Source organism: Tiliqua scincoides, chromosome 5 (assembly GCF_035046505.1).
Source record: "Tiliqua scincoides isolate rTilSci1 chromosome 5, rTilSci1.hap2, whole genome shotgun sequence".
NCBI classification, from domain to species: domain Eukaryota; kingdom Metazoa; phylum Chordata; class Lepidosauria; order Squamata; family Scincidae; genus Tiliqua; species Tiliqua scincoides.
Window position 1 is genome coordinate 119,169,803 of NC_089825.1, and position 71,147 is coordinate 119,240,949.

At 46.8% G+C, this 71,147-nt stretch overlaps 2 protein-coding genes across 2 annotated transcripts; both read right to left on the reverse strand.

Moving 5' to 3' along the window:
* Positions 1–1,860: 1,860 nt before the first annotated feature.
* LOC136651129 (excitatory amino acid transporter 2-like) lies at positions 1,861–17,001 on the reverse strand. The gene is made up of 10 exons (XM_066627283.1): positions 16,872–17,001; positions 10,267–10,419; positions 9,566–9,816; positions 9,285–9,462; positions 7,775–7,901; positions 6,475–6,708; positions 5,630–5,824; positions 5,360–5,494; positions 2,783–3,005; positions 1,861–1,959 (listed from the first exon to the last, which is right to left on the reverse strand). The coding sequence occupies exons 1-10, from the start codon at positions 16,999–17,001 to the stop codon at positions 1,861–1,863; spliced, it is 1,725 nt and encodes a 574-aa protein (XP_066483380.1).
* Positions 17,002–23,188: 6,187 nt separating this feature from the next.
* FLT3LG (fms related receptor tyrosine kinase 3 ligand) lies at positions 23,189–54,233 on the reverse strand. Its single transcript, XM_066629056.1, has 9 exons — positions 54,076–54,233; positions 41,675–41,771; positions 39,980–40,087; positions 37,129–37,182; positions 35,756–35,899; positions 33,297–33,444; positions 31,137–31,399; positions 28,126–28,176; positions 23,189–23,491 (listed from the first exon to the last, which is right to left on the reverse strand). Exons 2-8 carry the CDS (start codon positions 41,708–41,710, stop codon positions 28,144–28,146), a joined length of 786 nt encoding a protein of 261 aa, XP_066485153.1. The 5' UTR covers positions 41,711–41,771; positions 54,076–54,233; the 3' UTR covers positions 23,189–23,491; positions 28,126–28,143.
* Between the last annotated feature and the right edge of the window lie 16,914 nt (positions 54,234–71,147).

Consider the following 71,147-nt stretch of genomic DNA (forward strand, 5'->3'; position numbering starts at 1 on the left):
CACTGAATTCAGTAGTACTTACATGGGAGTAAGTGTGGATAGGATTGCAGCCTTTGGCTATACACACACACAGCCTTTGGCTAGGGAATAAGTTCCATTAATCTCATGGGGTTTAGTGCTGATAAGACATGCACAGGATTGTGCTGTTAAATTCTAAAAATCATTTGACTGTGTGTGGATACAGATGGATATGCATGACAAGGATAACAAATCTTTAGTATTTATATTTTTTTTTTCAAAGTGCTCAAAGCGTTTCACGTACATTCTCTCCATTCAAGCTTACAATAACCCTGTAAGTTTGGCCAGAATTATTATGTCCATATCACAGATGGCAGAGGGCCAAGACAGAGATTTGCTTTGCTTTGTGGAAGAGCTGAGAGGCTCATTGCACATACTGCAACTCTGCAGATGACGTGATGAATGGATATGTGCAAGTGAATGGAGATGGATGAATTGATGGTTCAAATACAGATTCTGTTAGGACTCTTGGAACCTGGAGCATAGATAGATAAAAAGAGACAATAGTGTTTGGTTCGTTAGATAGATGGACGTATTAAAAAGAACAATGCAAATTGTCCACTGGAATACATTGGTTCCTTCTGAATTGCCATTTGGAAATGAATTGCATTCCTATGGCCATTTAGAAGGGACTAGTAAGTCATTCCAGCTGCTGTTTGGTGGTATTCTTCTGGTATGCCCCAGCATAGAGAGACTTCTAGACAGCCAGACTGATAACCACAGCAGGAGAGTGAATGCAGACAACCCATTACCCAAAGTGTGGATTACCACAGTGCACATGTGACCACCTGGTAAGCAGTACCATTCCTGTGAAATGATAAGAACTGACCGTGCATCTTGTGTCTGCAGATTTGGCCTGGTCTGCACATGCAGCAGAATGAGATTTTAAAAATCTGAAGTGGTAGAGTGGATTGTATCATTGCAGACTGTAGATAGGGGGGTGCCCATCCTTGGAGGCTCCCCCATGTTAAAAAAAAAAAGAACCAACTCCAGGCAAGTGAAAAAACTTAGCACATCCAGGAAAGATGTCCTGTCCCAGAAAGTTCCCTGCTATGGTAGCTTTCTACTTGCAAGTCCGTTTTCCACATGCAGAGAAACATTAAAACAATGTAATCACACAGCTACGGTCAGAAACAGGACAGTCCGTTCTTCTGCCTCAGAACTCCACCACCTCTTTCCTACCTCAGCCTGCTGTACATGTCTATGAACTTGTCTACTACGCTCGACTAGGCACCGCTATGTAGACTAGTTAACCACATGGTTACAAGCACATAGTGCTTAAGGTCCCCACTTGGCAATTGCCCATCTGTCTTCACCTGAAGAGAGCAGGACAAGTCTGTGCTAGGCAGATGTTTAGACCTTGGGTTCAGCACCTGGCAACTGAACAGTTGTGCTTTGTAGCAGCAGAGATAGAGATATTTAAAAAGAATTCCTACCTCCTCACTCCCACCTAGAAAGATGGTGAGATAGCTCCTGGGATTTAGATTACCAGTGTGATTCCTGGAGGAAATCCCATGGACCTGAGGGGCAGGTGATGAATCTCAAGAATACATCCCTCCTGCCCCAAACTACCCACAAAAGGTGTAAGCAAGAAGAATAAGTATGTATGTATGTATACGCACATATAGGGTAGCATGTAGGTGTAGATGCAGCTACCTCTGGGGTGGGAGGCTGTGGTAGTTTATCCAGGGTCCTCTCACCCAGTCCTGAGGTGCTACTGGAGCAGAGTTTAGATGCGAAAGTCACAGACAAAATAATGAGATTGAGATGAATGCTTCTCCTCCCCCCCATGCTTCCCACCCCTCTGCAACTACTGTGAGGAGGGAGAAGCAGCCAGGGTATTTATTCTTCCTCTTTCTTCTTTTCTCCTTCTTCATCCTCTGTGGGTTCATCTTCATCCTTCTCACTGTATTGTGATGCTGCATCCATTTTCTCTGGGAGCTAAAAGCAGAAACACTGTATATTACTATGTAGGGTAGGGGTGTGTGATGTGTGTCTCCTGAGCCAAAGGGAGGGGCCTAATCTCAGTGGTACATGCATACTGTCCATGCAAACTGTGCCCCCTCCTTGAGTCTCTGGCATCTCCACTTGGATTGCACTTAGTAGAGACCTGGAAAACCGTTTCCTCAGAGTAAAAAGTACTAGCTAGAGGGACCAATAGCTTGACACCGTAAGGCTGCTTCAGAAGCTCAAATGTGTTTGTGTCTTGTCTTCTGTGCTAAAACCTCACTAAATCCTATGATTAAAAAATGAGGATGCCAGAGCCTTTCCCTGATAAAGATTTCTGTACCTTTAACAGCTGCAACAAAAAGCAAAATTCAAGAAATGCAAGGTAAGTGAAGGGGGGGAAAGCTGCACCTGTTGAATTCTCCACTTCCCTGCACCTGTTAAAGGACACAGAAGCTTCTGCCTGGAAAAGGGCTGGCAACCCTACCCAGAACTCAAATGCAGTGATTGAAATTCTGTACATGGAATAAAATATGTCAATTAGAAAATCTTTGCCTAAGTAGATCCATTATTTTCATATAATCTTGCTAAACATATGAGGGGGGAATGTATTGGTAGATAAAGAATGAAGGGACTACTGTGGGACATTAGTGAGTGTAGGAACAGAAGAGAACAGGAGCTGGGGGGCAGTGCTTAATTTCTAATAAGACCTTGCAAGTCTGGCCAGAATTATTATATATTACACCTAAGCTCTGGCTCCAATCAAATCCTTCCCAGCTCCAGTTTGCAATCTGAATGTTCAAAGTGTTCTCCTCACCTCTTCCTCATCCTGAGTAGGCAGGACAGTGTATCCTGACCCAATGGAGCCCTCCAGTGGACCCTGGTGGTTACCCAGAGCTTGCAGTTTGAGGGCAGTGGGGTCTAGCTCACGCCCTTCAGCCCTGGCGTCAATGAGTGCAAGCTCTTCCTGTGAGAGGTGATGGATTATGCCAGCACCAAAAGAGTCACCCACCACATTAATAGAGGTTCGCATGCGGTCCCTATAGGCAGGAAGAAGAACAGTATTAGAGTGATGTTGGAAAGGCCTTTCATTGCTCCCCTTTCTGGTTTAATGTGGGGATCATTAATTCAGTCTCATACCATGTTTATTTTCCACTCTTCTTCCAAAAAGTTCAGTCATCTCTTTCTTGTTGCAAGAGCCACCTGCAAACTGCCCTTTTGCAAGACTTTTTGGAAAAGAAAACCAATTTTGACATAGCTCGTTTGCACATGTATGCCCAATGTTTCAATGTGTGAATAAACCATCAGGCACTACCGAAAGAATTTTTTTGTGTCACCTCAAATGTCCTCAAACACAATTTTTTTTTTCAGTTGAGTCATCTGCACCACTGAGAAATCAAGAATTTTACTAACTTACATATGCATGTGAACTGGCCCTTAGAAATGTTGCTATGACCATGACCGATTTTTAAACCTGGCTTGATGTCTTATGGTATGCAAATTACTGTCTCATATTTTGTTGTCATCCTAAACTAATTATGATGGTTACTAACTTGACAGCAGTTCCATTGCAGTCTTTTTCTTTCCCTATCTACCAATTACATTTACAAAGCCACTATGATGTTTGAGCTCTCCTTTGTGTGTGTGTGTGTGTGTGTGTGTGTGTGTCCATATATTTCTCTTAAGGAAAGACTAAGTTAAAGCAATACCTGAGATATTTTTGAAATCAGTGCAATTGCACAAAGACCATGTGGCCAAGCAAATAGGTTACTTTGTGGGTTCACTAATTTCTGTGTCTGAGTCCAGCCAGGCCAATTGCTCTAGCTAGCCCATTTACTGCGACTGGCATACAGCAGCTGACCACCAGGTTCTCAGGGCAGGAAAGACATGGTCAGTGTCTTATGGCACATTAAAATACAGTGGAGGCCCATGCCCACTTCATGATGGTAAGCTGTTCTGAAGACATCACTGTATTGTGAAAATATTGTAAGGTGAACTCAGCATTGCATAGTGTTTTGGTAGTTCATTCTAAGACCTCAGAAGCTGACGTTTCTGCCACATAACATTTTCTCTCTAAAACAGTAGTTCCCAAACTTCCTAGCACCGGGACCCACTTTTTAAAATGACACTCTCTCGGGACCCACCAAGCTTTATGAGACTAAAAAAAGTTTCACTTTACAGAGGCTCAAGCCTCTGTTTTTATTCTTTTTTTCTTATGGTAGGGGAAAAATGCTTTTTCTGGAGAATTTGTTAGCTCCATGTTCATCAGATCAGAACCATTCTGATGGCCTTGCAGTTCCCTTTGCCTAGCCTTTGATAAGAGCCAAGGCACATTTGCCAGCTCACGAGTAAACACCCACATCAGGTCCAGTTTCTCTTTCCATAGGGCTCAATATATTTTCCTTGTCAGCTATCAGCTTGTCAGTTTCACAACCCTCCAAAAATCAGGTCGTGACCCACTGGTGGGTCCCAACCCACAGTTTGGGAATCACTGCTCTAAAAGATTATTTAAAAGGTGCCTACTGTGCTCTTTAGGGGCCACAGTTATCAGTTGATGCACAATGTTGTGAATACAAAACACAAATTACAAGGCTGCATCCTTCCCTCAATACACACAGCCGCAATGTTAAAAATGTGAATATCAGCTCATATTGAACCTATTGTAAAGCAGGGTTCCACTGTATTCATTCCAGAGATATATGGTATATTTCAAAACAGGATGGTCAAAAGCATAGCCTGGAAAAACAAACGAGAGGTTGTGTTCCTTTCTGCATGCGGTTCAAGACATGCAATTCGGATGTGGGAAAATTCTGTGCCAGTTAAGGGTGTGTGCAGAGGCGCAATGTCGTGGTTACTTTTGGGTTCTCCCTGAAGGAGGGAGTGCACACTGCAGCAGCTTTGTGCCCCTCCCACTCTTTCTCCTGTGGAAGCTCCCCTTTGAAGGAGAAGGAAGAGGGGGAGGCCGCCAGCAACTCCTCCAAAACTAGAACAGAGCCTGAGTGCCAATCATGTGCCCACCTTTTGTGTAGCACCCAGGGCAGATGCCCGAGACTCCACCCTAGTTAGGCCTCTAGGTATGTGTATGTTTTAGTAATGAGTTTCATGTGTAATCATTCTGAAGAGATATTGATAACCTACGTATCTGTAAAACGAATGCTACTCATTTTGCTTAGCCTCGAGGACATGCAGTGAGTATAAGATTGGGCTCCAAGCCTTTAGTGAGCATATTAGATCTGTTTTATCATTTCAGTTTTTAAGTACTTTGAATGACTTTGCAAATTGTGAAAGTAAACTAAAAAAAAAAAAAAAAAAAGAGCATCAAATTCAAATTTTGGCCATGTCCTCCTTCCCAGAGCAGACCCCTCACTTCCTCCCCTTGTTATTTATTACTCACAGTAGCCAATCCACAGCAATGAGGAGGCTGATGTCCTGGGTGGGGAGTCCAACAGCCGTCAGGATGAGAAGCATGGTGACTAATCCTGCACTGGGTATACTGGCAGCCCCTACGCTAGCCAATGTGGCTGTCAGGCTATGGGAAGAGAGGGAGAAAGTGAATGTTGGGATACAGGAACTTCCCACCTCTATGCTTGTAGGCCAAGCATACAAGGTATTGATCCAAGCCCAGCTGCGTGTCCCCCCCCCCCCCCAAAGTACTGGATCTCACCTGACTGTCGCAATCTGTCCTCCATCCAAGTTTATGTTGTTCATCTGTGCAATGAAAATGGCGGCCACAGCCTCATAGAGAGCAGTGCCATCCATGTTGATGGTGGCACCGATGGGCAACACGAAACGCGTCACCCGTTTGTCAATTTTCAGGTTCTCTTCAAGGCAGCGGAAGGTGACAGGCAGCGTCCCTGCACTAGCAGTAGGTGGGGGGAAATGCAGGAGAAAGAGATTAAAGTGGTGGCTGTGCATCCATGTGTAACTTCTCCAAATTATCCAAGGAACAACCTCCCATTCCCTCATGTGCACATTCTTGGACATAACGTGGAACTGCATCATTTGGACATCATTGAACTGATAGTGACAGACCTGAGCTCAAAATACTGTATGTGCATAGTGTTATGAGCTTCTTATGTCTGCCTTTTTCCTTACATCCTCTCTCAAGTCCAGACAGACAAAACTGGTTTAATAGTCGTTATTGCTTCCTGAGGAACCCTGGAAATGTACTTGTGAGTGAGGGCTATGCATCAGTTTCAGCACCCACCCTCCCTCCCTTAACTGCAATTCCCAGGTTCCTTTGAAGGAAACCAGGACAATTAAAGTGCACAAGAATATAATTCTGAGTTTGTGGTATAGACATAACCCCTCTTTCTCTCTCCCCCCCTCCCCTGTTCAGTTCTCAAAGTTGATTCAGACAGACCTGCATAATTAGGTGGGAAAGGTACTCAAGGCAACACTTTAAAGGGCTGACTGGAGAGGTGTTGGTTGAAAGGTTCCCCCTACCTATGCAAACAATACCTTCAGGCCAACTTTGTCAGTGGAAAGAAAAGAAAAAGTTGGCCACACCTGGAGGCAGTACCAAGGGCTGTGATCCAGGCCTGGAAGATGCCCGCAGTGAAGATAAAAGGGTTCTGGCGAGTGATGACAAAGAAGATGAGAGGCAGCACTATAGCACCATGGATAACCAATCCCACGACAACAGTCACCATATACATGCCCAGCTGCCGGGCCACCACTTCCAGGTCTTTGATAGCTGCAATTTTGCCACAGATCAGCGACGCAATGCCGAATGGTGAGTACCTACAGGAAGGAAGCGTCCAACAAGCAGCTTGTAAATGTTGTTACAATTGATTCACGCAGAGATAACCTACTCCCTAGTCAGCTGTTAACTGTACAGCTAACAGCTAAAGATATTTCTTCAATAGATACTAACAGCCAGGTGATGATTGCTCAATGGCTTACCTGATAGCTGGTGGCTACTGTTTTCTGCCCACTTACCTACAACACTGGGGTGGAGACTGTTTCCATGAATGACTAGGGAGAAATAGCTGCTGAGGAAGGTTGAAGTCTGAGAGTTCGCTGTCAGCTGGAACAAACTGCCTTTTTGAGGGGTAGGGCTTCTAAGGCGCCCTGTTTGCTTTGGAGGGACAATGATGGAGCCTGTGATCAGAGTCAATAAGGGCCATTGTTGCCCATGCAAAGTCCCAGCCTGAACAGGAAGCCTTTATAGCCCTTCCTGTTCAGAAAAGCCAAGGACCAGCTTGGTTGAGTCACTCCAGTGTCTAGGAACCCTTCACTGCTCAGGGAGATACTCCAGCCTGTAGGTTTAGTGGCTTATCATACAGGGCAGCTATATGGAAACCTCTGACTTGCTGCCGTTCACTCACTTTTTCCCCATGGCCAGAACAAGAATGTAACTGACTCTCCTCCCCACCGCTGCTTGCTCCTGCTCCCACTCCTTTTGAGCTAGAATACAGCAAAAGGACCAATTGGTGCTGCTGCTCACAAATACCATCTTTGCTTGTTTACCACGGCTTCTCCCTTTGGGAAGTGGTGAGGATGTGCTCCATTTGGGGCCCAATGCAACCCAGGCTTAGTTGGTGAGAAAGCAGGTGTCTGCTGCCCCTGCTCCTAACTCCCATCACAGTTTGCTTGCTCACTCTCCCACTCTTTCCCTTGTGGAGAGGGTGGGCGAGAAGGCAGTGACTCTGGGGTGGAACAGAAGGAGCAAACCTCAGCCTCAGGATTGGCAAGGAACCTTGGCAGGTGCCCCATGACACCAACCCTACCTTCTGACAAGCTTCAGTTCTGGCACTTATCATTTTAAGACATTAATCACTGGGTGGAATATCTGTGTCCCTCTCACCACATGATCATAGAGACAAGCTTCATGATGATCTCATTGAGGATGTTGAAGAAATCTGCCATGGGCTTGGCCTGCTCCCCCATTTTCCCCATGGCAATGCCAAAGGCAATGAAGAACCCGATCAAACCTGGAGGGCAAGGAAAAAGAGGAAACTCAGAGATGGATGGCATCTTTTTCCTGGCAAACTTCCCCAGAGTACTCCTGCCCTTCACTCTAAGATGTAAACAGCAAGCCAGCCTTCATCATGTAGATCACACACAAACACAAGGGCACAAAAGTGAAAAAATGAAAGGCAAAATTTAATTTTGCTCAAATATTTTTGTGGCATTATTATTAAAAAATTTAACTTTGCACAATTTAAGTGAATTTTCAAAATTCAAATCTGGAGTAATTTAGGGCAAACTTCTAACTAATTGATGGACTAAAATGTATTTAATCAGTTGACAGCGCTAATTTTAAGGTGATAATGTTAGATCTTAATTTGCTAAATTCAGCATTGTATTCCCTGCATTGCTACCCAGTGGCAGATTTACCCATCCCTGCCCCTGGGGCAAAGGTTCACAAAGCCATGCCCCCGTGAGATGTCACCCCCTTGTGCAAAGCCGCCCCCTACCTTTGGAGCATGGTGGAGCCTCACGTGGCTGTAGGACCAACTGCGGAAGGCTTCTGAGGCTTCCCTGCGGTCTTAAATGGCACTTCCAGAAAACCATAAGTGTCGTTTCTGATCGCTTCGGGAGTCTCAGTGAGGCTTCCTGCATGGTCCTATGGTTGCGCTGACTCAGCGCCCGGGGCATTTGCCCAGTGCTAGGTCGCTACTGTCCAGGGCTGCTACCCATCATATCTAAAATCATTTGGAATGGGGAACGTTGTACAAAAAAGAGAAGAGGAATCAAAATGGTGTCATGCAGCGGTCATTACTGTGGACTGCAATCATTTCTCCCACCGAAGCTTATGATGAGGGGGGACATGATTGAGACATACAAAACTATGCAGGGGATGGACAGAGTGGATAGGGAGATGCTCTTTACACTCTCACATAACACCAGAACCAGGGGACATCCACTAAAATTGAGTGTTGGGAGAGTTAGAACAGACAAGAGAAAATATTTCTTTGCTCAGCGTGTGGTTGGTCTGTGGAGCTCCTTGCCACAGAATTTGGTGACAGCATCTGGCCTGGACACCTTTAAAAGGGGATTGGACAGGTTTCTGGAGGAAATATCCATTATGGGGTACAAGCCATGATGTGTAAGCGCAACCTCCTGATTTTAGAAATGGGCTATGTCAGAAGGCCAGATGCAAGGGAGGGCATCAGGATGAGGTCTCTTGTTATCTGGTGTGCTCCCTGGGGCATTTGGTGGGCCGCTGTGAGATACAGGAAGCTGGACTACATCGGCCTATGGCCTGATCCAGTGGGGCTGTTCTTATGATGCTGGCTGAGGGTATTCTTCTTGCCATGGCCACCTTTTCTGCCTGCCTTCTGTAATATGTCACAGGGTACATCAAGACTCACCCAAAACATTCATTCCGTCCTTGAACTCTAGCTCTTTCTGGGTCACGGTGCTGGGGCCCACATTGACTTCTGTGATGGTCGCGTTGAGCACAGACCCGTTGGCATGGACGATCTGACTGATATTTTCCTTACGGACCACCACTGGTGGTACAGGCACTTTTGTTGAGACTGTTTGGACCTGGGTGTGAAAGAGGTCAGAGAGTGGGTATAGAGGCCAGTTTGGAAGACAGTACCCTCTGCTAAGCCTTCCCAGGCCTTCTCCCTGGCACGAGTTGCGTTACCTGCTGGAAACAGGCCTGAACCAGGTTTTCAGGGAACAGGTTCCTGATCAAGTCCAGAAAAGCATCCAAGCTGGAGACCTCTTCATTTCTGGCCCCCGTGGTGGGTGATTTCTTGAGTTTGGGGTTGCCAGGGTGGATGGACAGGACCAGAATGACACCCAATATGGCTGCCAACACGGTTGTTGATATATAATAGACCATGGCACGAGTGCCCATGCGCCCACTGGATTTGGCATCAAGGCCAGCCAGACCTGCCCACAGAGCACATACAGGAGTTACAGGAGCATAGAGTTGAAAAGGACAGAGAGGCTCCATCCATTTATGCATTCATTTATTTTTACACTTACGAGTATTATTGAGCCAAGAGGCAGCCAAAAATATGAAGAATCAAATGCATGTTAAAATGTTGGGAAACATAATGCAATCAAATCAAGCAAAAACTAGTTAATCAACTAAGGGCGCAATCCTAACCCCTTATGTCAGTGCTTTCCAGCACTGGCACAGCGGTGCCAATAGGAGGTGTGCTGCATCTTGCAGTTGGGTGTCACTCACAGAGGCCTCCTCAAAGTAAGGGAATGTTTGTTCCCTTCCCTCAGAGCTGCACTCCCCTCACGTCAGTGCCTATGGCCTGATCCAGTGGGGCTGTTCTTCATGTTGCACCTTCATGAAGTCTATTGGTTCTTTTTCCAGGTGGGTCTCACCTGAAATGAGGCTGGAGATCACAAGAGGCAGGATCAACATTTTTAACATGCGCATAAGGATGTCTCCAGGAAAAGAAATCAGCATGAGCATGTCGCTATCCAGTGGCGGGAGCAGTCTCAGGAGACTTCCAAAGACAGAGCCCAAAATCACCCCTGGAATGAAGAGAAAAATACCAGGTCAGGTCAGAGGCAAACTGACTCTGGAGTAGGGCATGAAGTGGCCTTTATGCAGAGCTCCCTTACCCTCTTCCTGGGCCTCCCTTGGGGTCTCTGCCACCTCTTCCACTTTCCCAAATTGTTTCCTGGCTTGGCTTACACATGTAATAAGGTGATAAAAAGTTGTGGTTGGAGAAGGGACGGTACCACTTCCTTGAGGTAGGAGCCATCACAGTTAAAGGGATTTACAGGGTAAGCCTATGCATGCCTGGTTGGCAACCTTCAGTCTCGAAAGGCTATGGTAATAAGCCTACAGCATCCGCTATTCCCAGGTGGTCTCCCATCCAAGTACTAACCAGGCATGACCCTGCTTAGCTTCCCAGATCAGATGAGAATGCATGCCTACCCAGATGTAAAGCCTAGAGGACTTACTTCCAGGAAAGTGTGTATAGGATTGCAGCTTGAGTTGCGCGCTGACCAGATAAATACCAGCTTCCCTACTTCTAAGATTTAACAGCAGCTTGGTTTGCAAGATTCAGCAGGCAGGGAGATCAAAACTGTCACCTGCTTGTGTCTGCACGTCAGACTTCTACAAAGGGCACAGAAGCCAGTATGCTGGAAAATCTCTTTGAAACATATGTGTATAATATTTGTAATACCTGCACAAATCTTGTAGAATCTAACCTTGGAGGGCAGGGTCATGATGTTACTGCTTTCTAAACTGTTCAGTGGACACAGCATCTTTGCAAGGGATCGGTTCAGAAAGGCAGTGTCCTACTTGGAGGACGGCCAGGTTACAGGGGTTCATGCCCCCGTATCCTCAGTGGGAAAAGATCCAGGATAAAAACGATTGGATGCAACTAGGACAAATTGCATAGTCAGAATGTCCAGTCAGCTGAGAAAGAGGAGAAGGAAGGGCAGAAAGCGATCTTCTTCTGAGCCCTCTTTACATTCACTGCCTTTTATTAAACTTATGAAAGGTCTGTACTTATTTTGCACTGAAATCCCTAATTCTCTGCGATTAAAACAAATTATGGATTCAAATCGGGAAAAGCTGTGGAAACTTGTAGGTTTTATAATATATGAATATGGGAGGAACAGTAGCAAACACCAGATGTCTTCTAATAATTCAGCTATTCATTGTTTACAACTTACTGAAGAAAAGTCCCACTACATACACTTAAATTGGTCTCTGCAAAGGGTTCCTAATTTCTCATCCATCTTGGCCTTGGACTGTTCAGGCTGTGGAGAAGATCATGCAGGCCCAACCACTTACACAGGCTTCCACTGTAAAACTGGAACATTTTTTTTAGTTCTTTCACATGTCCTTTTCACCTTGCCTCTTAAAGAGCAAGTACATAAGTGTCTGAACTCTGCTTCTGAATAATTTGAGAGTTGGCAGCAACAAGTTGTGTGATGGCAAGATGGCAAATAGCAGTAGGGAAACAAGTTAAAGAGGGATGTAGCCAAGTAGATTTGGATGTTCTTTCGTCAAACACTATTCTAGAATCTAAATTCTAAAATCTGCAATTTTCCAATTTTTTAATCAAGAACAGTGAGAGCTAGATGTGTGCTAAAAGAATGGCAACAGCCAGGGAAACTGAGATTCTTAAGAATTTGAATTCTGAGTCATGATATGATATAGAATTACACATATAGACTTATGGAAAATGAATGGTGGGAGCTGAATACATTGAGCAGAAAATATAGCTTTGTCAGGAACATACTATTTGTGACTGCCATAAGAGTGTATAATGTTTAAGAACTCTCCCCTGCCAAGAACTCTTTGTGCATAGAAAACCAGTATGAGAAAGATTCTCTTACTTGGTTCTCAGATGTCCTAGTTTTCAATATATAGAGATTCCCCTCCCCCCAGCTTGCAACCTCCCACCTACAGTCCGAAATGGTACACTCCAGAAGGAGCTATACCACTTGTTTCTGCTGTTTAAATTAGTCCAACCTGTCTGACCAACCTGATGGCTTGTGTTCGACATAAAATTAGGGGAAATAGATGGATTTTTTAAAAAACCATTTGAAATCTCTCAAAGAAATAATTTATGAGGCTTTGTACACAGAGGGCTGGGAACTGGGCTTCGTGCAATCTATAGTGGAATTGAGTTAATAAAATGGGCTCGAATCTGGAGATGTGTCCTAGACAAATGCAACCGATTCTGTAGTCTATGTTTGAACCTTTGGTGTTGGGGGCTACCTCAAAGTGGCTTTTAATTAGCTCCACCCAGACCAAGCTGTCCTCCCTATAGGCTTCCTTCCTGAGACATGTAATATTTGTAGCTGCAAACCTTCTAAATGATACAGACAGGAATATGAAATTAATTTTTTTTTTACTTAAAGATGGTGCGATTCTTACAGGGCCATGACTACAGGGTGCCTGTGGGAGAGGCCTGGCTTCTCAGGAACCTCCCAGACCCCCTCCCTGCATCTTCAGCTGTCAACAAATAATGGTAAGTAAAATGTACCTTTTACTTGTGGAGACATAAGGGGAAGTGCACAGGACAGTTCTACCCTCACTGAGTAAAACTGCAATTCAATGCACACTTACCTGGGAGTATGTCCCATTGAGCTCAATGGGATTTGAGTAGATATGCATAGGATTGTGCTGTAATATGCTAACAGTATAGTGATTGTCTGCATAATGGCCAGCAGGGTTAATGTTCTGTTTCCTCTACTCTGGTTTCCTGCCCCTGTACTAAAAGAACCTCTGGCATTGGACCTGCATCCTGAACACGGGTGCTTTCCATAGTTTTCTTTTCCAGTCAAGACATTCTTCAAACATCCTCCTGCTATACAGCCACTTAGAGAACATTCTGGTTCCTGTCTTTTCACTCAGGATGAGTGACCCTATAGGTCTGCTCACATCCCACCCCCTGGCATATCATCGCCTGCTCATCACGTGAAATGACAATGTCCTCTAGACCCCTCCAGGCCTCCTGTTCAAGCTGATTAGGAGCGGGCAGTGGGGAGGGGGAGAAACTGCAGGGATTAACCATGTTTAATTTTCTTTCTCCCAGGCAATGACGTAAGAAGACTAATGAAATCCTGGCCTTTCCCCTTCTCAGTCTGTGGTTCTGCCAGCCCCTGGGAGACTGGGTAACTATGTTGGAACTTCCATATGTGTATGGGTGCGTGCGTACACACACATGTGTATACAGGAGGCTATAGGTTAAAACCCATATACTACAACGTGAGAAGGAACAGTCTGCAGCAATAGATGTAGATAACACGTCATGTGTGATGCAGGGGAATATGTTCAGCTCCTAAATAAGTGTCCCCATTTTGTTCCTCTTTTTGCCCTTTGAAGGTACCTGGCTAAACATTTGTTAGTGTGTTATGCTAGAATTACCATCTGTGTGGGGGGGGGGGCACTTTCCCCGGGAAGTTGAACCTTTGAGGGCCAGATGACATATTAGGGCAAGTGTATCATTAAAGCTGATGTACAGTACTTACAGAGTTTTGGACAGGGGGAGAGATCCAAAGGGGTGGGAGTTAGCTATTTGACCCCAGTCAAAGTGTCTCCACCTCTGCACTTGCCATTGGCCCCAGGATAAAAGCACCCTTGGATTATAGTGATTTATATTAAAAGAGGATATATGCGGCATATAGGCAAGCTTGACTGGGGCATGCTTCAAAATCCTTTTTGGCAATTCTTGCCATGCTGGTTTCCCCCTAAATCCCATCCCTTTCTTCCTCCACATGGAAGAAATCGATGTTCCTTCTTTAGCTACTCTGCTTTCTCAAGCCACCCTCTGCCTAAAGAGGTCACCAGAGACCAAGAACCCAAGACATTTTGCAGGGCAATGAGTGACAGCTTAAGAGTGTATAAGGCCAGAAGGAATGGCTGATTGCCCAGAGCTGGAAGATTAGGAGAGAGAAATGGGGGGTTATGTAGGCAGGCTGACCTTTACACAAAATTTGGTCTCACTGATAGTCTCCTTTTTCTTTTTTTTCAACTTGTGCGTTCCCTCTTTCTCTTCTCTCTGTCTGTTTCAGGGTGTATTTATGCTGCAGATTTAATGGTTTTACTGATGTTCTTTCTCCCTTGGGAACTCTGGGAATTGTAGATCTAGGGGAAGACTTGAGATCTCAAATGGAGCATTCTGACGAAATTAGAATTCTCAAGATTATTTGTTGTGAGGTGCAGGAGCCATGATAGACAAACAAGTACAGAATAGATAGAAATGTGTAGACATGCATTTATTTTTAAAATGCATACCCCACTTTTCTCCTAGAATTCAAGATCAGTGATGGCAGAGATGGTCCAGTAGCTATAGGACCAGAGCCACAACCCTCATAAACCCTGCTGGATCAGGCCAAAGGCCCATCTAGTCCAGTTTCCTTTAGCTCACAGTGTCCCACTAGATGTCTGAGGGAGCACATAAGACAGCAAGACACCTGCATTCTGTTAACAGAATGCATTCTGCCCAATTCCCTTTTAACCCATTGCTGCCCAGCCCACAGGTGTACACATTTGATCCCTGTTGCTTATAAGCAACATTGGGCAGAAATGGCTTTAAAGCATCAAGCCAGGTGCTATCACCACATCTGGTGGCAAGGTGTACCTCAACATATCTGCATTGTTCAACTGCATTGATATCAAAGGGGCTTACTTCCAATGTGAACACGGTTAGAATTTTTCTTGAACAAATTTGAAAGGAAAACATATTTCAAGCGACTTTCATTTATTCTCTAATTTGCCATTTCTTCCAAAGTTTGCAATTATAGATGGATGTACAGGTAAAAAGCATAGGCTGCAATCCTATTCACAGTTACATGGGAATAAGCCTAACTGAGTATAATAGGACCTACTTCTGAGTAGGCATGCGTAACTTGGGTTCTCAGACTGCTGATTGAGCATTGATAACTCTACGTTCAAATTAATCAATAAGATATAAGTTTTTTTTTAAGTATTATAATATATTTAAGGTGTCAAAACCTGGATTATAAAATGCTTGCCAAATTTCAGATTTTGTTGTAACTCTGTCAGGCTTGGATTTGGAAAATATGATTCATTGTGGTCTTGGGTAAGACACTGTTACTTTTTTTACAGCAGTGGTTCTGAAACTGTGTGGTTATGCCCTAGGATGCCACAAGGCACTTACCATCTGCTGTCCTGGCAGGGAGACTGCACTGCGCTACTCCAAACACCGGTTTGAGGCTCAGTGTGGTCGGAAGAGCTCCACACACATGCAAAAACCTTCCCACTCGCCCTGGCCCACTTACTACTGCTTGTGGAGGAGTTTTGATTCTCCGAACCCAGAAGTAACTGGCAATGACATCATCACCAGTCACTCCTGGGAGCTGTGCACTATGTATGCACAGGTATCGCAGGTCCCAACAATTTGGGAACCTCTGTATTCCAGTACAGTTTGCCACTGGTAAAAAAGGAATAATAGTGACTTCGTTCATTTAGTTGTTGTGACGTTAAGTGCCATAAATTAATAATTAATTGGGGACAGTGGTTAACAAGTGCAGGGCCTAAGAGAGGGGGTAATTTGTACCCAGGTCCAGGGTCAAAAAGGGGGCCCAGGAGCCAAAGAAATTTCCTGGGATCTTACATTTTCCTATCTACTCAGGCTTGTTGCATGCATGGGATGCTGGGGACACCACCACGAGCGTGTGGCTGCAGCTACTGCAGCTACTGGCAAGCCATATACGCTGGGCCAAAGAATGCATGCATGACACTCCTTGACACCGTGTCAAATCTGGGAGGAAACTGACCTGCTACGGTAGCTATTTGGCTTGTGGATCTGCTTACCATGAAGGAGTGTATAGGAGCTTAGGGACACAGGTGCTGCAGAAGCAAGTTCATAGGACACTTTCCATTCTAGTGTGAGCCTAAATTTAATGATGCTAATTTTCTAGATTTAAAAGAGTTTCGAGAGACTTAGGAGTGTGTTTGGTTTTCCATATTACTGTATCTAGTTGCTGATGCAACATGGGTGGGTAGAAGGTTGGCAACCTTCAGTCTCGAAAGACTATGGTGTAAACCTACAGCACCTGGTATTCCCAGGCGGTCTCCCATCCAAGTACTAACCAGGGCTGACCCTGCTTAGCTTCTGAGATCAGACGAGATAGGGCATGTGCAGGGTAACAGTTGACCTGGGCTCCAAAGCCTTTTCCAGTTCTCTCCATCCTCCTCCTACCCTGTTTTGCCCCTCCCTGCCCCCATTCTGCTTACGCTTCACCACCCTCCCCTGCTCTGTTTCACCCCTCCCTCTTTGCAAAGGGTCCCAAAAGAAACTTAAATAAAATACCCCTAAATAAAATTCCTCTCAGAGGCACTGAACAAGTGGTCATGTCCCAACCCCTTGTTCATCTTGCCATGACTGTCACCAAAAACCTCACTGAAAGCAGACATAAAGAGCAGCATGGCCAGGAGGCAGACGGGGACGATGGCCGCCATTTTGTGGGTGTATTGCAGTGTGTCTTACCAATGATGGTGAGGGTGAGCAGTGCATTTCGCATCAGCCAGCCACAGTGTTTATCCAGGCAAGGTTTCGGTAACTCTTCCAGGCTGATGTGAGGACCATCCGCCAAGGGGACCGCCACATGGTTAGTCATTTCCGGGGCCGGTCCCAAAGCCCCTTGTTTTGTCTCAAGAGAAAGGAAAAGCAAAAATAAAGTTAATTTTGGAAGAAAGAGAAACTCCAAGCCTGGAGTTCAGGTTTGACTGGAAGGCATTTTTCTTGACTCCATCCTCGTCGTCATCTTGCTACAAGATGACGACGAGGATGAAAGTAATAGGACACTTGCAATAATAATTATAATAAGAACGGGACTGGTCTTGTAGATCAATGTTTCTCAATGTTTGTCTTCCACTGCACCATTTCACATGGTCCACCTATTCAAAGTACCACCAGAACTAACTGGTGTCAAGTTCATTATCAGTTACTTCTGGGTTGCGAGGACAGATGCAATGCAACAAATTCCATTAAGAGGCTCAGGGTGGACAGGAGGGTTTTTTCAAGTGTAGAAAATCATACTTTGGAGCCTCCTACCGCTGCTTGTGGTGTCAGATTCCTGGTCTCACTGCTGGGTAGTAGATATCCAGGGGTCCTGTGAGTACCACCAGACACTACCTCAGGTACCACTGGTGGTACCCCTACCACTGGTTGAGAAACACTGACTGGTTGAAAAACCACCGGTTGAGAAACACTGACAATAACAAAACCTTTGAATGAATTAAAAAGGTCCCCCAATTAATCAGTACAATATTACATTGTCTATAGAAAGTGGAATGCCTCTTCTAGGATGCTATGATATGGGAATGCATCATCCAAACAAAGAATGCTTCCTGCTTTCCTTGCTTCTTCTTTTACTGGTGCTACCCACACGCAAATTTTATCACAAGACGAATCAATTAATTTTTTTCTAGTTGGGTGTCAATAAAATCATCATCATTATTTATACCATTTCAGGAGTTCAAAGCACTTCATATAATTTATCTGAGACAACAAATGGGATCTGTGACTGGCAACCGGTAGGCCTACTGAAAGCGGCACCTGCTGGCCTTCTGGTTACTTTACTAGCTTGCTCTGTTTCTTCTTCTTGCCCAAAACAGACATCTCATGCATTAGGGAGGAGGAAAGGAGGAGTAAATAACAAAACAGATACTCCAGAGAGGAGTCTGTACGTGGGTGGTCCTTACAAGCAAGCTACTTTGCAAATATAAGACAGGAATTTCGCCCATCTCTCTTCCACTGCTTCCTCAAAAGGTTCTTCCCCATCCCATACTTTAGGTACTAAACATTTATTCTCTTTCCAGAGTGAATAGATTATGAGATATTGCATGGGTTCTCTTTGAAAATGTCCCGACTTTGAATGTGGATAAGGCTGTATAACGGGTGGCCAGACTGTGGCTTGCGAACCACATGTGACTCTTCAACAAATAATGTGCAGCTCACAGAAATATGTTGGCTGAGCTCCTTTTTGCATCACAGTTCATATAAAAGGTAAACAAACATTTTCCATCTTTATAATTATTAACTGAATATAAAAGGAAAGTCCACTGGATTAAAACATGTTGAATGTTCATGATGACTAAATATATTTAAAGAATTCAAATGCTTGTCAAATATTGCGGCTCTCAAACATCTCTCTTGCAGCTCTCAAACATCTCTATTGTGTGTGGCTCTTACGTTATGCAAGTTTGGCCACCCCAAGCCAGCCCAGATCTTTCCATTCAAGTGAGGGTTAAACTAAATTTGGGACTGCCTGGCTGGGAACCAAGACAAATCTAGGCCCTGGCTGATGAGACTGGAATGAGCCTTCCCAAGGAACATGTTAATCAGCTAAAGGATAATCAAATGAGTGTATTGGATTTTGGCAGTGCTACATCTGACCAGCTCATGAAACTCTGTCCTGTTAAGCTAGTGGGTGTTATCTGCTCTACAACTTTAAATCGGTTTAAGATTTTATTGGTTGTTAGTTATTAATATGCACACACATTTAATCAGCATTCCCCCAACCCTGGCATCCTCCCTCATTCATAGATGTTCTTCTCCCCATCAAATTTCTCTCTATGTGCACAATGATTTCCAAAAAAAATTTCCCTCCTGATTTGGTGGTAAAATCATCAGAATAAATCTGGTGTATAAACATGGAAAATAGAAACAAGCATGACATAGGCAACCCTCAGCACAGGCCAGTAATTAAACATAGCTACAGCAGCAACTTCAGGATTGAGTTGGGGCAAGACAACCTCATTGGGTCCCTTCCCTTAAGATGCAAGGCAGGCAAAATGACACTTCTCTCATGTTTCCTCTGAGCCTCACCTTCTTGAGTTCTCCATACAAAGCACCAAAAGAGATGCTTTGAGGGAGGGGCACCAGGTGGGTCTTTCTGGCCTTGGAACCCTGGTCAGTGCATAACCTCCAATGTTTCTCGGATGAAAATGGGGGGGGGGGGAGAAGAGGAAAAAGTCATGGCTTGGAATTGGGAACTAACTTCCAAAATACATCTTTGAAGAAATAGGAAAAGGGAAGCCCAGCTGTGCTTGGAATGGTGCAGCTAGGCGGCAGCCTTGTTTTCTGAGAAAGTTGCATTTTTCAGTTCCTCTCCCTTCTTCCTCTACCAAAACTTCTCTATGCTGACGCAAATTTCCCTCCGTTTCCTTTCCAGGAACCTGTAGTTCTCTGCATGTGCACAGAATTCTCAGCATGCTCTCCAAAGTACAATTCCCAGGAGTCTGCTTTGTTGCAAATTAGACACCAGTTCAGCTAATTTGAAACAAATACAGCAGTGCAATCCAGTGCAGTTCACTGGAAGGTGAATGCCACTGAGCTCAATGGGACTTGCAGTCCAATCCCAAGCACTGCCCCTAGAGACAGCCCCTGTGCACAGGTGTGGATGGCCTGCCCCACAGTTCTCCCTATAGCAAGAAAGAGACTTCTCTGGTTGTTGCAGTCTCCTGATCTCACGTCTGCTCTGCACCCGCTTTGCCCAGCCTGTGCCTCCTTTCAAGGGATGGGCTTCTCCACAGTCACACCTTACCCCTGATGCACTGCTTCCCCAGCCATCTCCATTCAAGCAAGGTCAGGCCAGGCAGAGCAAGTCCCTGTGGCTATGGGGCCAACGTGCCTGACACCAAAAGATATATCCAACTCGTTCAATGGATGAATACTGCAGTATGAGTACAAGTCACTAGAGGAAAAATCCAGAAAGGCTGAGGATTAAATTGATCACACAATGACAGGAGAGAGTGTGAAGAGCTACTGTTCTAAAGAAGTTTCTACTTCTTCCTTGTGGCTAAAGTCCTCCTGCGTGTGTGTTGTCTGTTGACCAGCAGCTAGCTCCAAGCAGCGCACCCCCTGATCCATATTAACACAGGATTTGGAACCTCCAAACGGTTCAGTGATTTCAGCCATGAGAATAAATATGGAAAAAGAATAAAAAAGGGCATATTCCTTTTCTTAGATTCCCTGTTAAATCACAGTCTCTTTTCAACACAGGAGCCATGTATATTTACACAGATAATTTTTTTGTTTTAAAAATGCACTCAGGTTGTGCTGAAAATAGGATTCTAGATTTCCATTAAGCAAGTCAACCTAGGAGCAAAGCCAGCATCTCCTACAGGAGAAAGCCCCACGTCCTTTTCCAAATTCCCCATCCTCCCTGCGGAAAAGCATAGAGACTCTGAAGACTGAAAGCAGATGAAAGAGTATGTTCTACTGGGTTACAACTATGCAGGTTTTCATTTCTCACAGGCCCCCTTACTAGACAATTGGATTAAAAGTCCTGTGGAGCTGAAGAGCTTGCATAATCCTATGGCAGCCTACGTTGGCCAGTGAAAGAAATGTTTTATTTGCTTTCTGTCTTCAAACTATTGCAGTTATTAAATTACCACCACCATGCACTGAAGAATTATAAACACAGCAACCTCTACCCATGAAAGAGCTCTGGGTTGCCTGTCCCTCCATCCAGAAGCTCCATCTCCAATATCCTTTTAGCAGCCAGTCCAAACTGAACCCAACACTCCCTAAAGAGAAAAGGCCTCATTTTCTTCTGCTGTGTCATTTATTAGAGCCCCTCCAGTTCTAAGTTGGTATGGGGCTGCCAGATTTTTCATACTGGCTTCACTACTCTACCTTTAACATGAGCACAATATTTAGAATTTAAGCAGGTGAAAATTTTCTATGCCAGGGCAAACATCATCTGCTAAATTTCTGCATGCCAACTAGTAAGGCAGTTTAGAAGGTGGCAGCACTGTATTAGAAGCACACACACACACACACAAGGGCAAGACAATTCTACGATCTGATCCCCTTCCCCAATCAGAGCCCCCCCCCCAAGACCACCTGTTCCCCATTCTTTCCTGGAACAAGGTTTATCTAATAAGGGAGGCAGCACCCCCTAGAGGGGAGATTCATAACCCTTAACCTGTGCTTCATCTCTCCCCCAACTAGAAAGATCAGCTTCTCAATGCACGTGTTGAGTCCAGCACAGACCCAAACACCTACCCATCTACAACCTTCCTCTCCCCCACCATTTTTCACCCTCCCCGCGTTGCTCCTTACCCCAAAGGAGGGAGGGGGGGACAGTGTGTCTCCGTGGGAGGCGAAGGGGGATCTGAAGCCTTCAGGCAGCAAAGGGGAGACTCCCGCAGCTTAGTGCCCCCGTCATTCAAGGACGTCAAAGAAGAAGTATGGAGGGGGGAGGTAAAGAAAGATTACAAGCCAGAAAAAAAAGGAGCAGAGGAATGAAACATACAAAATAAATGAACATGAGGATAATACCCCTAACTGGAGCTGAGCAGACGGCTCTGTTTAATCAGCAGCCTTAAAATAGGGGGCATGGGGTGAGATAACTAAATTTCAAGAATATAGGAGGAGGGGGGTGTCACTGGGAGATGGCCGGCTGGGTGGAGGGCTTTGGCGCTGAAATATAGGATATATTTGGTCCGTCTGCAGGTTCACATGTGAGTATTCAGGAAATTGTTTTGAGAGCACCATCTGTCCTGGGGGATTTACAAGCTTTCGCATCACCATTTTCTTTTTTTACTTACTCCCAAACTCTCCCTAAAACTTGTTGTTGTTGTTTCAAATTTAAACCGCAGGTGTATCCTTAAAGCCTGATGCTAATTTGCAATAGCTAGATAATTCTGCCTTGGACCCATAGACACTCATAAAGATGTTATAGCTGACCAGCATAATCATAGGCATGCTGTACAGGTGGAATCAAAAGGTGCCATTTTCAGAAGGCGAGAATACAGTGGCATTACTGTATATGTGGGTATTACGCTTGTGCATTAACTGCACAGTTTATTTCAGTGCGTTTTTGACGCCATATTAATGATGGTTATTGGCATTTTTATCCAGGCCCTCTACCAAAGAGTTCAGGTGGTATATGTGGCTCTCCCATACCCTGTTTTGTCCTCACAACAACCCAGTGAGGTAGACTAGACCAAGGCACAGTTTCATAACTGAGTGGGGATTTGATGCTAGGCCTCTTGGATTCTTTTTTCACATTCCAGCCACCTCATCACATGGAAGCCATTTGAGCAAGGGGCATGATATTGATGCTCTTTATTGCTTTGCAATGCTAAGGTTGCTTCACACCATCGGGCCCAAAGACAGGAGTCCCCCCAGAGTAGGTGCACACCAAGGAGCGCTGCTGTCCATCCGGAGCTCCCGGTGGTGTGTTCCTGGATGGCTCCACAGTCTGGGCTGTATCACACACAACAACTAGTGACCCCAGTTAGGGATTCCTCTCACCCTAGTGGAGTTTGATTGTCTGTATTGCCCTGCCAAGTGGCAAGGTGGCTTTTACCAGTCAGGTGCAGGCATGACATCTGAGATTGGCATCACTGGCAGCTACTGTGGGCCCAGGGCCCTCCAAAGGGGCGCCCCTGCTGATTCCTGTATGCAGCCCTGTGCCTACAGCCTCCATGTGGTGGTGATGGAACAGCTCCCTCAGGAGCTGTTGAAGTAATAAGGGGTCTCGGAAGGGTGGTTTGCTCACACCCCACCCTGAGCCAGCTGTGGTGAGGCGAGATGGAGGACGTCATAGACTGAGATTTAGTGTAGTCTGTTACACAGAATTCACTGTTTTTGCTGAGAAACATCACTGGGGTGGCTTGCTACCTATTACGGCAAACAGAAAAAGGATGCTGGTGGCAATTTAAAGAGAAATAAATCCGTAAGCCTATGGTGCAGCAGGACTCTTTGTTGCTCACGTGAGGCGAGGCTGGGCCAGTTCTAGTTACTCCCCTTTGCATAATGCCATTTCAACGACACATTCACATGGCTATCAAGCATTGTTTTATTTATACAAAATAAAAATATATATTAAAAAAAGAAACTTTCTCTATATAAAAAGGTGGCACAGCACCACCCGGTGGGCACAATCCAGAACTGCACCCCACGCCTCCCCTCACAGACATTCTTCAGCTTCCTGCTCTTCACCGCTACCCCATACCCTGGAGGCAGCCTTTGTGGACTGCAAGTTTGGTCCACCAGGGGAAAATAAAGCAGGAGCAGGAGGAGCTGTGTAGATTCTGAAGAGTGCTGAAGAAGGCCATCGTCTCAAATCTGCTGCACCCAGAGAACCGAAGCTGGAAAAAAGAAGGCAGGAAATGAGAGTTAGGAAAGGAACATGAATTCAGGTGTGGGGGATATGTTGCAAAATTGAACTTTGGGTCCAGTGAGCTTTCCCCATGAGGCAACACCCTCGAACCTGTAGTGAGACCCAGTTCTCACTGTAGCAGTAAGATTGTGTCTGGATCTGACCGCAGGTGGGGAATGACAAGATTGAATGTTCCTCCATCACCTGCCCCCCTAATCCCTGCACATGGGAAACTAGCATGAGAAGAGTTTCGAGAAGAGCCTTCTCCCTACCTAGTTTTCTAGGTGTAAGGATTTGTGTGTGTGTGTGTGTGTGTGTGTGTGTGTGGGTGGGTGGAAACATTAAATTACAGTACGTGAGCCTGCCCTTGCAGTCTGTACAGCCCAGACACTGATTTACTACCTCAAGACCTTCTGAGTGCTGACAGTGCAGAACCAAGAAATTTTTTTAAAGTAGAAACAAAGCCACTGAGACCATAATTGCTTCCTGTTGGCGATAGTGTTTTTCCTAATCAGTAGGAAACCTGCAGCTGAAAGTTACTTTTGCTTTTTGTCATTTTGTTCCACCGGTCTCATATGGGAATGTGCAAACATGCCTTAGAACAGGGGTGTCCAAAGTTTTTGGCAGGAGGGCCACATCGTCTCTCAAACACTGTTTGGGGGGGGCGGGGAAAAAAGAATGAATTTACATTTAAAATTTGAATAAATTTACATAAGTTTACATAAATGAATATATTAAAGATGAACTTATATGAATGAATGAAGGTCTTGCAATAGCTCAAGGTCTATAAAAGGCCTTGCACAAAGCAAGGCTGGCCTTTCCTTTGCTGCCTTTGCTGCATCACAGACGTGAAACAACAAGCAGTGGAGGAAGACCTCATTCCACAGCTCACGTGAGAGGTCAAACTGTCTGCCTCAAGCTGAGAGCAGTTGCGTTGGGCCAGTGTGGGCTCCAACAAATCTCCGGAGGGCCAGAGACTCATTGGAGACTGGGGGCTCCCTGAGGGCCGCATTGAGAGGCCTCGAGGGCCGCAAGTGGCCCCAGGGCCGGGGTTTGGGCACCCCAGCCTTAGAATGAGGCATTTTATTCTAGTTGGATTAGATTCTTCCAATCCTTGATCCACTCAGCTCAGTGCTCAGTCCACATTGCCTGACTGGCTCTGGACTGCAGGGTTCCAGGTAGGGACTTGCCCAGCCCCTACCTGGAGATGCCAGGAATTGAACCTGGGATCTTGTGCATGCAAAATGGGTACTCTGCTTTGAACTACAGGCAGTCCCCAAGGAGCTTAGGGACCCAATCCTATCCAACTTTTCAGCACTGATGCAGCTGCAATGCAACCCTGAGGTAAGGGAGCAAATGTTCCCCTACCTTAAGGAGGCCTCTGTGACTGCCCCCCCCCCACATTGCAGGATGCAGTGCACGCCCCATTGGCATGGCTGCATCAGTGCTGAATAGGATTGGGCCCTAGGGCAGTAGACATTGTTCCTTCCCCTTTTTATGCACACAACATCCCTGTAAGGTAGGTAACCCCGAGAGATGGTGACTGGCCCAAGGTCACGCAGTAAGCTTCAGGGAGATTTTAACCCAGCTCCCTCTAGTCGTAGCCCAGCATCCTAACCTGTATATTATCTTGGCCTAGATTTTTCCACGGAACCAGATTCTAAACAATCATTAGATTTGTAATCACTGTTTTACTGGCCCTGTTCCCGTGTCTTTCACAGCAGAGTGACATGCAGCAATTTAAACTGATGAAACATTTCTGGGTTTGAAAATGATGTGAGAAGCTTCATCAGCTTAATTCCTGCATGTAATTCCTGCTGCTAAAGGTACAGGAGCAGAGGCAATTAAAAAGTTGGCAACTCTGCTTCCCTCTTCCTTCCTCTGTACCTGATCCAGTAGACAGCAGCTGCTGGAGTGGGGAGAGAGGAGAAAAAGTGGTTCCCTTTTCCTGTCTCGAGCAGCAGGCTGCCTCTCTGCCAAACCACTAGGGCTGGAAGGCTTTGGGTTCTGGTGCAACCTGGAATGCTCCCTTTCCTTTCAGGATTTCCTAATAACAGAGAGGATCCAAGCCAACCACCCATTTTGCCAGACGGCATTTTTAGGAAGCGTGCTTCGAACCTGAAATGCCTCACAAAGGGGATGAGCTTGACTGAGACTGTGGCCCATGGGTAAGAGGGAGGGGTTCAAGTCGCTGTTGCCCCTCTACAAAGCTACAGTATTTGTGGCAAACAGCCATGGGGGGGGGGGGATTTTGAACAGGAAAACAATTCAAAGAAAAAAAAAAAGTGGTCTCTTGCTTCCTGCAGTCCGTCAGTGGTTTTTTGTGAAGAAAGGCACGACTCCAGTTTTAAGCACAATTACAAACGCATTTAGGTGACCGTGCAATTTGAGACCAATTTCACAGACTACACTGTCAGCTTGAGGCCTGCCGTACCACCGTCGGGGAGCATTTGTGCTTGTATAAACTATCACGTTCCCCCTTCAAGCACAGGGAAGCCGCAAACTTGGAACCTGGCTGGTGGAATTGTGCTGCCATTGATATATTTTGGAAGAGCGTTTCTTCATTAAATATTTGAGAACAAGATGTTGAGAAAGCACTAGCCACAAGAGCACGACTGTTAGGTGGTTTGTCTGAAGTTCCTGGTGGTCGGTCAACTGGATCATTTGCAATTCATGACTGCCTGTTTCTATTTTGGTGCCTGCCAAGCACAAAACCGCAGGAATGCCCACTAACATAAGGTTTGCTTTCGTGATGAAACTAGAAAAACTAATATTAAGGATGAAGCACAGAGAAAAGAAAGACAAATTTAATCTCCCGTGGGGACCCTTTATAAGATGATGGACAAGCTATCACTGACTAAGGGCCCAATCCTATCCAACTTTCCGGCGCCGGTGCAGCTGCAGTGCAGCCCCAAGGCAAGGGAACAAATGTTCCCTTACCTTGTGGAGGCCTCCGTATCTACCCTCTTGCCACAGGATGCAATGCACACCCCATTGGCATAGCTACACCAGGGCTGGAAAGTTGGATAGGATTTGGCCTTAAGCAAGCTAGCATCATATTCGTTGCAAATTAGTCTGACAAGATGTTCGTATGCATTAAGAATATAAGAACATAAGAACAGCCCCACTAGATCAGGCCATAGGCCCATCTAGTCCAGCTTCCTGTATCTCACAGCGGCCCCACCAAATGCCCCAGGGAGCACACCAGATAACAAGAGACCTGCATTCTGGTGCCCTCCCTTGCATTGGCATTCTGACATAGCCCATTTCTAAAATCAGGAGGTTGCACATACACATCATGGCTTGTAACCCATAATGGATTTTTCCTCCAGAAACCTGTCCAATCCCCTTTTTAAGGCATCCAGGCCAGATGCCGTCACCACATCCTGCGGCAAGGAGTTCCACAGACCAACCACATGCTGAAAGAAATATTTTCTTTTGTCTGTCCTAACCCTCCCAACACTCAATTTTAGTGGATGCCCCCTGGTTCTGGTGTTATGTGAGAGTGTAATGAGCATATCTCGATCCACTTTATCCTTCCCGTGCATAATTTTCTTGATTCTATGTTATTTCATTCTTCCCTAATTAAATGTATTAATCAAATAACATTCTTGGAAGCACACACACACACGCACGCACGCACGCACACACGAACACACACAGGATCCCACTTCTGATATCATGCCGGCATTTTTGGCCATGCTGTTAACAGCAGTTTGAACTGCCCAAATCTATCTTATTTTTAAAACATTTCTACTCTTTCTTTTCCCAGTGGAAAAAAGAGCACACAATAGTTAACAACCCTAAACCAAATCCAGTGAGAAAACAGCAGCAAAAACCTGATGGGCAGCCAAACACAGGGGATGGAAACTTAGCTCTTTAAACCAGCACAGAGAACCAACAGTGCTAGTTTCAACCCAGGCATGTCTGCTCACACTGAGTTCTAGGGATCGCACCGCTTCCTTCCCCCCACCCCGTTGCCTCCCCCGCCAGAACTTACTGCGGCTTTCAAACTCCCTGGGAGTTTGAAAACTGCAGGTGTGTTGGCTTGCAGCCAGCGCTAGCAACAGACTTGTTGAAAAAAAAATCCCATAGAAGGAGCAGTCCTGTTTGCATAGAGAAGGGAATTTCACGGCTTGGGTGCCACGGTGAGAAGGCCCTGCCGCATGTTGCCACCAGTTGAGCCTCCAAGGGCAATGGTACATACAACAGAGCTTCCTTGGGTGGCCTCAGGGCAGATTTGTTTGGGGAGATGCAGCTGTTTGAGTATCCAAGCCTCAAGCTGTCAGCGGCTCTTAGATCATAAAAACCATCACTCTGAACTGTGCCCAGAAACAAACATGAGCAAGTAATTGACAGGCCAATGGCGTAGCTGTAGGAGGGATGGCGCGGTAAGTACTGCAAGCTCTGGAGTGAACTGTGTAAGCGGTGCACCTGCATGTTGCCATCACTGCCCAGAATGGCTCTGATGGTGAGTGGGAGGGGCCGCTGTAGTTACGCCACCCCCTGTAGCTACGCCACTGTGTTAGGTTCACATTATTGCTTGCTAATGATTGTAAATCAAGCAGGTGATAAAGATTTTCCTGGCAAGTCTTATCTCAGAGAAGTTTGAGAACCTCTTACCTTATTGTTCTGCATTTCCTAAAGTAGCTCTGGGGGCTCAAATTGCAGATTCTGGGGGATAAAAATATGGAGCCAGGATTATTTTCTCCAATGCATTGAGGGAAATGACTGGGGGAGATTAAGGGACAATGACTCTTGGCCAAAGTGGGAATGGAAAGGCGATCTTCTGCTGACAGCATTTCTCAAAAACCTCTGCAATGTTGGAAGTGACCCAAGGGATCCTTATGGTAACAGGGCACATGATAAGGCACATGATTTTTCATAGATTTTGCAAGTGCCAGCGTGTGAATCTTGTGCCATCATCAGCATTCGGTGCCGACAAGCAAAATGATTCAGCTGCAAACTGGCCTAACGTATTTTGTTCCCACCTTACATGTTTCATTCCCTGGTTGAATGGTGGAAGAATTTTAATTGCTTTGGCAAGGAACTCTTGATGCAGTGAGGAGCTAAGTACCCTTTGGTTAAAAACAAACAAACCAAAAAAAAAAAAGTATATTTATATTAGGGTTGCAACATCTAATTGATTTGTTGCTTACATTCCATTTATTTATATGGTTTATATGAGGTTTTTTCTCTCTTGGCACATATTCCAAGCAGTTTGTGAATGATTTTCAAACCCTTGAACAACAAAAGCAACCGATGGAACTCCACAGATAATTTAAACAACGGTTTGAATAGTCACTATAGGGTCAAATGCACTTAGAGCTATTAGCTTGAGAAATGCCTGCTGAACTGTCTTCAGTGCCTGTTGAAAAATGGACAACGAAGCATCGCTCCCTTTGGAGACACAAGGATAAAGAGAGAAGGGCCTCAAAACAAGAGCAAAATATTTGGATTGATTCCCATAGTTTTACGGGCTAAGAAGGAGCCCCCCTGATTAATCAGTCAACAAGCACCAAGACACATTATTTCCTGTGCATGAAAAATGGGGGATGTGTCTTCTGAGATGATGTGACACACATGGCTGTATCATTTAATTGAAAGAAGAAGAAAAAATAGGCTTAACTGTTACCCTGCACATGCCTGATCTCGGAAGCTAAGCAGGGTCAGGCCTGGTTAGTACCTGGATGGGAGACTGCTTGGGAATAGCGGGTGCTGTAGGCTTATACCATAGTCTTTTGAGACTGAAGGTTGCCAACCAACCAATTGAAAAAAGAAAAACTAAACTTTTTTCTCATAAGCAAAAGTATGCAGGTTGAATCAAGTGCAGAGCAATCCTAACTTGCGCTGGAACGGGCAGGCTAGCATGCTTGCGCTATATCCAGCGCAAGTTTCAGTCAGCCAGCAGCTCGCCCTGAGGCAAGGGGAAACTTTTCCCCTTTCCCTGACGAGAGCCACTGCAGTCCCAATGGGGCTACTCAGATCTGTGCCACCTCAATAGGCGGCACAAATCCGAGCAGCCTGGGACTTCCCTGGGCTGCCTGGGACTTCCCTGGGCTGCCTGGGACTTCCCTGGGCTGCCTGGGACTTCCCTGGGCTACCTGGGAATGGGGCTAGGATCTGGCATAATTGCTGAGTCATGGCCCTGCCTCCTGCTCCCTGCCCCCCTGCCCCTGGGAATGCTCACTGCCTGCCCACCCCCCACCCTGGAACACATCCCACTCCCATCCTCCCCACCCTCTCCACACCCCCTCCAGATCCCTGCACCAGCCGAGCTTGGCTGGTGCAAACTCACCCTCCCAGGGGCCCAGAGGCCAGTGCAAGTCTCTTGTGCTGGCCGAAGTGCAGTTGCATTGGCGTGAAAGTGCTTTGCGACAATGTTGGGCCGCTGCAGGGTACTTGCGCTGGCCCAACTGCATCTTGGGATTGTGCCCTTAATGAATCGATGAATGTATGCATGGGAGAGAGCAAAAATAACCAGATGACTTGTAGCCCACTAGCATAACTAGAGGGGTCACAGCGCTGTTTTGCAGGCACCTGAACGTGCTGTACAAGTGGCCCCTCCCTCTCCCCTTCGGAGCTATTCCGGGCAGCTAGGACAAAATGGTGGCATCTCCTCTCTTTTGCTCTATCTGCCCAGAATGGTTCTGAAGGCGAGGGGCCACTTGCACGGCAGGTTCAGGTGCCTGCAAAACTTAGCGCTGTGACCCCCCTCTAGCTATGCCACTGGGCTACAAGTCATCTGGCTTTTTGCTTTCTCCCATGCATAAATTCATTGAGTTTTGCCCTACAAACAAACAAACAGCTGGAACTGGCAGCTGGACTCTAGGGCAAGCGGTCACAACTTCTAGGTAGGTTTGAGCGTTGGCTCCTCTCATTTAAAGACTAAAATGATGTTAGACAGGACAAGACAAAAGATCAGGCTATAACAAGCAGCAAAACATAATTTCCCAATAGCACACCCAGGTCTTTTTCTCTCACTCTTCCTCGCTCCCAGCTGGCCAAGTTGGTGAAAAATTGTTTGCAATTTTTTTTTTGACACTTCTGTCCCCACCCAACTTCCCATATGCAATCACAATGAGAGAAGGCATAGAAAATCTTCCTGCCACCCACTAATTGATCTAAAAGGATGCTATAGAATGCTCACAAAAACCCCAACTGCAGAGAGGAAACCTCATTCATGCAATATTGACTTCGTACCCATACAGCTGCTATGAGGCGTGTGGAAGGTTATCTTGGATGGGAAAAAATGCACAGTGTTACGGAGCACTAGGGCTTAAGAAGTAAAGGAGGCAGGGAACTTGAGAATTAGGGCTGAGGGTAGGCTGTGCCAGGCTCATGAACTCTATGATCCTGAGAGATGGGCAACATTTTATTATTTTTTCCTGGGGTATATAATGGCCTGTAAAGACAGTTGTCAGTATTTTCACTGGACGTTGCCAATGGTCCATGTTGCTTAGACTTGCTAAGGCTTGGCAGAGACTCTCCAAGGTTTCAATCATTCCTTCTATCTGGAATCTCATTCCAAGAGCTGCAAGGGATCACACTTAGGATCTTCTGCATGCAAATATCCTCTCTGCCACTGAGCTATGGCCACAGAACATAACCATTTGAAAGGTCTTTTCACTTACCTGAGATCGTTGCCTACGCCGAAGTCTTGTTCCAACTACAAAGGCAGTGAGCAGAAGGCCAGGTGGCAGCAGAATCAGCCACCAGTAATGTTTTCTAGAGGCAGCTGCTTGAGAAGACTGGCTGTCTTCTGTCTTCTGTTCAGTCTGTCTGGGGTCTGGGGCAGTAAAAAACTGGCTCTGTTCTGTCGTCTGTTCAGCCTGTTTGGGGTCTGGGGTAGTAAAAAACTGGCTCTGTTCTGTCTTCCATTCAGCCTGTTTGGTGTCTGGAGTAGAAAAATAGTCTGTAGCACTGGGAGAGACTGATCGCAATGCCCAGGATGTTGACAGAACAATGTCTTCTGGTAGTAAGGTGCATAAATTTCAGAGATAATCAGATAATGCATAATACAGGTTAATAAACTATATTTTTGACATGGCAGCCGATATACCATAGCTGCATTGGTTTTCAGCTAGAGGGCCTGACCTAAGGTGAGTGGCACCACATTTGCTGAGAGAGACAGACAGACAGATGTGGAAATACTGGAAGAGCACATGTGCACTACATGCTTATATCAGCTGTATATTAGTTAATTGGATATTAGTTTAATTGTCATGGCTTCCCAGCCATGTAGTTGGAACTATAGTTGAATGAAGGTGCTGAAAATTCTGTTGGAGAGCTCTGCATTCTCACCACCTGAGCTATGATTCCCAGTCAGAAGGAATGATTTGGACAAGCCTTTTCTCGATATTATTATTATTTACATTTCTAGCCTACCCTTCCTCCAAGGAGACAGCGCAGTGAACAAGACTCCCCTCCACAGTTTTATCCACACAACAACCCTGTGAGGAAGGTTAGACTGCGAGACAGGGATTGGCCCAAGATCAACTTCATAGTAGAGTTGACATTTGCGCCCGGGCTTCCCCATTCCTAGTCTAACCACCACACTGGTTCACAATAGGCCTTGACAAAGACAGGAGAGATAAAGGGAAAATGAGGACATATGTATTAAAAAAAATTAACCAGGTTCCATAAAATGCAAGTACCAGACCTTATGACTATCAGCTAAAATCCAAGCCATACACTGTTGAGTTCCAATGTGACTTCAGTTGCACTACTCACTAAGTACGCCTAGGCTGCAAAGCTATACAAACTTTCCTGGGAGTATGCCCCATTTAACACAGTGGAACTTCTGAGCAGACATGCACAGGATTGTGCTCTTATATCTGCGGTTCTCAAACGCTCAGTGAGTTTGAGGACCGTAGTAAGTCCTTGCAGGGGAGGGGGGAGGCAGTGGGGGGGCACTGACACAATCACTAAGAGGGCTGCAGGGACTGGCATGCACTTACCAGTCCCTACAGCAGCCTTGCACAACCCTCCGCAGGGCTCCCTGAAGCTTAAGAAGTGAAAGCACAGCAATCGCGCTCCGCTTCTGGTTTTGTGGAAGTGCAGCGTGATCGCCCCACTTTCCACAGGAATCGCCCCACAGGAATGCCAGTTCCTGCAGCCCCCTTAGTGACATGATCCTGGGGATCGCGTCGCTACCTACCCCCTGCCCCTGCCCCTTAAGGGGAAAGTGACCAGGGCTGTCAGGTTGGGGCGTTGTGACGCCCCAGTTTGAATAGCTCTGTCTTATATGATTTCTTATTCTCTCTGCCTCAGCTCCGTCACCTGCAATACGGAGAGATAATCTTGTTGACTGAGACAGTATATATGAAAGTGCTTTGAACCTCCTAGTGCAGCCATTTTCAACCAGTGAGCCATGAATGGTCTGTAAGTGTGCCGTGGGAGGGTCATTTATTAGTAGGGCCATTGGAGGGTGTGAGCCCCCCACAAATAACATGCCTTGTGCCTTGTCAATTGTAAAAAAAACTGATGAGTGCACCATATGAATGCTAAATATCATCGTGACCGAAAACGAACCTGTAGGAAGTGCTTGACCACTTGATAAACTGGTGATCTGTCTGCTTTTTCCAAGCTGAAAGGAGATTTTTACTCCTTCCATTGCATCTTCAAATTTCTGAACAGGTTTGGATGGGGGAGGGAGAAATAATCTTATCTTCACAGCCTCAGCTTATCACATGGTTACACATACATGTTACATTCACATCCCAGTAAGTTTCTCCTTGGCAAAAGGCCATCGGTATCTATCCCTTCCCCACACCATCAGCTGGGAAAGTTACCTAATTGGCACTGAACAACTGTGCAGTTACTGAAGTCTATTTGTTCCTCGGATATTTCCATATGTTGCTTCCATGCTGTGATGAGGGGAAGAATTGAATCCAGGAACTGTGTGACATTCCTCCGCTCAAATTGGATACAATCACTCTCCTGTGGGGTGCGAGAGAAAAACGAGGCAACCTTACTCAAATCCAGTAGGCCACTGATTTCCAAACTTCTTAACACTGGGAACCACTTTTTAAAAATGACACTGTATCAGGACCCACACTGGTCTACGAGACGAGACATCATTGATTTATTTACAAGTAATAAACCCCAAAAAGATGTTCATACATTTATATTACTATATTTACATGTGCTTGCAAACTGCAGGAGCTCAGTTTGCAAGGAGCTGAGCTCTTTGCAGGGCAATTAGCAGCTATATGACTTTTGAATAGGCTGCTATGGGACCCACCAAAAATCAGATCGTGACCCACCATTGGGTCCCGATCCACTGTTTGGGAACCACTGCTGTAGGCTCATCCAGGCTTGTAACCCAGCCCAGGCAGAATCGGGCAGTCTAGACACTGACATATCACAGAGAGATGATCTGTTTTGGAAGCCTGTTTGGAAATAAGCGTTTGCAAATTGATTTCAAGCATGCTAAACAAGAGTCTCTACTAATGTAGAGCCTCCATGATTTTTCTGCAAGCATAGAGGGTCTCTACCAGTGCGGAAACTCTTGATTTCTGCAGGAAAACCCATAGAGGGCTGGAACAAAGCCCAGATCCTCTATACTGCAGTGTTTCTCAAACCGTGGGTCAGGACCCACTAGATGGGTCGTGAGCCCATTTCAGGTGGGTCCCCATTCATTTCAATATTTTATTTTTAATCTACTAGACTTGATGCTCCCATGGTCTGTGACTGTATGTGGGGAAATGTTACACATCTGAATTTTTAACAGATTACTATTTATATGCTTTTAACAATGATAGTGAATGGGACTTTCTCCTGGGTAAGTGTGTGTAGGATTGCAGCCTAGGATTATTAAAAATGTTCCTGCTTGATGATGTCACTTCCAGTCATGACATCACTTCCGGTGGGTCCAGGCAGATTCTAAAAAGTGGGTCCTGGTGCAAAAGGTTTGAGAACCACTGCTCTATAGCCCTCCCCACCTATTGCAGCAGACCTGGATTGTGCCTGCATATTTTCCTGATGCAAGATGCAAGGGAGGGACAATAGTATATGGGTATCCTGTTGTCTTGACTGCACCCTGAGGCATCTGGTGGGCCAACTTCACATTGATTCATGTCTTAAAGGTAAACTGATTCACCAGAACATAAGCATTGGGTCAAGGTTAGCAACTACAATATCCAACAGTGTTCCTCACTGAGGGAAGGAGCTGCAATGTCTCTGGTATACCTTTCATTCAAATACCGTATTTTTCGCTCCATAAGACGCACTTCCCCCCCCCCAAAAGTGGGGGGAGAAGTGTGTGCGTCTTATGGAGCGAATACTGCAAAGCTGCAGGCGTTCTCAGGGCAGCAGAGCCTCCTTGGCAGATGCTTCTGCCCCTGACCAGGGTCCTGCCTGCGCTCAATGGTAATGCAAATGCAATGGTAATGCAAATGCAAATTGTAATGCAAATGCCGGCACTCAACGGTAATGCAAATGTTCAGCGCTTAGTGACAATGCACTTGCAGAAAAATACTACAGTACCTCATTCTACCAGTGCAAGGATGATAAAGCAGAAAAGGCTAGCATATAAAATTCCTTTTAAACTAGAGGTAGTAAAATATGCTACGGAGCATGGAAACAGAGCAGCGGAGAGACATATTTTATTACACTATTTGGTGCAGAATATTTTTTTTCCTGTTTTCCTCCTCTAAAAACTAGGTGCGTCTTATGGTCAGGTGCGTCTTATAGAGCAAAAAATATGGTAATCATTTGCAAATTCTGAGCATGCCCGGAAAATTGAAGGAAAACTTTAGGATGCAATCCTATATCTGGGAGTAAGACCCATTGAACTCAGTGGGGCTTCCTTCTGAGTAGACATGCGTGGGATTGTGCTGTTAGAGGTCTAAAGTGGAAAGAGTAGACTGAGTGGGAGAATGCAGAGGCAACATGAATCATTCTTGTGGAATTGTTCAGTCTTCTCTCCCTCACCAAAATCCTAGCCTGAGTATCTTCCAGGAGCATTATGTGATCAGCTTGGGCTGGTGCTTGGGGAGAATCTGGGCTGTGTGTGCTTGCTCATTGTTTTTCTAATTACATTTTAATTTGGTTCGAATGGGTCTTAGATATGCCCCCACCTTTCATTCATTGTTATCATCCCTGAGCTTTCCTAAGGGGAGTGGGTTCAAAATGGCTTCAAATAAATAAATAAATAAATAAATAAGATGGTTGCATGACTTCTGCTGCATTCCAAAAGCCATCCTTTGAAGAAGAAAGAAAGAAAAACCCAACCCAACCTGCAACTTACTTTAATTGTGCAATTTTCAACAAACTTGGTGATCTCCTCTAATTTCTTGATCACTCCAGTTAGATTGTCCCCTGAGACGCTGATCATGCGAACCAGCTCTCTGTTGACAAAGTACAGATCCCATAATTTCTGGCAAAATTCATCCTGGGGGAAAAGGGGCAGGGGGAGTGGAAGAGGGAAACATGTGGGTCAGAAGAAGACAGGATTGCATTTACGTAAACCCATTTCCCAACAGGTGGCAGGCAGAGTGAGGTGGATAGATTATGCTTTTGCTGTCGGGAGCCCAGTTACTTTAAGTTAGCATTGAAATGGTGCAGGGAGCAAAGAGATGAGTTTGTGAGAGAGCTGGTGAGTGGTGGTGAAGTGATACACGCATAAGAGGGGATGAAGGAGGAAAAAAAAGAAGTAGTGCATATGGAAGGCAGAACAGGAGGACTGAAAAGTTTGTATAAAAGAGTCATATCAAAAAACAAGAACCCAGCAGATGATAGTGAAAAAGAAATAAATACTGGCACACATAAGGCTGTTTTGTTTTTTTAAGATAATAAAAGGGAATACAATTCATAATACTAAAAACACATCAGGGTGAACACTAGCCTGAGAAGGACAACTGTGGAGCAGCACTTCTCAAACTGTGGGTTGCAGCCCACTTGGTGGGTTGTGACCTGAGGCCTGGTGGGTTGTGAGTTGGTCCCATTCTCTGGACGCAACTGGAGGTCACTTCTGGGGTGAGATCCACCTCTGGATGCCACCACCGCATTGCGCCGGGCCTGGGACGGCCTTGAGAGGCCTCTCCGGGCCTCGCAATGCCTCTCAAAGTGACCTCCAGGTCACTTCCAGCTTCGCAAATGCAACTTCTGGTTGCGTTCAGACGCTTCCCTGAGGCCCATGATGGGTTGCAGTGGCAGCGCCCAATGTAGAGGTGGGTCACTGGCCAGAGAACTGCTTTGAGATCTGCTGTTGTAGTGTGTTACAAAGTGTATCTGTTCCTCAATACATCTGCTGTGCAATCCAATACATGTTTACTTGGAAGCAAGTCTCACTATGTTCAGTGGGACTTACTCCCTTGCAACTGTGTTTAGGAGTGCAACCTTGCTTGTGGACCAGAACGATTTCCCAAACAAACAAGCTTTTTAATGAGTACAACTGACATGAGTGCAGTTGCCTAAGGTCTTCAATGCCATTCTGCTAATGACCTCGGCTTGCCTTGCCCTGCCCAACCAAAGGTGGTGCACATTTTCACCACTGTGCAAAAAGTCACCGCAAAATTAAAATCACCATTAATTGACAAAATCCCTTTCAAATAACGTAGTCGAACTTTTTGCGTCTAAAAGTTGCGTCACTAGTTAACAGGCAGTTTTTAAAGACTTTACCGGTTTCAGGTTGGTTGGCACAGAGACTTGGTAATCCGAAAGCATCCACCCTTTCTGGAAAGAGAGGAAGACAGATAAAGGCCAGTGTTGAATGTGGGAAGAGGAAGGACTAGAGATCAAGAAATGCACCTGTGGAGAGCGTTCACGTTTTGAATTACAGCATTTCAAAGCCTTCAAGGTCCATCCTGCTCAATCCTATACTGTATCCTTCCTCAGGCCCAGCCCATCTGAGGCAGGAAACTTCATCTTGGCAGTGTACTTCCCTTGCCCCACCAACTCTTTCTCTCACCCTCTGCTATTCCCCGCCAGCGCACTGCATTAGTCACTCTGTCCATGCCTGTGGTGCTCTTCTCCTGTATCCCGCCCACGAGCCTTCTGTTTGACGCTCCTGCTCTCGAAAAAGAGTTGCCGCAAGGAAAATTGCCATGTGTTGAAAGTGACCCTAAGCCTTTCGACAGATGTTGCTTAACGTTTATTCCCTTGCTGTGAGAGCCAGGCACCATTCTTCAAAAATAACTATTCGTGGGAAGCCTAATTCTTCACCCTACTCTGGCATCGTGGGGTGTAGCAACGGCCGCTGCCTTAGGCGGCTTAAAAACTTTAAAAAAGGATTAGAGAAGTTGTGAGCTAGTCAGCCAGAATAGCTAAATGGAACCTCCAGATGTACCTCAGGACACTTCCGAGAAGCAACAGAGCAGGCCACTGCCAGAAACAGGATGCTGACCTTGGTTTGTATAATCAAAAGGGCGTGTTGCACTGCACAAATGCTGTTACAGCTGCTGGTTGAACATTTGTTTGTTAGGTGGACTGCTGGTTGTTACATCACTGGGAGAGGAAATGATCTCTTGATATCTGGGACAAAAAAATGGTTGGCAACCTTCAGTCTCGAAAGACTATGGTATAAGCCAGGGGTGCTCAATAGGTGGATCGCGATCTACTGGTAGATCGCGAGGCAAAATGAGTAGATCGCGGAGTGCCGACCCCCCCCTTCAGGTGCCTCTGGGAGGAAACGCCGGGAGTAAGGCCCATTGTACTCAATGGGGCTTACTCCCAGGTAAGTGTGGCTAGGATTGCAGCCTCACAGCCTAATCCTAGGCATGTCTATTCAGGAGTAAGTCCTGTTATACTCAGTGGGGCTCAAGGTACACCAACATACATTGTACACATAAATGTTATATGTTATGATGGCGCGAACATTGTAAAAAAAAACTCTGGTAGATCTCCGGGCCTTGCTGGGTTTCAAAGTAGCTCTCGAGCCAAAAAAGTGTGAGCACCCCTGGTATAAGCCTACAGCACCCAGTATTCCCAGGTGGTGTCCCATCCAAGTACTAACCAGGCCTGACCCTGCTTAGCTTCCAAGATCAGTATCTGGGACACTGATATTTTGGAATACTCATCAGAGCTAGGAGCAGATGACCCCTCCTCAACTGAAGAGAAGGGGCAGAGAGACAGTGAGAAACCAGTTGGAAGCTTTGAATGGACAGAGACAATAGTGGAGTTAGAAAATAAGAGTTGAGAGTAAATGGCTGGATTTAGCCGAATTAGGGGTACAGTTTAGGAAAGGCTGCATATGTTGCCTTCTGGGGACCTGCGGCCTCCTGAAAATGTCTATTTTCAATGTGCTCTGTGTGTATACAACTGGACCTCAGTATATGTGGGGGATCTGTTCGCAGACCTCCCGTGGATACCAAAACTCACAGACAGGGTGACCAGATGCTGCACCTGCCAACATTTAATCCTCTGGTTGCTGACCAATAGGGCCTCCGGACACAACTAAAACCTTGGTCTGGTTGTGTCCGGAGCTGTTTTGAGGCCCATAAAGTCCTGATGCAGCCTCCACAGGCCTCAGAAAGGCTCCTGGAGGTGTTTAATGGGTACTTTCGGTTTTTGCAAAAACCAGAAGTGCCCTTTAAACACAATTGGGCGGGGTGTTCTGAAGCCTGTAGAGGCCGTGTGTGGCCTCCACAGGCTTCAGAAAGGCTCCCAAACATGATCAGAGAACACTTCTGGTTGCGTCTGGGAGCTCAGGTTCGGCCTTCCTCTGTGGGTTCAGAAACCACGGTAAGTTAAATCTGCAGGCCCCAAATCCATGGATTAGGAAGTTGGACCTGTATTTGTCAATAAAACAAAAATTGCTAAAAACAATGTAAGTCTCCAGTGGTCTTGCATCCTAAGGCTGCAATCCTGTGCGCACTTTCCTAGGAATAGCCATCGGTGAACACAGAAGGACCCCTGCTGATTTTGAACATCAGAACATTTTCTGATTCAAAACTTTGCTGGAAAACCCACATCACCTGAAACAAATCAGAACTACACATTAGGGGGGATGCAGGGCAGAGCTATGAGCCAAGAGATATTGGCTCATATCGCTTCTCTGTATCTCTCCAGTAATGACCAGTGATAGGAAATTGGTGATATAATGTCATTCCAGGTGCATTTCCCTGTCCTGATGTCACTCCACTGGTTGCCACTTGCTGGGGAGTGGGGTGATGCAATTATATCACATCATGAGTCCTCTTTCACTGGACTTACCTGGTCCAGCAGCTGTGCTGTGGGCCAGAAGCTGCCATTCATCCCAGTAATGTCTAGTTCGAGCCAGAGGAGATTAAAGGCCCAATGCAATCCAATTTTCCAGCACCGGTGCAGCCACAATGCAGCCCCAAGGTAAAGGAACAAGTGCTCCCATACCTTAAGGAGGCCTCTGTGACTGCCTCCCTACCACAGGATGCAGTGCATGCCCCTTTGGCACAGCTACACTGGCATTGGAAGATTGGATAGGACTGGGCTCTCTGGCTAAAAAGAAGTCAAACTGTTGTAGTCTAACCTGCTCACAGGAGTGCCACATACTCACCAGTATTTTGACCCTGCCTGATTGGTCAGTTGTAGGAAAAGGACGGTATTCCCAGAAGCAATCCTTGCCCAGTCCAGATGGAGTGATAAACAGCAGCAGCAGGAAGACCTGGGAATACAAGGTCAGGTGCTTTAATTAACTGCAAGTTTCGCTCCAAACCTTCCCAACTAGGCGAAGGCAACTTTGGCAACTTTAGTGGAAAACTGGACATGCCTTTCCGAAGTGTTTAGGAGGCCTTCTGCAAATGCAACAGGGCCATGTGCGACCTCCCTGTGCCTCAGAACAGTTCCTGAATGCAACCAGAAGGCACTTCCAGGTGCAGCCAGTAGGTCCTTGAGATCCTCCAGACGTGGGCTTGGCACCTGCGTCAAGTCAAACCCGTGAGTTCTGAACCGGTGGATAAGGAGGGCCTACCATACGTTACACCATGTTGGGGTAAAAAAAAAAAAAAATCCAGAAATAGCTTCAGTCAAAATTGGCAAACTACTTGGGGTTTGCTGCTGCACGGAAACAGCTGCTGCGGCATCCTACACGCAACAGGGCAGCTACCAGCCGCTCCTTGGGGGGAAGGGGACTTACATCCCCTTCCCCTGGGTAAGACAAGTAGCCCCACAATGGGGCTACTCGATTCTGTGGCAGCCCTTGAGCTACTGGAGTATCAAGAGCCTCCTTATTGGGCCACACAGTCTGACACAGAGCTCAGGTTCCGATGGAGCTGAGCTCCACTGGTCCCGCCCCGCTCCCTTCCTCAGAACACCTCCTCCTTGCCCTCTCCCCCACCTTCTCTCCGCCTCCCCTCGCCCCGGAACGCCTCCTCCCCACATCCCCTCATGCTCCCACCTACCGCTTTGCTGTCCAGCAGTTCAGGCGATTATGGAGCGGCAGAGCAGCGGTAGTCCACTGGTGCTAGCCCATGCCAACCAGCACTGAGCTAGCACCAATGTTGGACCGGCACTGGACTGGTGCTGAGGGCTACAGACGTGCCTCACGTGTCACGTTTGTGACACTCAATGCTTGTGGTGGACCAGTGCTAAGAGTTCAGGGTAGAGATCTAAGAGCCAATCCTGAGTCCGCCAGCAGTGAATGTCGCAAACATGCCGTAAAGCAGGTTCGTAGCCCTCAGTGCCAGTCCAGTGCTGGTCCTAGCTCAGTCCTGGCTGGCACTGGGCTAACACTGGTGGATCTTGGCGGTCACGTGGACCGTCGAGTGGTAGAGAGGTGAGTGGAGGCATGGGGGAAGGTGGGGAGGAGGAGTTTCAGGGGGAAGTGGGGAGAGGGCGGGGAGGAGGTGTGCTGGAGGAGGGAATGGGGTGGGAGGGAGGCAGGACTGGCAAAGCTGAGCCATATGTAGAGCCTCTGTGTTGGGCCATGGGCCTGATATGGATGTTCCCAATTCCAAGGCAGCCCAAGGACTGCTGCAGAATCCGGTAGCCCCATTGTGGGCTACTTGCCTTACCTGGGGGGAGGGGACAAAAGTCCCCTTCTCCCAAGGTGCCACCAGTGCTTCCTGGTTAGCATTTAGCATGCCGCGGCAGCCATTTTTAGCACCGCGGCAACCCCGCGCTCCCAGCAGCTTAGACTGTAAGTCTCCCTTCACTGCTGCTGGCTATGGTGATATTGGGAGACCAGGAGATCCTGTTTTGGGGTTTTCGGAAAGAAGCAAAGACCAAGTTCAGGCAATTCACACTGACTTACCACAGAAGCATCTGGGATTCCATGGTGCCAAATCATCTCCACGGGGCTTGGCAGGTGGCCAGCATGCTGAGGATTACCCCTCTAAAAAGAGGGGAAGCTGAGGGGGGAAGAGAAAGCAAAGTGAGGGGGTGAAGAAGCCAAGGAGAGGAAGACAGAGCACTCTCCATGAGTGGCATCGCTAGGGTTTGAACACCCAGGACTGGAGGCCAGCGTGTCACCCCCTGTGATGGACCTTCTCCCTTTCAGTGGGCAGGGCAACAGCCCAGATGGTGGGTGTGGTGATGCACCATTGCCCCACACCCAGTGGTTTTTTGGCTATAACATTTAATAGAATAGAGACATTTCAACGTGGTTTGTTTCACTGCATTCTGCATGAAGTTATCCATCGAATACCAAAACATCATGGTATTATACGAAAGTACAAAGATTTTAAAACATTTGGCCAGTAGTGGTGCCACGCCCTGTGCAGGTCGCCTGATGTGGCCTGGTCACCTGGTGTCACCTGATGTGCACACACCCCCCCAGCAACGCCACCGCTCCCCCTAGAGGAGAGAGGATAATGCTATATACACCAAAACGACGGCACCACCAGCTGTAACATGCCTTTCTCTAACAGCACTGGCCAGATTTTGGCCTGGTTTACGCATGATGAAGAATGAGATGGAGTAGATTGTACCACTTTAGACTGTAGGTGGAGGACACTATTTTTATTGCTCTTCCATGAATAAAACTACCAACAAGTGGGGGAAAAAAACTAGCATACAAGGGGGAATTCCTGTCACAACTCACTCCTTGTGCATCTCATCTCCAGAACAGAGAGCATTTTTTTTAATGAAATTGTGTTGGCAACCTTCAGTCTCGAAAGACTATGGTATCGCGCTCTGAATGGTGGTTCTGGCACAGCGTCTAGTGTAGCTGAAAAGGCCGATTCGGGAGTGACAATCCCTTCCACACCGGGAGCAAGTGCAGTCTGTCCCTGGTCTGTCTCCCTGGCTAAGGGCCTTCCTTCTTTGCCTCTTAGCCTCAGACTGTTGGCAAAGTGTCTCTTCAAACTGGGAAAGGCCATGCTGCACAGCCTGCCTCCAAGCGGGCCGCTCAGAGGCCAGGGTTTCCCACCTGTTGAGGTCCACTCCTAAGGCCTTCAGATCCCTCTTGCAGATGTCCTTGTATCACATTAATGAAAGGGAGGGTTTAAAAATGTGGTCCCCTCCCATTCAGTCTGAAAGAAAGTAGTTTGTTCAGGACACAGCCACCTAATTACCACTAGATTGTTTCCGTCTACTAGGGAGCTAGTTAGGCCAGCATGAAGGACTATGTCAGCCCGGTGGCACCGGATCCCATCCCTGTGCTGGCTGGCACAGGTAATTTGTGCCAGGTGGCTTAGAGGCATGGGGAGGGTGAAGGTAGGGCAGTCTGAAGGTGGCGTTTTTGGGTGGGGAAGGGCAGAACATGGAGAGAATTGGGCCCGGGAGGGGGGTGGGATCAGTTGCAGTGGCACACTTCATATCCTAATCCCCCTCCTGAACCCACAAGGTATTACACCAGGCTTCCCGGATCTGTGCCAGCTAAATAGCTGGCTCAGATCCAAGAAGCCCCATAGGGGGGCTGGGCATTTCTCGGGGTAAGGGTAACCTGAGGAGACCGCCACCTAGCTCCTAAACTGTACTGGATGCAGCATAGGCCATGTGGCTGCACCAGGGCAGTTTAGGATTGGGCTTCCCAATAAATAAAATCACACACACCAAGAAATCTGGATTGGCCTTCTAGCCAGCCTTCCAGTCCTGGTTCCAGTTCTCCAACAGCTTTATAAATTTCTTACTTAAAGCAAAGATTTTAATTAGACTTCATACGTAAAACAAAACAATAAGGAATCACAAAGACTTTGGAGGAATAAGATGGCGTTTGGGGATAACTTTAAACCTTAGTTCTGAGCTTCCAGGTTCATGGAGGGCAAATTCATGAAGGACAGCTCAATGATACCATGACTTTTAGTCACGGTAACTAAATGAAACCTCAGAATCAAAGGCAGCATGAAGATTTGAAAGCATTACTAACTGTAGTGTGTGTTTTTTTTAATGCAGATCTGGGAATATGTCTCAGAGGTCTGTTCAAAGAATTGATTTTAAACACTTGTTTTGAGGTGAATGTCTCTTGACTTCTTGGGAGTAACCTGAGGGTTCCAAGGTGAACAATCTTCTGACAAAGACATCTTCTAACCCAGTGATGAGGACCTCATGAGGACCTCATCACAGGGTGAGTAACTGTTCTAAAGCCCTTTGAATTGTCTATATCAGAGGCTGTGTAAGACAGAGGCCGTTGATAAAGCAGCAGGGGCAACATTAGATCTTAATCTCTGAAATAAAAAAAATGGTTGGTTGGCCAGTCTTGAAAGACTATGGTATAAGCCTACAGCACCCGGTATTCCCAGGCGGTCTCCCATCCAAGTACTAACCAGGCCTGACCCTGCTTAGCTTCCAAGATCAGACAAGATTAGGCATGTGCAGAGTAACAGTTGCTACCAAGATATCACAAATTGACCTGTGGTTAAAGCCTGGGAGCTCCAGAAGCTGGAGCCTGAAGAGTTCAAATATGAGTGTCCTCAGAATCTCTGGAATTACAGGAAATGAATGCAGTGGCGGATTTTGTGATTGCATTGTTTAATGAAATGTTGCCAAGCTGTGGCTTGCAATGAGATGATATAGAATGAGCTCATAGGGCTTCAGTCTCAAAGGTACCTCCCAAAGGTACCTCCCTTTAATATCACAAGACCTGGCTGTGGAGACCTAGAAGCACCTTCAGCCGTTCACAGGGAAGTTGCATAATTGCTGGGGATTCCCCTGTAAGTTGGTATCCACAAAAACGAGGAAACTCTCCTTGCCATCTTCAGAGAGGAGCAAGAAATATGTTAATTGACCGCAATTGCTGGTAATTTCTCATGCATGGAACCTAGGAAGATGGCAGTGATTAAAGCTGGCCACAAGGTGTGCCAGAATTTTGGACTCATTGATCCAGAAAAGCCACCAAGGGTTAGAAAGTATCACAGAGAAAGTACAGGCAGGCTTTTTGCCCCAGAGCAGTGTTTCTCAACCAGTGGTACGGGTAACGCCAGTGGTACTTGAGGTGGTGTCTGGTGGCACTTGCAGGAGCTCTGGACACCTGCTGGCTGGCAGCGGGACCGGGATCATGACACGGCAGCAGTCGGAGGCTCCAAAGCATGCTTTTCCACACTCTGAAAAGCCCTCTTGCCCCTCCTGAGCCTCTTACTAGTGCTTGCCGCATCTTAGCTGGCCTCCCAACTCAGAAGTAACTGGCAACGATGTCATCACCAGTGGTGGTTCTTCGAACAGGTGGACCATGTGAAGTGGTATGGTGGAGGGCTGAGAAACACTGCCCCAGAGGAACTGGCAATTGAACTCCCATCAGCAATAAGACCATTTTTCCCCTTGAAAACTTCCAAGTCTCCGATCACGACTGGGTCATTTGCTCCTTCTGTGTTTCGTCTACTGCTGACCGAGCAAACGATTCTGACTTTTCCTGCAATTTTTTGTTTTGGGGTATTATACTGTTTGGTTTCATTGTTCATTTGCTTTGCAAGATGGCAACAAGAGATTATTTGCAGATTTTTTTCTTTTAGGCCACTACTCTTGTCACACCAAACCTGCAAGGTCGCTGTACAGCTCTTAACGGCATTGTTAAGCTATTTACTTTGAACCGTACACTTTAAATGTTAAGGGGCTGGACAGAATCGTGAGCAACGTTAAGAAGTTGTGGGTAAAATTTGGAGTGCTATCAACGCAATGCAGCAAGTCCAATATCATTTTCCTGCAAGCAATTCATCCTGGGAAAAGGGACCCAAGGCTCTTAAATCATCCATGCTTTGGAGATCATTTTATTATTCCCTTCTCTTTCAAATTCAAGTGGGTTGCTGTCATCCTTGCCCACAGTATCAAAACTGTCCTTTCTGGAGCTGGAAGTCTTGAAAGAATCTAGGGGGCAAGTATTTTTATTAAAGGCAAGCATAATGGGAAAATAGTTACGTCTCTCTCTCTCTCTCTCTCTCTCTCTCTCTCTCTCTCTCTCTCTGCCCCTAATGCTGATCAGTAACATTTCATTAGGGAGACATTCCAGCAGCTCACCATGTTTCAAATGGGTTCCGTACTGATTGGGGGAGACCTTGATATAGTTGTAACTGCTCACTTGAACAAAAACAGAAAAAAGTACTCCATTCCTTTAAACTCAAGGTTGGGTGAGTTATTGCACAATCATTTGCTAACATCTCCTGGATGTCTGGTGGGAGAAAATTCCAGGACATCCTCTTCTTTTTTATGTCCAACCATTACAAATTGTAATTCCAGATTGACTCCGTGCTGGCTTCCGCAGACATAAATCTGGTCTAATGGCCACAACTAGTGTCTCCGTGTGTTTTTTTTAGATTGTCAGTCCTGCTAGGACCCACCTTCTTATTTCTTTGCTTGATAACTGCTTGGGGAATGTTGTTGTTGTTGTTGAGAAGATCAAACAATATCAAGACCTGCGAGTAGAACTTAGGCATCTCTGGGAGAAGGTACCAATTGTCTTTGGAGCTCCCGGAGCAGTCTGAAGAAGTCTGAGGAAACATCTCGACATTCTCCTCAACATTCACGTAAAATTGCCATTGAAGAGTATATGATCCATTGGGAAATATGCAGCTGAGAGGATGTTACATACCCTCGTACAAGGTTGAACTAATGTTCAACAGTGGCATTAGAGCCATAACATGTATTATGCATGGAGCTGTTTCTAAAGATGAGCTGTTAAAGAAAAACCTTTTGGATTAGGCATTCTTGAAAATAATGTATGCATATAAACTGCTTATACATTTTAACAAATTAATTAACAAATTAATTTGGCAGGCTTTGAGTGTGATATGCCAGGGAGCACAGCCTTGAACTCTTTGAAGAAAGAGCGAGATTAAAATGTCATTCCTCACCGTTGTCTGCCAACAGCACCTCTGGACCCATTTTTATTAGTTATAAGGTTGAGCCTGTATCTGTGGATTTTTTATCCTTGGATCTGACTCAGTGCAGATCCCCTAGACCCATGTTGAGCCAGACTTGGCCCAACTTGAACCTTCTGAAGACGACTGGAACTGTGCTCCAGTCACCTCTGGAGGGCTTTCTGAAGCCCGCAGAGGCTGAGCGCATCCACCTGCGGCCTCTGCGGTCTTCAGAATGGCCCTTACGAGCCAAAAACGCGACTTCCAGTTTCCCTTGGGAAAACGGAAATGACGTTTTAATGCCTTTTAAGTTATTCTGAGGGCCAAGAAGGGTTTCCCTCGGACTCAGAATGCCTAAAAGGCATTAAAACCTCATTTCTGTTTTCCCTTGGGAAACCCTTGGGAAACCAGAAAAAGCAGGGGGTTTTTTTGGCCATAAGGGCCATTCAGAAGCCTGCAGAGAATGCAGACAGACCCGAGTGGCCTCTGCAGAAAGTCCTCCAGAGACAACTGGATCACAGCTCCGGTTGCCTTCGGATGGTTTAAAGGTACTGAAACCACAGATTTGGTCATCCACTGTTTTTGGTATCCCCAGGGGGTCTGAGAACACATCACTTGCAGATACCGAGGCGCCACCTGTACACTGAATTTTGAAGCCAAGTAATAAATGGTTTGTTTGTATGTGTAAGTGTGCCTTCCAAATATTAGTTTTGTTTGAAGATTTACTGGAAATGTTCAACAGGAAGCAATAAAGCAATAAGCCTTTGCTAACTGGGCAAAGGGGCACTTTTTAAAGTGATGCTCCTCTTGGTTTATGTGCAAGCTCTTGGTTTTAGAGGCAAGCTGCCTCTGATTGCCAGATGCAGGGGAGGGCACCAGGATGCAGGTTGTGCCTGTTGTCTTGTGTGCTCCCTGGGGCATTTGGTGGGCCACTGTGAAATACAGGAAGCTGGACTAGATGGGCCCTTGGCCTGATCCAGAGGGGCTCTTCTGATGTTCTTATGTTTAACAGGAAAAAAGCAACTGTTCCTATTCACCCCAGCATTGTTTTGTGGCTGTTTGTGGTTGTCTCTTCTGCATCTTTTTAGATTGTGAGCCCTTTGAGGAAAGGGGACAGTTTATTTAGCTATTTAAACCACTTTGTGAACATTTTTGTTGAAATGGGATATATAAATATTCATAACATTCATACCAGTAACAATGATAAAGGAGTCAAAACTGCAATGAGGAAGCTTTCAATTAAAAGCACAGTAGCCCTGAAAAGCCTCAAGTCTGCTTTCACAGTTGGCTACAGTCAGGCTGGTGCTGCACTTGTGTCTGGACCACAGGGCTTGCTCCTGCCTCATCAAAGATAGGATCTCAAAACACATAGACGAACAGGCCTTGCTGAGGGAGAGTCAGCATGACTTCTGTAAGGGTAAGTCTTGCCTCACGAACCTTATAGAATTCTTTGAAAAGGTCAACAGGCATGTGGATTTGGGAGAACCCGTGGACATTATATATCTGGACTTTCAGAAGGCGTTTGACACGGTCCCTCACCAAAGGCTACTGAAAAAACTCCACAGTCAGGGAAGTAGAGGACAGGTCCTCTCCTGGATTGAGAACTGGTTGGAGGCCAGGAAGCAGAGAGTGGGTGTCAATGGGCAATTTTCACAATGGAGAGAGGTGAAAAGCGGTGTGCCCCAAGGATCTGTCCTGGGACCGGTGCTTTTCAACCTCTTCATAAATGACCTGGAGACAGGGGTGAGCAGTGAGGTTGCAAAGTTTGCGGACAACACCAAACTTTTCTGAGTGGTGAAGACCAGAAGTGATTGTGAGGAGCTCCAGAAGGATCTCTCCAGATTGGCAGAATGGGCAGCAAAATGGCAGATGCGCTTCAGTGTCAGTAAGTGTAAGGTCATGCACATTGGGGCAAAAAATCAAAACTTTAGATATAAGCTGATGGGTTCTGAGCTGTCTGTGACAGATCAGGAGAGAGATCTTGGGGTGGTGGTGGACAGGTCGGTGAAAGTATCGACCCAATGTGCGGCAGCAGTGAAGAAGGTCAATTCTATGCTTGGGATCATTAGGAAGGGTATTGAGAACAAAACAGCTAATATTATAATGCCGTTGTACAAATCGATGGTAAGGCCACACCTAGAGTCTTGTGTCCAGTTCTGGTTGCCGCATCTCAAAAAAGACATAGTGGAAATGGAAAAAGTGCAAAAGAGAGTGACTAGGATGATTACGGGGCTGGGGCACCTTCCTTATGAGGAAAGGGTACAGCGTTTGGGCCTCTTCAGCCTAGAAAAGAGACGCCTGAGGGGGGACATGATTGAGACATACAAAATTATGCAGGGGATGGACAGCGTGGATAGGGAGATGCTCTTTACACTCTCACATAACACCAGAACCAGGGGACATCCACTAAAATTGAGTGTTGGGAGAGTTAGAACAGACAAGAGAAAATATTTCTTTACTCAGCGTGTGGTTGGTCTGTGGAACTCCTTGCCACAGCATGTGGTGATGGCGTCTAGCCTAGACGTCTTTAAAAGGGGATTGGACAAGTTTCTGGAGGAAAATTCCATTACGGCGTACAAGTCATGATGTGTATGCGCAACCTCCTGTTTTTAGAAATGGGCTATGTCAGAAGGCCAGATGCAAGGGAGGGCACCAGGATGAGGTCTCTTGTTATCTGGTGTGCTTCCTGGGGCATTTGGTGGGCTGCTGTGAGATATAGGAAACTGGACTAGATGGGCCTATGGCCTGATCCAGTGAGGCAGTTCTTATGTTCTTATGTTCCTCAGTCTGTGTCGCTTGTCTGTGGTTTAAGGACATTGCCCAGATGCCAGTTCCCTTTGCCTGATTGCAACTTCGATATTCCTGTTATTTTCCTTTCAATCAGACACCCATTTATCAACTTGAAAACCATGCTATGAACCGTTTTTCTTTACATCTCAGGTTACGAAGAATGTGAAAATGTCCCAGATCAGTCGTGAATCAGAATCCTGAGTCATAAAGAGGGAGGGTACATTTGACAATATTTTGCATCATATACAAACACGCACAGTTTGATACTGTTTTTACACTACAAAATAAATATGTTACAAAATATGCATTGGATTAAGGTGATGTGATCATTTGTGCATTGTTTAGATGGAGCACACGCTACTTTAGACTTTGACCTTTGTCTGGCTTTTAACTCTGCACCTGTCTCTGACCCTCTCTGGTCTTGTATGCTGCTCTGGAGTTCAACCCACACCTATTTTGGACCATGAACCAGCCCACCTGGTGTGGCAGCTTCCCCCCCCCCCCAGTCCTGGAACCCACCTATTTGGCTCTTGACCCTTGCAGGGGCATAACAGAGTAGAAAGCAAAGCAGAAATGTCATTTCTGAGTTGAATATCAGCACAAGTGTCACATTTATTGTCTATGGCAGTGTTTCTCAAACTGTGGGTCAGCGAGCCAATTTCAGGTGGGTCCCCATTCATTTCGGTATTTTATTTTTATTAGACTTGATGCTACCATGTACGTGACTGCACTTGGGGAAAATGTTACAGACCTGTACTTTTAACAAGCTACTATGTAAATCTTTTAACAATGATAGGAAATGGGACTTACTCCTGGGTAAGTGTGGGTAGAATTGTAGCCTAGGACTGTTAAAAATTTCCTGCTTGATGATGTCACTTCTGGCCATGACATCACTTCCGGTGGGTCCTGTCAGATTCTCCTTCTAAAAAATGGGTCCCGGTGTTAAATGTGTGGGAACCACTGGTCTATGGAATGGGTAGGGAAAAGGAGCTGAAAGCAGAGGGGCACCCATGTCACAATGTCATGTAGATGAAGCTGTGCAACTGCCACTGAGAACATATTGAGGGTAATTTCAGTCTTAAAAAAAGAGAAGGAGACTGAAAGAGTCCACACTTAGTACTAGACCTGGGGTGGGGGGTCATTCACCTCTTCCAAGACAGAAACCACCAAAATATACAGAACAGGATTAACTAGGCAGGAGTACACTGTACAGAAAAGGGCTTCCTCTCACTCAGTAACCATCTCAGAGTCATGTCTCTTTTCTTTCTGAATCCATTAATTTAAACAATATCCTGTCTTCCTTTTCAGAATCCCAGCGGATGAACACACCTTTGTACCAGAGGACGTCATCTGCAAAGGATGAAGCATTTGATTTATGGCGAGAGGGTGCAGCCATAATCCATGACTGTACCGCTGTCATGTACATAATCCATGTACATAATCCATGACAGCATCCGCTGTGTAATGGGAATTCCCCCCATGACACCCTTCATAGCTGCACCCCCGTAGTCACATTCCATTAACCCTCTAACCACCACAACAGTCACAGTTACAAAAATCAACTTTTGTAAACATCAAGTAAAGATCTAGCTCATTTTATTGCAAACTCTTTGAGCTGGCTGCAATAGTAGGTATAAAATGTATAAAAACTGAAAAGTGGGATCAAAAAAATATCTCAAATAAATATGTCAGACTTTTATATAGCCTGTATATGTTTATTCAGAAATAAGCCCCAATATATTCACTAGGACTTACTCCCAGGTAAAATTGCATCGGATTATAGCCTGTTTCTCAAGTCACCCTGGGGAAAGATGCTGGCCTAAACATTACCACATGCCCCTAGGCAAATGTCTCAGTTTGTCTCCTGCTGAGCCTACTTTTTCAGGTCCTTTGAATAACATTTCAAAGGCATCACCTGAGCACTCCTGCTTATTACATTCCCACTTATGCAGTAGGAAACGTCCTGGATCCCTACTCCCCCAACTAGCAATCCTTAACAGTTCCGATTACAGTCTCCCATGACTCCTCTCTTTGTGCATGGAAATGATGGGGAAGAGAAATTCACCCCTTGGGCAGACCAATGCTCAGCTCCTCATGTTCTGGGGCACTCACTTGGCTGCCAAGAGGCATGTCATGTCTTCATCTAAACGAGCTCACAAAGTTGTTGCCAAGGCCCAGTGGAACAGTGACAACCCCACATGCACTGCGAGGGATGGATGAGAAGAAATAAATGTACAGGGAGAGACTTGCCAGCATCCTGCCCTCTATGTAAGCAGTCTGTCACACTTGAGCGTCACCAAGGCTGCAATTCTTAACTCCCTTTCCTAAAGAGTCTGTCCCGTTGAACTCAGTGTGGCACTTCTGAGCAAACATGCACAGGACTGTGCTTTTGGTAGCAGAATTCAGGATGGGGCTAAAGTGGCATAGCTAGAAGGGGTGCAAAGCACCAAGTTTTGCAGGGAGCCTCACCACGGTGTGCAGGCGGCCCCTCCCCCCACCCTCTGGAGCATTCCATTTGGCTTGCCTCTGTTTTGCACCCACTGCCTGGAATGGCTCCAAAGGGCAGGGGTAGGGGCCACCTGCACATCGTGGTGCGGTGCTTTGCACCCCCTCTAGCTATGCTACTGATGGGGCTGTTCAGTTGGTAGCAGATGCCATTCATAATTGTGGCATTTTGGGTGACAGCATCAGGCAAGGACCTGGGTTCAAGTCCTTCCTCAGCCATAAATGTTACTGGTGGAGCAATCCTATGCATGTCTACTGAGAAATTAATTCTGTTAAGTTCGGTGGGGCTTCCTCCCAAATAACTGGATATTGGATTACAACTTAGGGGATCCCGGACTGGTCAGTCTTCCGCAGCCTAAGCTATTTTACAGGGTTGTCATGGGGGTGGGGGAGTGCGGGAGAGAACCACTACTGTGGGCTTCTTGGAGGAAGCATGGGCTTAAAATGCAATGAGGGAAGGGCAGCAATCCCTCTCAGTCAGGACTGACTCAAGACCTCCTGATGTCTGAGGCAGCAGGCCAAACACTGCCCCTCTTACCCGGTGATGTGCCAGCCGCGGCTCCTCCTCTAATGTTCTAGCTCAGCACTCTCCTCCCCTCCGCGCTTCTTCTTCCTCTCTGTCCCTCTCTTTCTTTTCCAGACCAGGGAGAAGACTGAGAAGTGGAAGCAAGTCGGTAGACAAAGATGAGTCCCCCTGGGACCATTCTGCTACCTGAGGCAACCACTTCAGTTGGTCTCATGTATGAGCCAGCCTAGCACCCAATCCAATATTTGATGCAGATGGTCATTCTAAAGCAGGGGTGCCCAAACCCCAGCCCTGGGGCCATATGTGGCCCTCAAGGCTTCTCAGTGTGGCCCTCAGGGAGCCCCCAGTCTCCAATGAGCCTCTGGCCCACTGGAGATTTGCTGGAGCCTGCACTGGCCCGACACAACTGCTCTCAGAGTGAGGGCGACTGTTTGACCTCTCAGTGAGCTGTGGGAGGGCTCCCTCTAACGCTTGCTGTTTCACGTCTGTGATGCAGCAGAGGCAGCAAAGGAAAGGTCAGCCTTGCTTTGTGCAAGGCTTTTTATAGGCCTTGAGCTATTGCAAGACCTTCATTCATTCATATCAGTTCATCTTTAATATCTTCATTTATATAAACTTATGCAAATTTATTTAAATTTTAAATGTAAATTAATTCTTTTTTCCCCCCCAGACACAGTATCAGAGAGATGACGTGGCCCTCCAGCCAAAAACTCTGGACACCCCTGTTCTAAAGCAGGGTGCAAATCTGGTGTGACAATTCATTCGGCAGCCCTCCTGACCCAGTGCACTCCTGCCATTTTCTCCCATGTCAGAGAATGCGCAAGTTATAGAGTGCTTGACTGAAGTCCTAGCAAAACCTCCTGGGGGAGGAGGGGGGGGATGACACTACCCATTTGCTACCCACCATGTTTTGCCAGCACAGGCTCCCACCTGTGACCCCTGCCACCTCCAGCTGCCTCGGGAAACTCTCCCCTAGCCCTCTGCCCCAGATCCTGGAGTGTGTGTGTGTCCCCACCCCAGGCTCCCCCCATCTGTCTCTGCACCCCTGTTGTGACTAAGGAACCCACTTCAGGCTCATTGAGCCCGATGGTCTGGCTGGGGTCAGGGCAACCCTGCTCCCTTCCCAGGTGAGCGAGCCAGTCCCAGCACAGGTGACGAAGCGATCTGTGGCACCCCCGAAAGGCGGCGAACTCACCGATGGCAGCGCAAGCCGGTGCGCGGCCGCAGGTCACGGCAGTGGCGTAGCCAGAGGGGGGGGCAAAGCACTAAGTTCTGCAGGGAGGCTCGCCGCGGCGTGCAAGCGGCTCCTTCCCCTTCCAGTGCCTCGGTTTTGCTCCCCCTGCCTGGAATGGCTCCGAGGGATGGGGGAGGGGGGTCCACTTGCACGCTGCGGAGAGGCAAACTGCGAAACTTCGTTCTCCGCCCCCCCTCTGGCTATGCCACTGATCCGAGGAGGGGAGCGTGCCAAAGCCCCTGCCCTCGTGTTCATCATCCAGACTCCGCAGGACCCCTCGACAGTGGGCTCCGCTCCCCCCCCCCCCAACTTCCCGGTGGCTTCCCGGGCAAAGCACGACTCCTGCCGCTTGGGCAGCCGGCCTCTCTTACCTGGAGGGATCGCGGCGTGGCCCGGGGCGGAGGGTCCGGGAAGCCTGGTCCCCGCGTCCTCCCCCCTCCCCACGCAGGCTGCAGCTGCTTCTGGGGCGCGTCACATGCGGGCGATCCCCGGAGCGAGACTGGGCAGCCTGATCGCCCGCCAGCCTCTTTTGACAACCATGGCGAAAGTGAAAGTAGGTAGGGGCGCGGGGGAGGGACCAGCTCCGCTGGGCTCGATTCGCAGCTCTCCCCCCCCCCCCAAGGTTTCCACTCTCTGGCCCCTGGCACGGATGACACACCAGTGCGTGTCAGAGCCAGGATGGTTGGACTTAGAGGACCCAGGTTCAAATCCCCACTCAGCCTTGGATCAGGCACTCTCTCTCTCTCTCTCTCTCAGCCTCGCCTACCTTGCAGGGTTGTTGTGCGGGCAAAAGAAGGGCTTGCTCGCCACCCTGGAGGAAGGGCGGTCTAGAAATGTGAAAAGTCAGAAGGCAGCCTGAGCTAAGAGAGGACTCAAGGGTCCCAACCCACCCAGGAAGCGCCAGCAACCCACCACAGCTTCCCAAGCCTCGGAGGCCTCCTTCCCACGACCTGAACAGTCACCATTGTTCTGCCTTCCTCCTGCTTTCTGGTTTGATTGCAATGTCACTCACTCCCAATTCCCCACGACTGTCTAAAACTAAGTAAACTTTAAGAAAGGACTGAAGGAAATCTCTTCCCTTCCTTGTCCCCCAGGCTCTGACACTCCCTCCCCCATCCAACTCTTCTTGCAAAGGGACCCAGATGTCAGGAGTCTTCCAGACCAGTAGACCCCCACATCCCATTACAGTCGAGCTCCCCTCCCCACCGCCATCCCACAGAGAACTCAAGAGAGAGTCCCAGTTTCCTTCTCAATCCCCCCTCCCAGTAATGAACCCCCTGCTTCCTTCATTCCATTCACTCCAAGCCAGGAGGGGCTCCGAATGTGGGGTGATCCCCTACTGCAGAAAGAACCATGTTGCGCCCTAGAGACCTCTCCCCATTTCCACCAACCGAGGTCCAACCAGGTCACCAGCCTTGGACCCTTTCCACCTCTGGCTCCAGTCCTTTCCCCAAAGGCTAACAGCCAACCTCAACACAGTTGAATCCCTAAGTCATCGCCAGGCAGTGTCGCAAAGCAGACCCCCCTCTGTCCACTCTCCCCACAGGGCCCCTGTGGAGTCTGGGGTCAGGAGAGGCATCCAGAAGGTTAAGGCATCTGGGAGAAAGATGGGGGTCAAGTGGTCAGGATGGAGGGCTCTTGGCAGCAGGAGTAGCTGCAAAGCCAGCAGGGGACTAGCGCCAGCCTGGTTCAGTGTTAGACACTGGAGGGGTGTTCAGTTCTGTTCACTGGGGCTGGTGTAGTGCAGCAGCAAAGAGACTGAGACTTGTCTGGCTCGCAGCTCACATCTGCCATGAACTCACTTGGTGGGCTTAGACCAGTGGTGTAGCTTTGCAGGGAGTCTCACAGCAGCATGCAAGTGGCCCTTTGCGCTCCTCATCAAGAATTGCTCCCAAGGGGAGGGAAAGGGGCAGCTTCTGCACTGCGGGGGAGGCTCCCTGCAAAACTTTTCACTTCCTCTAACTACGCCACTTGCTCTCAGCTGATCTCAGGGGATGGTGATAGCAATACTGGTGTTACAGGATCTTTGTAAGGATTGCATCCAGCAAACGCATGTGGAATCCTCTAGAAATGTGAAGTCTTCTTGGTTACACCAGACATTAAACCTGCTAAATGACAGATCTGACTCCTATTGAAAAGCACAGTGATGCAAAAGAAAATGCATTATATCTGTGATAGTCCATTCATACATGCAAATAAACACAAGAGGCTGTAGTTCTCAGGCTCCTCAGCATCATCAGATCTTTCCACAAGGACATGAAGGGCACTGTTGTCTTCGATGGCTCCACATCAGACCTCTTTGACATCCGAAGTGGAGTGAAGCAGGGCTGTGTTCTTGCGCCAACCTTGTTTGGGATTTTCTTCGCTGTCCTGCTGAAGCAGGCCTTTGGAACTGCAACAGAAGGCATCTATCTCCGGACCAGATCAGACGGAAAGCTCTTCAACCTCTCCAGACTGAGAGCAAAGTCCAAAGTCCAGCTGAAATGTCTGTGTGACTTCCTCTTTGCCAACGATGCAGCTGTCACTACCCACTCTGCCAAAGATCTCCAGCAGCTCATGGATCGTTTTAGCAAGGCCTGCCAAGATTTTGGCCTGACAATCAGCCTGAAGAAAACACAGGTCATAGTTCAAGATGTGGACTCACCTCCCTGCATTACAATCTCTGAGCATGAACTGGAGGTTGTCCATGATTTTGTGTACCTTGGCTTAACAATCTCCGACACTCTTTGTCTCGATACCGAGCTAAACAAGCGCATTGGTAAAGCAGCTACCACGTTTTCCAGACTCACAAAGAGTCTGGTCCAACAAGAAGCTGACGGAACATACCAAGATCCAAGTCTACAGAGCTTGCGTCCTGAGTACACTTCTGTACTGCAGCGAGTCATGGACTCTTCACTCACAACAGGAGAGGAAACTGAACGCATTCTACATGCGCTGCCTCCGACGCATCCTCAGCATCACCTGGCAAGACAAAGTTCCAAACAACACAGTCCTGGAACGAGCTGGAATCCCTAGCATATATGCACTGCTAAAACAGAGACGCCTGCGTTGGCTCGGTCATGTCGTGAGAATGGATGATGGCCGGATCCCAAAGGATCTCCTCTATGGAGAACTCGTGCAAGGAAAGCGCCCTACAGGTAGACCACAGCTGCGATACAAGGACATCTGCAAGAGGGATCTGAAGGCCTTAGGAGTGGACCTCAAAAAGTGGGAAACCCTGGCCTCTGAGCGGCCCGCTTGGAGGCAGGCTGTGCAGCATGGCCTTTCCCAGTTTGAAGAGACACTTGGCCAACAGGCTGAGGCAAAGAGACAAAGAAGGAAGGCCCACAGCCAGGGAGACAGACCAGGAACACACTACACTTGCTCCCAGTGTGGAAGGGATTGTCACTCCCGAATCGGCCTTTTCAGCCACACTAGACGCTGTGCCAGAACCACCATCCAGAGTGCAATACCATTGTCTTTCAAGACTGAAGGTTGCCAACAGGGGGTTAGTTCTCAAGTGCCAAATAGGCACTTGTGAACCAAGCACTGGCCTGGACGCCTTTAAAAGGGAATTGGACACATTTCTGGAGGAAAAATCCATTACGGGGTACAAGCCATGATGTGTATGCACAACCTCCTGATTTTAGAAATGGGCTATGTCAGAAGGCCAGATGCAAGGGAGGGCACTAGGATGAGGTCTCTTGTTATCTGGTGTGCTCCCTGGGGCATTTTGTGGGCCACTGTGAGATACAGGAAGCTGGAATAGACGGGCCTATGGCCTGATCCAGTGGGGCTGTTCTTATGTTCTTATGTTCAAATCTATGCTCTGCCACTGAGTGGTGTGGGGCAAGTCATTTCTCAAATAGTCAATAAAAATTAAAGTTTTTAAAAAATAAATTTATCAGTTTGTCAATTGGTTATGTTTACATATATTTGCATATCACAAAACATATTTGCATATCACAAAACAGGTTCCTATTTTTTGAATATAACAATGGCATTAAGTGTGAGATACAACAGCCAAACACTACCATTGTCAGAAAAGGAGCTGACTTTCATATTTTCCTTATTTATCAATGTGGAAATCTGAACTATAGATCATTCAGTGTTGACTGTTGCGCAGTAAAGTCAAAACAGCCTATAAACAAGTTCAATTCACATCAGCATTAAGAAAGACTTAAAATCTGTAATGGCATTTGTTACAGCTGAACAACATTTGTTTCCGTTGCCTGCGGCCACAGAAAACCACAGTACTTTCAATTGAAATGCTTCATATCTGCTGGTTTTGGATACAAACTAGATTTTTTTAAAAAAACAAAAAAACAACAGTTTCCAAATTTCTCTTTCAGGAAGGTGTCATGGCACCATCTGGACAGTCTGCATGGCTTTCTGCCAATGGTGTTCTTAAGGTGGTGAGAGCCTCTTTAGCGGGTGAAAGGCAGAGTGTAAATCCTTGGATGGAGCAGAAGAGGAAGTGGAGAGGAGAGTGACGCTCTAGACCACTCCTCTCCTCTCCACACTTCCTCCTCAGCTCCATCTCCCTCTTCCTTCAGCTCTTCATCCTCCATCTCCCTCTTCCTAATCCAAAGAGTAAGAAGAGCAGCAGCAGAGCTGAGTGGGTGGGCAGAGATGGGCGTCCCCCCTCCACCAAACTGCTGCCTGAGCTGTCAGCCTCAGTTGACCTCATGGGTAGGCTGGCCCTGTCTGAAACCCTGGAGAGCTACAACCAGTCAGAGTAGCCAGGACCTGTACTAGCTGAGATAGCTTAAAGGACTGACTCCGTACAAGGCTTATTCATCAGGTGCAATCTGATGAAGTGGGCATCTGATCCATAAATGTCTGTTATGCCACAATAAATATTATGCCACAGGTTCCACAACTGCCTTTTGTGTTTACTGCAGTTAGGTAACAGGCCTATCTCTCTGGATATGTCAATCTGCAATTAATTATCCCTCTGAATATTTCAATCTGCAGGTGGTTGGAGGAAAGCCAGTGTTAGATTAGTGTATATTAAATTTAGATCTGGGTTTTATCCTTGCCGGGGTGTAGTGGAGGCAAGTCAAGCTTCGGGATTTGTCTTACAACAGGAGTACTCTTTGATACTCTTTTCATATGATTTTAGCTGAGAAGGGACCGGCTCAGCAGGAGGCAAGCTGAGAAATGTGCCAAAGGCATGAATGCCAACCTGCCCTGCTCCCCGTAGGAAGGGACCAATGGAGGAAAAGAAGGAAGAAAGTACAACTGGATTGTGCCGCCCTAGAGAGGTGTGTGGGACTTGTTTCATTTCATCAAATGAGGGCTCCTGAAGAGAAACAGATGATGGAAGTAAGTATACCTAGGATTGCTGTCTAATAGGGAGAGAGCTGAACCCTGGAGAATGGCCAGTCTCACAATATGAACTGATCACATTTAAGCAGGGCATTCTCCAAAGACAAAAACAGGGACAGCGAGTTACAGGGATCGGAACAGGAACAGGAAATCAGGAATAGTGCAGGAAAAGAGGGGCGGTCAGAGACTGCAGCAATTGTTGTTATTGGCCCACACTGATGTGCGGGGCCAGACCTGGCTGGCTCCCAGCCTTGAAATAGACACATTCATTGCAGCCTCTTCCTATTTCATGTACCTGCACTTTGCAGTCAGACAAAGGGACCAGGAGTATGTGCTTCTCTGAGGAGAGCTTCAAAGGAAATGATTCTCTCACCTCAGAGTACCCACAATCTGTCTGCTCCCATCCCTAGATACACAGTGTGAGGATTGAGGGATGGCTTTCTGGGTCAAGGTGCAACCCCCAGACAGACTTGTGTCCCCTCACATGCCCCCCTCCTCTCTGTCTTCTTCTTCCTGTAAATCAAATGAATCCCTCAAAGCTGGGACTGTGGAATTTCCCATGGTGGGGGTGGATGAGTGCCAGGTGGGGTCATCTGGGGAAAGAGTGGGCTGATGGGATCATGGAAGGAGAATTGGGGGTCAGATCTCAGAGCAACCGCCAAGCCTGGGACAGACACAGCTCACGGTAAGAGAGCTGCCTACAACCCCATGGAAATTTGGATGTCAATATTTGCACTGTGTGGGTGTGCGGAGGAGTGAAAGCCTGGACAGGGAAAAATCCTCGGGGAGTCCCCTGGGCCGGAAGGGTGGGTCTTGCACTGGCGTGGGTGCAAAGTTATTAGCCCTTTCTGTTCTCTGATAACCTTGGGCTAAGCAACTCATTCTCCCTTACCCAGAGATGGTACTGATCTGGTGCAGGGAGCAAGGGAAAGTCTCTCCTCTTGCATTACCCCACACCGATTACTATAAACCCTGAGGGAAAAACAGTTGCTGTAAAAACACAAATGCATTTCTAGTCCCTGTCAAACTAATCTGCTTCACAGGTTGGTTGTGGGGAAAAAATAGCAGAGGGAACCATGTACATCCTCCTGAGTTCCTCGGAGGAGAGAGTGAGACATCTGAGAGATAACAAACAAAACAGCTCTATTTATTGCCCCACCACATCGCAGGGCTGTTATATATTGCAGCAGTGGTTCTTACCCATTTAGCACTGGGACCCACTTTTTAGAACGAGAATCTGTAAGACCCACCAGAAGTGATGTCATGACCAGAAGTGACATCATCAAGCAGGAAAGTTTTTCACAATGCTAGGCTGCAATCCTACCCACACTTACCCAGGAGTAATTCCCATTTACTGTCATTGTTAAAAGAATATACACGGTAGCCGGTTAAAAGTACAGGTCTGTAACATTTCCCCAAACGCAGTCACATACCACGGTAGCATCAAATCTAATATATTAAAAATAAAATATTGAAATGAATGGGAACCCACCTGAAATTGGCTTGCAGCCCACCTAGTGGATCCTGACCCACAGTTTGAGAAGTACTGTATTACAGTATATTGATATATTAACATAGCAGCATTTCTCAAACTTGATGACATTGTACCCCTTCTTTTCAAGCTCACTGGGGCACACTGGGCTATCTTCTGCTTCCTTCTTTCTCCCTCACTCTGCCCCATGCGCTAGGGTCATTTTTTACCTTGCCTGACTACATCTTCTCCCTATCTTCTTCCCTGGGGCTATCCGAAATGAGCAAGGAGCCAGAAAGACAGTGCTTTGAATGCAGAGTTCAATCCTGGTGTAAGGTTCTCAAGTGACTGGGCCGGAGAAAGGTGATAACAAGATTCTACCAGTCGGAGTACAGAGTACTGAGGGAGTTGGGCTAATGGTCAGATTCAGCATTCACATGCACCATTTGCATCAGTGGCTGGTCCATGCATGACTGCTTTTGGGAGGTACACCTTAAGACAGTGTTTTGCAAACTGTGGGTTGTAAATAGGCTTTTTTTCCTCTCTCTTTCTGATTCACTTTGCTATTGGAAAATGGCTGAGAAACATCCCAAATTATTGCTGCATTCTCAGGAAAGCAGCAGGCTCTGGTGCCACAATGACAACACTTCCTGCTTGATGATGTCACTTCCAGTCACGACATCACTCCCAAGTTAATGACATCACTTCCGGCGGGTCCTGGACAGATTGTCATTCTAAAAAGTGGGTCCTGGTACTAAAGAATTTGAGAACTACTGCCTTAAGATGTTTCAGATGCACATGTAATGGAGGAAAGTGTATATGGTACAGCCTCATTCACCTCATCAGGTGTGAAACCCTTGCTACTCAGGAACCGACAGACCCCAATGCTCCTCTTCCAGCCATCCCAGTTGGGAGTCTCAACACAAAACTAGGGTGGTATGGGGCTAGGAAAGTGGATGGGCCAAACTACATGTGAAATTAGATGCATAGTTAATTAATAAAATTAAATATTTGCCACTGTGGGGTCTTGTTGTGAGGTCAGAACGATGACAAGGTTTTAATCCTTTCTCCATGCACTACTGCTGAACGCCCCCCAAAAACCGATAACAGTATTTGGGGTAAGCAACCGCTAGGAATGATCTTCATCAGGACTGCAGTGTAGGAGAAAAGAATGAGGGCCCAATCCTATCTGACGTTCTAGTGAAGGTTCAGCTATGCCAGGGGTGCTCACACTTTTTTGGATGGAGAGCTACTTTGAAACCCAGCAAGGCCCGGAGATCTACCAGAGTTTTTTTTACAATGTCCGCGCCATCATAACATATAACATTTATGTGTACAATGTATGTTGGTGTACCTTGAGCCCCACTGAGTATAACAGGATTTACTCCTGAGTAGACATGCCTAGGATTAGGCTGTGAGGCTGCAATCCTAGCCACACTTACCTGGGAGTAAGCCCCATTGAGTACAATGGGCCTTACTCCCGGCGTTTCCTCCCAGAGGCACCTGAAAGGGGGGGTCGGCACTCCGCGATCTACTCATTTTGCCTCGCGATCTACCAGTAGATCGCGATCCACCTATTGAGCACCCCTGAGCTATGCCAACGGGGCATGCGCTGAATCCTGTGGCGGGGAGGCAGTCACAGATGCGTCGTCAAGGTTTGGGAACATTTGTTCCCTTATCTCAGGGCTGCATTGTGGCTGCAGCAGTGCTGAAAAGTTGGATAGGATTGGGCCCTCAATCAGCAACGTTTGTGGCATGTCTGTGCAACAGTAACATCACTGGTTTTTCAAAATATGGTTAAAAGGAATAAATAAATGCTTGTAATCTATCCAACCCTTCACTCAAGGAGATCAGGATAGTATATACCAGTTCTCCCCTTCTATCTGCACAACAGCCCAGCAAGGTTGGTTAGGCTGAGAGAGGCAGGGTGGCCAAAAGTCACGCAGGCAGCTTTGTAGCAGAGTGTGGATTTGAATCTGATGGATAATCTGATCTAGCTAGAGCCTATTCATGTTTACTCTGAAGTATGTCCCACTGTGTTCAGTGGGGCTTACTCCCACATAAGTGTGCCTAAAAAGGCAGCCTCAGTCTCCCATCTAAGAGCCAGACAGCACATTATATTAAATATGCCTTTAGCTTATTTTTTGTGAATAAATGCCACTGGAAAAGGGGCAAGAGGAGGGTTGACCCAGCCTCCACTGAGGCCCCACCTCTGGTGTGCAAAGTGATTCTGTAATGTCTTTATTCATCCCTAGTCACTCAGCTGATAAAATGCTGGGCTGATCCAAGACAGAAATCTCCTGCTACCTCTGTTAAGTATAGCAAGAGATGGATTGCAGGAGTTGTAGTGGCAGTAGGGTGCAATCCTGTACACATTTGTCTGGGAGTACATTCCATTGAATTCAAGGGGAGGATATCTCAAAAAGGACATAGCGGAAATGGAAAAGGTGCAAAAGAGAGCAACTAAGTTGATTACTGGGCTGGGGCACCTTCCTTATGAGGAAAGGCTACAGTGTTTGGGCCGCTTCAGCCTAGAAAAGAGGCGCCTGAGGTGGGACATGATTGAGACATACAAAATTATGCACGGGAAGGATAAAGTGGATGGAGAGATGCTCTTTACACTCTCACATAACACCAGAACAGGGGACAGCCACTAAAATTGAGTGTTGGGAGAGTTAGGACAGACAAAAGAAAGTATTTCTTTACTCAGCGTGTGGTTGGTCTGTGGAACTCCTTGCCACAGGATGTGGTGAGGGCATCTGACCTGGATGCCTTTAAAAGGGGATTGGACAAGTTTCTGGAGGAAAAATCCATTACGGGTTACAAGCCATGATGTGTATGTGCAACCTCCTGATTTTAGAAATGGCTTATGTCAGATGCAAGGGAGGGCACCAGGATGAGGTCTCTTGTTATCTGGTGTGCTCCCTGGGGCATTTGGTGGGCCGCTGTGAGATATAGGAAACTGGACTAGATGGGCCTATGGCCTGATCCAGTGGGGCTGTTCTTATAAGTCTTATGTTTATGTTAAAGGGACTCGCTTCTGAATAGACATGCATCAGATTGGGCAGTCAGACTACTATCTGTAGTTTTCATTTTGACTTTGAAAATTCAGCCACCCATAATTTTTGAAAACCGCCTTGAGGCCATTTTATGGCAAAAAAACAGGCTAACAATGTCACATTCAATACCTGCACATTTGTGCATGCATTTGTGCAACTGGATGCACAAAAAAGAAAACTGAATGGACCATTACTGTAAAGCAGCATTGGGAAAGGAGAAAATTAGAATGGAAATGCAATTGGGATGCTAACCCCCATCTGCCACCAATGTACATAACAGACACCTGATTTGGTGAACTGGAAAATGGCAAGTCTTCTCTTAATGCACCCACCACAGCCCTGAAACAATTGTGGTTCCGAGGAAGAGCTTTAAGGTCACAGGACATGGCTTCCATTCCTGGTAGGCTTCAGGTTCTGGCACTTCCCTTCTTAGAAAATAACCTCTGGTAACAGCACAATCTTTTGAGCCTCAGCTTACCAGACAGCTGACACAGAAACAAAATTAAATATTAGCATATTTGTGGTTGGGGCAAAAGATTTCTCCATTCGATGCCGGAAGTTGAAACCTCTCAAGAAGAAGAAGATAAAGAAAACACACAAACCCAAGGAGCGACAATGGGGCCCACAGTTAGTGCGCTAGTTCTGAAATGCAGGCTGTGGAACAAGATTTGTGACTATGGCTTTAACGCTTCAATAATCAGATCCGTATCTACAAGACCCAGAGGCAGAATGGTGGAGAGGTAGCTTAGTGCACTGAAAGTTGTTTTATTTTATATCCTGCCTTTCTAAAAACAGAGTCAAGGTGGCTCACAGATGTTAAAAAACAACAAATAACAATGATATACAAAAAAACAAAACAGACCTTAATCCATGTAAAACACAAGTAAACTAACCCTCTGGAAAAGCCAGTTCAGACCTGATCACAGTGGTCCTTGTCTTGTTCACATCAAGACTTGATTACTGCAACACACTCTATGTGGCATTGTCCTTGAAGGTTGTCTGGAAATGGCAATTAGGGCAGAACATGACAGCCCTTGTGGTCGCAGGGTTCTTGGCACTCGAAGTCTGTCAGCCTGATGCTCCAGTGGCTACATCGGTGTAGTGGAAATGCGCAAGATCCCTCGAGGAGACAGGGTGTGGTGTCAACAGTGCTCCCTTGCTCTGGTGAATCTAGGAAACATAGCGTTAAAGTCTAGACTTAACGGTAAGGGTGCTGCACAGCTGCAGCCACTAAAGGCAACAAGGTCCTCAGGGATATAAGAAGCACCTGGAGAAGGTATGGGTGTATGTGTAGAAGGAAGGAGCTTGGGGAGGCCAAGAGAGCATGAGACTTGGAGGAAAGCTGGAAGCTGTGGAAGACTGCTGGAGACTAGTGTGTGGTTGCTGTGCTCAAGAGCTACTGATAACCAAGGTGTTGCTGTGGTGGCCAGAGAAGCTGCTGATGGGAGAGGGAAGGAAGGAGGACCTCTGCAGGTTGAACAGGTGGTACCACTCTGGTGGCACCACTCTCTACTCAGTGGTGCAAAATCAGAGCTAATTTGAGTGAAGAGGGGAACTAATTAGCTTAAAGTGGGCATGAGTTCTCTAGGCCAAGTTTGGAAAGGGAATTTGGCAAGACAATTGGCTGCTGGTTCATTTCTAAGCACACTTTAAGATGCTGGTTTTGACCTTTGAAGCCCTTGTGGCTTGGGACTGGGGAATTTGAAGTCCTACCTTCTTCCATACATACAGGCTCACCCCCAAGATAATCTGAGGGGGCCCTCCTATGTGGGGCAAAGCACTGTGGTGCATGTATGTTCACACACATCATTCCACAGGTGTGCATGCATCTGTATGCACTGCTCTCAAATTCTGCTGCGAAGGTAACAAGAAGGAAGCAAGTCAGTCCTGCCTCACTTGGAACAAAGGAGGGGTCCAGAGGCTCCTGTCTCCAGAGCCCACCAGCATGGCCAGAGACCATTGCCCTTCACCTTCCTGAGCTACAATCCATGGAAACTTATGAGGAAATCATGGCTCAATCCTCTGGGCTGCCCATGTGTTCTGGCAGTGCGACCTGCTTTACAGAAGCATGAAAACTGACTGCTGTTGGACACTGGCCAGCCATTGCCACAAATGGTGAGGTGTGTGTGGCTCTGGGGTGTGTGTGGCTGCAGCTCTGGGGACTGTGATGAGATGGTGGGAGTGGCATGCTGTGGGCAGGGAGGGAGAGCTTCAGGGTGGATTGGGATGGGTGGGGGGAGCAAACTAGGGGCGGATCCTAGTGGCAGCAGTATGCACCAGGATCCTATCACTGTCCCTTCATCTATCCCCTGTCCTTTTTTTCTCTTTGAACTTCTCCAGCTCCAGAGCTGTTGTAGGTCCAAGGACACCCATTGGGCATCATTAGGTAACTTACCCAGAGCAAAAGGGGAACTTTTGTTCCCTTACCTTAAGAGAGAGTCTGATTACTCCCCCCTCTTCGCCATAGGATAAAGCATGCTCAGGGATAGAACTGGGGAATCAATGTGCTAATCTTTAAAGTGCTACAAGACTCTTCATTTTTTTTTCCCCCTGAAAGTTGAACATTGAGGAAATGTTGGGCTTATCCAAGTGGCCAAAGGTCACCCTTTCTTGTGGTTACAGCAGTGGAGTGCAACCCATTGTTCTGCATGTGGAGAAAATATTATTACTATATGTTGGCTCCCTTTCCCATTCAGCCACATAGCAACTTTGCGGTGGGATAGCTGGAGCAGAGAGAGAGAGTGACTAGTCCCCTGGGTTTCATGGCTGCTGAGTCAGGCCTGGAACTTTGCTCTCTTAGCCCTGGCCTGACATTTGGTCTCACTTTACCTTCTTTCCCCCCTCACTTTCTCCTTTCTTTGCTATTTATTTCCTGTTGACACTTGCAGAAAGCTGTTTGAGTGACATTTCTTTTCTACAATGTACATTTGTTCAAAAAAAAGGATACCCCCCAAAAAACAACCAGTTGACATTTTGCATGGAAACTGGCAAAGAAATAAGTGAACTTATTTATAAGTTGTTGGTCTTTTATATATTATAACTTAAGAATGTAATATTCTAATGTTGCCAGAAGGGATCCTTTGCAATCTCTTTGTCCAACAGGGACAACCTCATTACATGGTTTAAACCTAATTGCATAGTTTAAAAAGTTGGCTACTACTTCCCTTGGGCGGCATCATCTTTTCAGGTATGCATGGGGGAAAAGCAAAGCATGGAATTTGTGATTGGCATTGGAAGCCAGCATTATAGAAAACTTCCTTTTCATGTTTCTATATAAGAAATGCAAGTTTTGGCAGCAAAGATCTGCTTGGGTGAGTGTAAACACATTACGGTAAACTCTAGGGATTTTCCAGTCTGGGAGGAGAGTGAGCGATGAAACTGGCCGGACCTTTTCATTAGAGATTTGGTATGCAGAAATCAACATGAAGCATTATAGGGTAGGGAGGTCAACACGATCCCCTGCCAAGTGCTATAAATCAAACTATTGCTAAATGGATGAGATTGGAGCCCAGTTTAAAAGTTGACAATCTTAGCATCAAAGTCACTAACCTCTATGGTAGTCAGTGAACCAACTGGTACAGCCAGCCTTTACTGGCGCCAGTTACTTGGCTGCCTGTTGGATAACTTGCAATTGCACAATTGCCTTGGTGGAAGGAGACAGTTGGCAACCCAACTTGTGTGTTGCTCTTTCAGATGCTGCTCTATCTGTTCAATAAAAACCTTGACTGAATCTCACTTGTTCTTACTTTGTTGGCAGATAGGAATCCCTTCTTCCCACCCTGGTTGTTCCTGACCTCAGCAAACCTCCAGGTTGGGCTCTGTAGGGAGTGAGGCCTCACTGCTCCCAGAGTCTACAGCATCCTCACGCCATGACCTCTTGGGCTCTGAGGTGGGACGGGATACCTCTTGGTGATTATGAACCCTCTGCTCTATTGTATATGGTGTGTAGTGGAAAGTGGATGAGAGGCAGCATACCGAAAGCCACATCAGCAGATGCCTGCAATGAAGCAAAGGGCAGGAGTGTGTGTGGGCACGGCTGCCTGGGTGGATTGCTACAGTAGGTGCCCTGTGTCACATGCCAGCCCAACCATTAACCCATGCAGTGCTCCCGCTGATAGGTCAATGTGCTATAGCTTCCCAGCCAGAAGTGCCTATTAACAAAGTCTTAAATGGGGGATGAAGTGATCCTTGCCTCTCTCTTGCTGTGGTGGTGGTGTAGCTGTGTGGAGTATCTGGTGTGGGTTCTAGACCTGCCTCCATCTCTTTGTGTTTCCTGATCAGTCATGTAAAAAAAACTGAGTGTCTTGCTGGTGAGGACAAGTCCTTTGGCTGGGCTCCAATCTGTCTTGCCTGGTCTAGTGGGTCCCAACCCACAGTTTGAGAAACACTGGTCTAATCTGCTCTGCTCAAAGCAAGCAATTGCATCATCTCTGCCAAGCAGACATCCAGCCTCTGAAAACCTCTAACAAGGGAGAGCCCAGTACAGTAAGAGGCAGGCTGTTCCAGTGCTGGACAGCTCTTGCAGTTAGGAAATGCTTTGTCAAGTCTAGCCTGCACCTTCTTCCCTGTAGTTTCAATGCATTGGTTCTAATGTTGCCCCTGAAATCTAGAGAGATTTCACTCCAGATTCAGCTTCATCAAGTGGGGAAAGTAAGCCCAAGTGGAAGATGAAAGGAAATGGGGGAGAAAACCGCCCTCTTTTCCTTCCTGGCAATGCTCCTGTGCCTTTAACAACTGCAGGACAGACTAATGTTCAATAGTGTCACTGTTCTCAATCCTACCATAACAAAAAGTGATCCTCTGTATTCTCTCCTTGTTGGCACCCCTCCCTGTAATGAACACCTAGCAGTGATCTTGTTGCAGTAATGACCACCACTTTGTCACAGTTATTATCCTCACATTTCAAAGGGAGAGGCTGAGGCAGAGACTCATGACTTGCAAACGGCCACTCAGTGAGTTTGCGAAGTGGAAGATAAGTTTTGAATGGGGCTTCCTGAGTTGGGGCTCAGTGTCTTAGCAACTCCACAGCACTAGTTCTCTGCAGTGCTTAAATGAGAGAAACTCCTGTATCAGGTGACAGCCCCACCGAGAGTAAATCAGAGATATATACAAGCCAGGACCCCAGGGTTAGTGGATTAAACAAAGCAGTTGGGAATGGAGAGTCCTGACATGCGACAGATCACTTAGCAGAAAGGGCAGCCTGTCATGAATATGTGCAGTTTAGGCCTAGTAGCATTGCAAAGCCTGAACCAAAGTAACCCAGTAACACAGAAGTGGCTTGAATCCTAGCTGCAAGGAATTTACAACTCAATGGAAGGTGACGATGTAGCACCTCAGCAGACAGAGAGGCACCATGAATCCCCAGTGGGGAGGGGGAGACTTAGAGGACTAGCATCCAGCCCCAATTCGAGAAGATTCTGTCCCCAAGAGTTCTGATTGGTCAGTTCAAATAAGTATAGAGTCACCTCATCCTGTAGCATGAGAAGTATAAGAACAAAGCCCAAAGGGGTGTCTTGGCTCTTTGTCTTTGGGTTTTGTCTCTTGGTGGGAAAGGTGGTGGGTTCACATCCTGACCCGCCAGGACCATGTGGCCTCATAGGTAACTGGGGCTGAAGATCTACAACAGAAGCTGACCCAGCTGAGAGTTAGGGAATAATAGAGGTAGCCAGTTAGCTTTATTATTTTAATGCTGAGATATTTCCTAGAAGTTTCATGCCTCAAGTATTTGCTGCCTTTTGTAACTTTTTGTAACACTACGTACTTAATAAAGTAAAAATCCTTTTACCATGTTGTTTCATCGTCTGTTGGGAACAAAGGTTCAGAATCCTGCCTAGCCGTTCAGCAAGCTACCAAATCCTCATTGAGGACTAGTGACTTGAGGACAGAGGCTTTAAGTTAACAACAACAACAACAACAAGTATTTATATACCGCCTTTCTTGGTCTTTATTCAAGATTTTATTCAAGGTGGTTTACATAGGCAGGCTTTATTTAAATCCCTTATTAAATAGGGATTTTTACAATTTGAAAGAAGGTTCTTTCTTTCAAGAACCACTACATTCAGGTGTTTCATTCCGATCTGGCTTCACACTCTGGCCTCCATCCTCCCACACTCAGAGCAGATGGAATAGCTTGGCTTCAGCTTGTCAGCTGCTTCAAGGTCGCACGGTGCCGGTGGCCTCGAACTGGCGACCTTGTGGATGTTATCTTCAGGCAGACGGAGGCTCTACCCTCTAGACCAGACCTCCTGCTCTACCCTCTAGACCAGACCTCCTGTCCCGCTCCTGCTCCTGCCCTGCCCTGCTCCTCCTGCCCTGCTCCTGAGTTAAAGAATGCTCAGTGCCTGCAAGGGGTAGAATTAAGCCTAGAGGGTCTCAGTGTCCCTGGACTGAGACATTGGCATATACAGGGTGGTGGCAGTACTACCGAACAGGGGTCCTTGAGGCTCTAGGGTTCAAGAATCAAGAACTCTGAGCACCCAAAACCCTGGGAGTGTACCACAAGTATACGACACAGCCCTGCACAGGCAAAGTGCAGGGTCAGAGGGCCCCCGATGCCTGGACAAGTGCTGCTTGCCAAGGAAAGTGGAGGGGCAAAGGGCTGCTTCAGACCGCAGTACGACCACTGCCAAGCATTCTCTCTTCATGTGCAATGCCTGTCTGGGTGTCCCGAGAAAGGTCACAAGTTGGGCATGACGGAGATGAGGTACTCCTTGGGCATTTTCCCTTGTAGCAGCTTGTTGTCCATAGTGTATGCCTTTCCCAAACAGTCTTCTAGTCTTAGTTGCCTGTTATCATTAGCGATGCTCCTATGATGGTATGACATCATTTACAGTGGTCTTCTTTCTGTGTAGATGCATCCACCTGCTTTTGGGGTCCTGCTCTGACTTGCTGATTAGGCTGGACAGCATTAAAAATAAAATCCAATAATCATGATGGCATATCCAGTACTCCGACTATCCCCAGCTGCACATACTACTTACCTCCATCAAAGCTCAGCCTGTAAATGAATAAGTCAAATATGACAAAGACCAGCATCAGCCTCCAGTTATCTCTCTTCCAACTGAAGTCAAAACTCAAATGGTCCTGTACAGTAGAACAGACCAATGCTATGCATGTCCTATTTTTGTCAATGGGGCTTACTTGCAGGTAAGTGTGGATAGGATTGCAGCCATTGGTGTCATTAGAGGGGTGTGGGCTGCATTGGGGGGGGGGCTGACACCACTACTGGCCAAAATTTTTAAAATCTTGCTATTTTCAAATAATACCATCATGCCATACATCAATTGATGTGTAATTTCATGCAGAATGCAGGGAAATGAACCTTGTTGAAATATCTATATTCTATCAAAAGTTATAGCCAAAAAACCCATGGGGTGGGGCAATGGAACATCACCACACCCACTGTCTGGGGCATTGCCCTGCCCACTGCATTGGAGAAAGTTTGTCATAGGGGGTGTCATGAATATGTACAGTTTAGGCCTAGTAGCATCACAAGCCTGAACCAAAGTAACCCAGTAACACAGAAGGGGCTTGCAAGGATTTACAATTCAATGGAAGGTGATAATGTAGCACCTAGGCAACCAGAAAGGCGCCCATCAAGGAT

What these genes read in the sequence shown, in the direction of transcription:
- LOC136651129 (XM_066627283.1), bottom strand. Translation starts at nt 17,001, where the DNA reads ATGACTAACCATGTGGCGGTCCCCTTGGCGGATGGTCCTCACATCAGC. An exon ending in GATCTCCAGCCTCATTTCAG is followed by an intron (nt 9,817 to 10,266) that starts GTGAGACCCACC and finishes CTCTGTGGGCAG; the next exon opens with GTCTGGCTGGCCTTGATGCC. An exon ending in ATTGCTGTGGATTGGCTACT is followed by an intron (nt 3,006 to 5,359) that starts GTGAGTAATAAA and finishes TCCTGCCTATAG; the next exon opens with GGACCGCATGCGAACCTCTA.
- FLT3LG (XM_066629056.1), bottom strand. Translation starts at nt 41,710, where the DNA reads ATGATTTGGCACCATGGAATCCCAGATGCTTCTGTG. An exon ending in GAATCCCAGATGCTTCTGTG is followed by an intron (nt 40,088 to 41,674) that starts GTAAGTCAGTGT and finishes TTGTATTCCCAG; the next exon opens with GTCTTCCTGCTGCTGCTGTT. An exon ending in AGTTGTTCAGTGCCAATTAG is followed by an intron (nt 31,400 to 33,296) that starts GTAACTTTCCCA and finishes TTTCTACTCCAG; the next exon opens with ACACCAAACAGGCTGAATGG.